Source organism: Hippoglossus stenolepis, chromosome 20 (assembly GCF_022539355.2).
Source record: "Hippoglossus stenolepis isolate QCI-W04-F060 chromosome 20, HSTE1.2, whole genome shotgun sequence".
Taxonomy (NCBI): domain Eukaryota; kingdom Metazoa; phylum Chordata; class Actinopteri; order Pleuronectiformes; family Pleuronectidae; genus Hippoglossus; species Hippoglossus stenolepis.
In genome coordinates, this window is record NC_061502.1 from 10,013,092 (window position 1) to 10,081,530 (window position 68,439).

Consider the following 68,439-nt stretch of genomic DNA (forward strand, 5'->3'; position numbering starts at 1 on the left):
TTAAGAGTCTGTGGTTAATAATCAGCCTGTAAAGATATTCAATCGACTCACCCCTCACACCTACATATCTTTAGCACATGTTTATCTAAAAGTCTTCAAACCCTTTTATGATGACATGAGTCAGCAGCCACGCAGACAGACGGCACCGGAGGGAGTGATGATGTCACCACGATGTCACCACGATGAACTGAGGAGCACAGTGTCTGTGATTGTGTATGACTGTACGTGTAAGCAACTGTGCTCACAGACACAAAGGGAGCTACAGCTGAATTACTTCAGTACGTGGCACCTTGGGGGTTTCGAGCGTGTGGCCTCCTTTGAGAACATGGATTTCTTCTGACCTATATGCGCGGCCCTGTTCGCATCCTGTCCACCCCGGTGCAGCTGCGTGTTCGACCCCCGCCCCAACACTTCATCCGGGCTGGATTTTAGAGGCGCATGGTAGAGAGTGTGACTACCAGCATGACAACAACGTGTCTGTAGGTCAACTGAACTGAATTAGAAGTGTTGATTTTGGTGGGGTGGGGGGGGTGGGATGGCACAAAGACAAGCGTAGCAACTGCGCCTCTCTGCAGCTGTGGGTGTATGTGAGCATCGGCAGGAACACTCTCGCTCCACGTCTCATCCCCCTCCCTTACTGGTTCCCTTACCCCCCCATGCTTGTTTGCACCCTCTAATTGACTTGATTGACATGACAGCCCCCCCTTGTTGTCCTCTGCTGAAATCCTTCTTGTACTGTTCTCTTTTTTTCTCTCTCTCTATCATAATTCCCTCACTTCTCCCCCACATCATGTTGCCAAGTGGCGGGGACCTTGACAGAGAGAGATGTGTCGTGTTCGCACAGCCAACAGATATCCGAGAGCACTGAAAGAGGAAGAAGGGACGGCAAAAGATCACTTTTCCCACAGATACACACACACACACACACACACACACACACACACACACACACACACACACACAGACAGACATTCACACAGCCAATCTGGCCTTAAATGACCTGGAGTGTGCGTGGTGTCTGTGCTCTAGGGTCTGTGTGTGTGTGTATGTGTGTGTGTGTGTGTTACTCAATGCAAGTTTACTGTGTCATACGTACGCACATGCTGCAGCAAGCATGCCAACGCACACTCATGTGACCACTCCAGTATCATGATACCGTGTGCAAACACCAGGCTTCCAGCCCAAGGTCAGAGGTGATACCACACTCAAGATCTCGCAGAAAAAACACAGGTGGTTGGAGGACAAGGAGGAGGAGGAGGAGGAGGAAAGAAGGGAGGGATGAAGATGAGGAGGCAGAATGAAAACAACAAAGGATTGAGAAAAGAGAGGGGAGGAACAAAGGACAGAAGACTGACCGAGGGTTTATACATTGTTGTACCTGTGTAGAGGTGGGGGAGGAGGATGTCAGAGGAGAGTCATAACACAGAGATAAAGGAGCGAGAGGAATGTCCTTGTGCTGTTCAGACATTCAGCAGCGACAGGAAGGCCTGTGATGCCCTCTTCAGGACACAAAGAGCAGTGCTGCCCTCTACTGACTCAATATGGCCATGAGCATATGTTTCTGTGGGTAAAATATATAAATATCTCTATTTTCAGTAGAGATATCACTTTGTGATTTTCTTGTTTAAAATCACTTTGTTTATTTACCAGAAAAATACACAATCAGCCACTCTTCAAATGACATCATGCCTAAAAGGCTTTTAGGCATCAGACGCTGCTGGATGGATGACGATCAAATGGGTTTTCATTTTTTATCTGTCCTAATCTACAATAAAGTTACTGTTACTGAAGAATAATGTCAGATTATCAAGTATAAAAAATGAAATACATGAATGATTAGGACAAGAAAACTGCAAACTAAAGCAGAAGCCTGTAACACACACACGCACATGCACACACATACAGCAATGGGTTAAGATTTACTTAACAATTGAGAGTTAAAACCTTACAGTGAATAACTGCCTTTTACCATTTTTACATAGATAGTTTTTAGGATTCTTTCACATGTTTTTTGAATGTAGACTCCACAGGACCCTTCAGTGTTATTGGGGAGTTATTGTCAGGTTTTTGGATTAAAGTAGCAGTAGCAGTAGGAGGGCTAACGTAGCGCAGTGTTGTTCAATGTACACAATTATTTTAAAGTGCCACAAGAACCCAGTCTCATCAGGTTTCTTAGTTAAAAAGTTAAACTTATTTGTTCCAATGAATTCACAGAATCATTTCTTAGTAAAATCATTTTAATTCTTCTTTAAAGTCACGACAATTAACCTGAGCAGTGCATCATGTGGATTTTGACAGAATTAAAATTATGTTTCTCAAAAAAGAAAAAGAAAAGATGAAATGTAAACATTCTTCTGAAAAACCAGCACGACTTTCATTATCCTTCCTTTATTTGAAAGTTAAGGATTTAGTTAGTCTCATATGTTCTGAGGCACAGAAACACTCTGCATGTGTCCTTTAAACACCAACTTTCAAGTCATTGAGGTTCACAGAGAAGGTTAAAACAAGAAGAAACTGTGACATGATTGTTCACTGATGAAATTCAGAAAGTGAGCGGTCAGAGGAAGATAGCGTTTCCATCATGGGCGGATCTCTGGAGTTGGCCACCTCTGTAGAATTGGCGGAGATTCAGTTTGGCAGGTGCTGAGACATACCACATAACCACACCTGTGGGGTTCACTGACACCACAAAGTCAGTGGAGTCTTTCAGCATCATAGACTTGCCAGTGAACACATCGATGATCTGAAGAAGAGTAGAAATAAAACAGTGAGGGAAACTCTCCTGCTATATTCATGCATGCATTAGGTTAGTTACAGTATCTATATTAATTTAATCTTGAAACCAGACGAACAAATTCATAAAAACTATGGACAGATTCTTAGAAAACATCAGATAATAAAGCTTTAAAATCGTCAAGGGGAATGAACAAATCTAGCTTGAAGGCAGCTTACAATTAATTACTTTTAAAAAGCTGCACAGTATCTGAAACCAGTTCTGCCAAGACAAGATAGACACCATGTAATTCTACAGAGAGCCTAGTAAATTGTTGTAATCTGAATCCTCAACAAGCCAAACTCCTATGTATTTGTATGACAGGTCTCCCTGCACGGTAAGAATCTTGAGTGCGACAACATCTAACGGCGTAGAAGACTTTTAAAAGACGCACCTTGTAGCTGCCGCTCGTGTAGTTGAGTTTGCTGAGGGAAGTCTTGTAGCGGAAGGGCATGTCAGTCCGACGACTGAAGAACACCAAGGCACTGGCATTTTTGGACAGGGGGCGCCAAAACACCTGAATGCTGCTTTTCTCCTGGTAGAACAACGTGGATGAGAAAATATGAATACTAACAACAAGAATAAACATAATAATTACAACAATGATAAGAGTAAACAACTGAGGACAGAGATTAGTCAAATCATTCAAATCTTTCATCTTGAGAACTTGCAAGATCCATGCAAAAGTGTGTCACCTTCAAAATTCGTCTTCCCTGAACGCCCAAGACGTCCTGGCTGATGCTGATGGCCAATTTGTTCTGTAGGATAACGCGGGCCTCGTTGCTGATGGTGCGCAGGTCATTGGACATGTAAAGAGGAGCGGCCATAATCGCCCACAGAGCCATCTGAGTGCGGGACTGGTCAAGGCTGAGGCCAAAGTCTCCAATAACCAGCTTAAGAGGGTGAAATCAGAGAATCGAGGACAATGACATGAAATGACCGATCGTTCCTGTTGGTGCTTGTACCATTGATATACTACCCTCGATCCATCCCTACCAACAGAGCATGAACTAAACAGTAAATATGTGGAAATGGTGTTATGTCAGATAAACAGACCATGTCAGGGTCGTTCCACCTTCCTGGTCCCGCTGCAGGTGACAGGATATCCTGGTTCTCGAAGAACCAGTCCACAATGCGCAGGATGCTGTCCCAAGAATCCTGGATGTCGCCATAGTTACGCCACAGGTTGCAGATCTCACCCAACTGAGTGTAATTCACCTGGAAACATAAATCAGTTTCACCGTCAACAGAGTCTTAAAATGTTTTCAGTGACATGAAATATGTTTAAAGACATTCTGCTCATACCTTCGGTGGCAGGCCTCCCTGGTAGGCGGGCCAGCTGCAGGAGTAGGCAATGGGGCGGCCTGTCGCATTTAAAGCCTTTGCCATAAGAGGGTAACCTGTCCAAGAAAGGAACGAGCATCAGACATCAGCAAATCAGTTACATCTTGACAACCGCAATGTTAAAGTCACCAAAGGTCTCACCCTGCTCCTGCTGCATGACATCAGAATAACAGCCATCAAATTTTAACATATCCACCTCCCAGTCTGCGAAGGTCTGAGCATCGATCTGGATCTTCTCCAGTGGGGTGCCAGGGTAGCCCCCGCAGGTGTGCGTGCCCATGTCTGCGTAGATCCCCAGCTTGAGTCCTTTGTCGTGCATGTAGCGTGACAGTTTAAGGATGCCTCCTGGGAATCTGAGGGAAGTGTGATAAACTGTTACTTTTTGTTTACAAAGCTCTCAATGGTCTTGCCCCTCATTATATCACTGATTTATTAATCCCATATTTTGCCCCCAGGTCACGTAGATCATCCTCACACCTCTTTTCAGTCCCACTTTCTCGTCTAAACACTTAAGGGACCAGCTTTTTTCTGTCCATCCAACATTTGGTCTAGTACCCCTATCGATACTTGAAATCAAATTTAAAGTTCTCCCTTTTCAATCTTGCTTTTAATTCAGCTTCACACTGTCTAATGATTTTGACTGGTTTTTTTATAAATCATAGTCTGTAGCAGTAAATAACTCAACTGTCTCATTCAGATGTCTCTTTTACAAAGTTAAATGTTAGGAAAGACTGAAATGTAATTAATGTAATCAACAATGTATAAAAACAGCCAGTTACACCTCCATTAATACATAAACTGTACATTATGGGTTTCCATTCACATAGTGAAGATCTAACTCCCCAAAGCCTGAAGCTGTTCATAACTGTAGCGTGATTTTTCTTTCGAGGTTGTGTTTGCTCATCACGCGTTTTCACTTCCACCTTTCAGGGAAGTGTTTTTTATGTTTTTATCACACTTATGCTGATGCTGCAAGTAAAACACGTTGATGCGGTAACGCTGCTCGCAATTCAATCTGCTGGTTCAGGTTTTTCTTAGTTATATAAACGCATGACTGTCACGCTGTCTCACCTTCAACAGTCTTATTGACATGCATGCTTAGAAGTCACATATAAATGTTTACATTGTGGAACAATGACCCGTGTGTGTGTGTGTGTGTGGGTGGGTGTCTTTGAGCATATAGCGTGGATATACTACACGTACCTCTTTGGGTCCGCCTGCAGCCGACCCTGCTTGTCTCTCTCCATGGACGCCCAGCAGTCATCTATGTTCACATAGATGTAGCCAAGTTCCTTCCAGCCGTCCTTGAAGAGTCTGTCTGCCATGTCGATGAACAGATTCTCACTGGAAGAAAAGGAGTAACGTCTCATTACAAGGTGTAAATAAAAATATGTCACTGTCATTTGATAAATGGATTGTTTGGTTTTAAATAGCTGATTACTGAAACAAAGTAGGTGTAAAGAGATCTAAAAGGACTTTAAATTATGTAATTTCCAATAGAAAAATCTATGAACCATTCACAGATTCATATTTTTAAATGTACACTGGTGAATAATATCATGACTAAATATTTCATTTTTGTTTCCTCAAAACTGGTTTGGCTTCCAGAGCTCCACACCCATTTATATCAAAACATGTTGCAATTAACACAACAAAAGCATCTCTCACAGACCACTCCTCCAATTAGGCACACGCAAGTTAAGTACACATTGCAAAATTATATCTCACATTGTTTCTGTAGGTGTCAAGTTAAATTTAAGGGTTTTCAAAGACCATAAAGAATGAAAATTAGGATTTGTGTCAGTTACAGAAGTACTAGGATTACTTCGCCATAACTGAAGATAAAGTGAAGTAGCCGTGTAGAGAATAACATTTGAAACGTCATATTATCTCTCATACTACAGACAGAGACAGTAGGTATCCATAGTCTTTCCCACAGCCACAGACTGTGGTGTCCATGTTGCTCTTCTTTACTGCGTGCTAATATCTATATCATTGAGGAAGAACTACAAAACATGGAGAATTCACAAAGTATGCAGGCCGCCAAAGCATTTCTAACAAAAAAAAAACGAACTAGCATGAAATGAATGTCAACATAACATGAGATCACAGAGTGCTACGTTTGTGTTGTGTTGCCTTGCCTGATGCAGTTCTTGGGGTCATTGTCACAGTCAATATCGCAGCGGAATCGTTCCCAAGCCAACCAGCCCATGGGGGGGGTCAGCATCAGACCGTTGTCGAGGGCCAAGGTGGTCAGAGGGAGCGCCGAGGCGAGCAGCAGCACCGCCAGATGCATTCCTGCAGAAGTAACGTCAAGTTGAATCAGATGCTGCACGCCGCACTGCATCAAGGTTCAACAAAAGGTAACACATAAAGTTTCACAGTCATGCTGAACCTGCTGTGCAACCCCCTTTATCCTATGTTCATTGACAGGATGAGTCAGGAGTGCTCACCTGACTGACTGGGTGTGACTGTGGCTGAAAGCAGCCATAACAGGTAGTTACAACTACCACCACAGTCTGTAAATATCAGATGATCACATCCAGACTCAGCACTTGGCAGATATAATGCCTGAGCAAATAAGTACACATCACACTTAAGCCAAAAGCATTATCCTGATTGTTTCCTTTACCTGTTGGATTTGATGCAAGTGAATAGCTGATACAAATGGGTTGTCTTTTTCTATTAGATATTCCTGAAATAAATTGTATTTAATATTTTATTTTTAAACTATGAAACTATAAAAATGTTAAAAACTAAAATAGGGGCACTTTACAGGGGCACTTTAACATAGTTTAACAGCCAGTGTTTCCTGGTGCATGTTCAAAACAACAGTGTGAAAAGAGGAGTTCGCTTACTGTGATTCCGCAGGTCGCCGTGAAGCTGAAGGAGGACGAACACAAAGACGAAGACTGATGCGTTCACGTCTCCTCGACTCTTCTCTTTAAATGCACTGGGTCCTTCACACGAATCACATGATGAACATTAGAACCTGTCGACCGCAGATGAAATAAACCGAAAGTCTGCACGAGAAGCAGGAAGTGAAAGTCATGTGACGTGACGTGCCAGTCAGCTGACCACAAAGCAGGAAGCGAAAGGGGATCGAGGGGGCGGGGCCGTTTTTTTGTTTTTTACTCACCTCATTTTTTACACATCTAAAGTTAATGTTTTCATATTTTTTAACATAACTTTATAATAATAATAATAATAATAAAACATGTATTTGTATGGTGCTTCTCAAGGAACTCAAAAACACTTTACATAGAATTTAAATGAAAGATACAGTAAAGATAAAAACAGCATCATCACACATTGAAAGTGTTTCTGTCTCATTTACATTTATTTATGTATATTTGTGGCTTTGATTATAGTTTATTAGTCATTTACCATCTTTAATCATCAGTTCCGATATCTACAGCCAGGTTGTGATAAAACCTTCTTTAACCTGATATTTTTTTGAATTAATAGAGTCATCAGGTACCCATTTATAAATGTGAGCGAGTCATTGGTAAAAGGCCACCGCCAGCAGATGTTAATCAATCACCAATCTTTCAATGTAGGTTAATGATAAACCATTAATAAAGGCTTCTACAGTAATCCATCAAGTTTGCAGTGGTATTAAACTAGTCTAAACGTGGATTCTGGTCCTGCAGTCCTTCTCCGGACGCTATCGCAGCAAAACACTTCATAAAGGGGTCTTTTAATAAAAAGCAAAGCGATTGCTGAAAAGACAAATAAGGTGTCATGTTAATCCACAACCTGGTATTATTCAAGGCCTTACACTGATTTATAAAGTATTATTGAGAGTTATAATCAATGTATAATCACTTTAGTACTTTCAACCTGTGGTGACTAATAGAACGCACGTGAATTAATTCCTAACGTCTTTACCCCTCCCAGGTGTTTTCAGTGTGGCGTCGGCAATCCTGCAAAGTGCAGCGCGGCAGCTTTTGTGTTTGGAGAAGCTGCATTATTTGCAGTTGAGCTCCACACTGACTGTAGCTGTCGTTCTGCTCGTTCTGGCTGCTGGTCGAGCCGGTTCCACAGGCATCTGAGTGGTGACGGAGACGTGTCTCGTGTTCACCTCGTCGCTCGTTTCTCTGGCAAGTGGTTTCCTCCTCGCTGCCATGACAATGAAGCTGTCGACCGAAGTTGGAGAGATGTTCTTGTGGTTAGCACAGTGGGCATCCTTCCACTGTGGATCTATGTTGCAGCCCAAGGCGTCCTTGTCCTTGTAGTCTAATCATACTTGAATATTAACGACATGACCACAGCCCTGCTCATCATCTTCACCACCCTCTACCTCAGTTTCGTATACGGGAGGCTGGGCGTCCTAATTGGGCTCCTCGCCATTGGATTGACCATCTGTGCCAGGTGTGCCATACAAAAGGCCGAAACCTAACACCAGGTGCAGTCTGTTGGAGAGGATCTTCTTCTTCTGTGTTTTTGTGGCGATATTGGGATTCTCAGTTAGTTTAGTGGCAGGTGAGGCAGGAGGTGGGTCAGAGGCAGAGGTGGTTTTGATGCTGCAGTCTGCTCTCTGGGTGGCGTTTCTGTCTGCAGGGCTGCTCGGAGGTGACTTGGGAACAGTGGCCATGGTTGGACTGGGCCCAGAGGTGGCTGGAAAGGGCGCTGTGGGAGCTGCTATGATATCCTCATTGTCCTTGAGAGTTATTCTGTGATCCAGCTCATCCCTTGGGACTTCCAGCATGAGGGGAACGTTAGGAGCAGCCGCAGCAGCAGGGGTGTCACTCGGAGCTGCAAGTGTGGCAGCAAAACAAGTGTTCGGGTCTAGAAAATCAGTGTTTACAGTTTTAGGTTCAGTTGTTGTTCGTGCGATTCGAGCCACGTGAGGCGTAGCACTGAAAGCAACTATGCTGACGACGTCAGAACATTGGTCTTGTTGCAGTAGGGGCATTTGTTCTGGGTGAACTAAAGAGCCTGTTCCACACCCAGGTGAATCTACAAAGGGGTCTTCTCACGGGGCCAGACCTAATTAAAGGAATCGGCATGGAGACGGTCACCGCAGCAGCGGCCCCTATCGGAGCCGGGGCACTTGGGGCTGCAGAGTTAGGCACCGCGGCCCTGAGGCGACTGGGCACTGAAGGAGTTGTTGTGGCTGTATTGTTGGCCTGGGGAAGCACTCTGAGTGCAGGAAAATCACACAGAGAATGACTGACGCCATCTTTCTCTCCTGCAGGTCGCTATAGTCATGCGCCTGGACACAGGGTCAGATATATTTTTAAATGTGTATTTCATTTCATTTAATTTTGTAAAGACTGTTTGTTACTTTTCTTTTTTTACAAATGTCCCTCTCACTGCTCATCCAAGTGCCTTGTTTTATTTATTATTTATCATTACAGAGAAATGTTACATCCCCATAATCTTTTATCCTGACTATTTATGTTGTTACCTACCACTTTCTCTCTCTCTCTCTCTCTCTCTCTCTCTCTCTCTCTCTCTCTCTCTCTCTCTCTCTCTCTCTCCCTCTCTCTTCCCCATGCTGCTTCCCATCACCCTTCACAAAAACATTAGTAGCAGACGAACGTGTAACATGAACTGACAGCAACAACACATCAGTAACAATATAAATATACAAATAACTAAAAACCTAACAGATATATATTGAGAAAAATGAATACAAATTTGTCTCCCTGAGATCATATGATGCTGTTTCATTAATCGATGCTTCAATGTTTTGTTTTCCCCCAATAATCTATAATAAACTGATAGTGCTATAAGTGTCCGATCCCAGCTGACTTTGGGCTAGGGGCGAGGTGGACCCTGGACATGTCACCAGCGACATAAAAGTAATATTGCAATTTAAATGATTTTATATTAGAAATTAAAAATGTTTATGTGGTGTATTTACTAACTGATGCCCTTTTATTCTCTGAGAAAAAGGAAGACTGATTAATAGAGAACATAATAAACTGTTTATTGTTGACTTAATCACCTCTTTTCCTCTCTTCTTCACACCATCACCTCCCCAGACGTGGCCACAAGCCGACAGTTACTTTGGTTTTGTCTTAGCAACAGTAACAGAGGATTTGGTGTTCAGGGGAGGGAGGAGGGGGGAGGAGAAAGAAGGAAAAGAGTGATATCAGAAGACAGAATAGATCAGAGTAGATGTACAGTATGTTGGGGAGAGCTCACAGTGAATAGAAGGAATATGGATTTGGTTTGAGGAGATGATGTGCAGCGTGCAGATGGACGTCCAGCTGTGGCTCACGGTTTTGAAGATGTGCAATGGCACCAAGAAGAGGATGCAAGAAGTGTTTCCTCCGGAAACAACAGAGAGATAAACAACACTGCACTTGCATGAAGAAACATGGTAATAAACTCTTAAGGTAAGAGACTTTTCATGGTGGATTTGAGGTGAAACTTTTGGAACTCTTCACTCTGGAATGGGATTATCTTCTGCATTGAAATCACATTACTTCCTTGCACTATTCAAACCTTGATAATGTAATTATCTCCAAAGATGGGACACATCACAGCTTCTCCGTGGATGTTGTCATCCTGTGCGCTTCGGCACCACTAACTCAGTATTACATGCATCAGGAGGATTGACCTCACCATCATGTCTGTGAACCGGGTCCACAACACAGACACGGAGCAGTCTGTGGACTACTCTGTGGAGTATTCAGTGCAGGAGGGCCGTGCGCGGGAGGTGACCGTGCTCCAGTCCAGCTGCTGCAGCTGCCTGCCCCGCGCCGTGCGCCTCACCTTTACGCCCGATTCTTTGGAGCGGCTTTACCAGAACTACTTCCGCCGCCAGAGACAGGACAACCTGCTGGTTCTGGCGATGTTCGCCGCTCTCTTCAACAGCTTCATCATCATCATGTGCGCGGTGGTGTACACCGAGGACAAGCTGGCCATGGTGGTGGTGGCAGCCGTGGGCCTGGCCGCGGACATCGTCCTTTACGCGCTGTGCTGGTTCCAGAAGCTCCCCGCGTCGCCGGTCTCCCGTGGAGCGGTGCCGTACATTCTGTGGCTGATGGTCACCGTGCACGTTCTGTGTTACATGGGACTCAACTATGAGCGTTTCCATCACGCCAGTGACTCGGTGGGCTGGCAGGCCTTCTTCAATTTCTCCAGCTTCCTGACGCTGCCCCTGAACCTGGTGCCTCTCCTGCTGCTCACGGCCCTCTCTTCCGGGATACACACCCTGGTGTTGGGGGTGATTGTGGCCCAAAGGTTTGAAGACAACCTGCAGGGGCCCATGCTGGTGAGACAGGTAAATGTTGCGTCAAGATTGCATATGGCTGTGGGTCACTTCAACCAATGATGCAGAACTTCTGACCTATTTTAAAGGTATAATCATATCAGTGTCTTGTTTCACCTAAACAAGTCAATAAATCTGTTTCTGAAGATGTTTAGGGCAGAAAAATACAGTACTTTAAGTAATTGATTAATCTAGAATCTACAAAGTTTCAGTTCAGAAGTTTTATACAAGGTTTGAATATAGATTGTGAATCTGTTTCAACATATAATCATAGACAATAGCAACAAACACACATCCTCTCTGCCTCCTCAGCTTTTCGCCAACATTATGCTGTACCTGTGTGCAGCCATGGTGGGCGTGATGTCCTACTACATGGCGGACAGGAAATACAGAACGGCCTTTTTGGAAGCGCGTCAGTCGCTAGAGGTCAAACTCACCCTGGAGGAGCAGAGTACCCAGCAGGTAAGTGGGTCACACACACACACCCACACACACACACACACACACACACACACACACACACACACACACACACACACACACACACACACACACACACACACACACACACACACACACACACACACACACACACAGGTGAGGTAGAACACCCTGTGCTGCCTAATTATGGAGTGTTTTGCACAGTGCACGACTAATAGGTTGATTAGAGAGACGGTTGTTTTCACCTGCAGAGACACCGTCAGGGACATGACACACTGAAGTTACTTTAAATTCTGTGACAACCAATACAACCTTGCGCAAAAACATTGCAAGCAATCATAAGTATTTTAAAAAGAAAAGTATTTATTTGATTATTATTATTGTGTATTTAATTTCCTTTCGTGTTTGTGCCTTTATCCATATTCTTCTCAAAGGTCACCATTTTATCTCTTTTTGTAATAGTGCTTCTCCTTCTATCCTCCATTTTGCAGCTACTTTTCTCTTTTCGGACACAATGTTTATGGTTAATTTGCTTATAAGCTAATTATCTTAATTGACTTAATTGAGGTTATCATTTAAGGCTCTCCAATAAGGGGCTGGGAGGCACGGTGGTGCAGTGGTTAGCACTGTTGCCTCACAAGCAAGAGGGTTCCCGGTTTGAGTGTGCATGGAAATTGACCATAGTTGTTTAACTCTGTATGTCGGCCCTGTGATACGCTGGTGGCCTGTGCAGGGTGTACCCTGCCTCTCGCCCAATGTCAGCTGGGATTGGCTCAGCTCCCCCCGCGAACCCTCAAAGGAAAAGAGGTATATATAACAGATGAAAGGATGGAAATATGACAACGGAGTTTGAAGGAGTGAAGTTACAGTTAAGGCCTCAAAATTGTTTCGGGGAAATCATATCAAATTATGAGCAAACCTTTTTCCTCCGTTTTCACAGCGGTTTTATCCCATTATATATTCCCTCCCGAGCCACCACTTGAAAATTCATCCACTGCTTCAATTTATTGAAGTCAAAGATAATGTAACATACACTGTCTGCAACCTTGTATTAATTTAATTATTTAACTCTCGCTTTATTGTCTCTATGCTCCTGTCAGTGACAATCTGTGGAATAAAGCGAGCAGACCTGTGAGAGTTGTTTAGGCGGGGGCGGATAAAATGGGGATATGCAGACAAGGATGGAGAGACAAAAAGGAGGAGACGATGGAGGTAGAATTCCCAAAGGGTTCTGGGAGAAGACAGATAGAAGCAGCCGACCAGAACATGTCTGACCAGTTGACAGGATCTCTAGAGGATCACTTTACCGCCTCAGTCATGCATTTGACACACACACACACACACACGCATAGCAAATTATTCTTCCTGTCATTACCATCCAAAACTCACACTTTCCTCGACTGTGTGTCCACATACAGGAGGAATTATTACTGTCCATCCTGCCCAAACATATCGCTGATGAGATGCTGGAGGGCATGAAGAACCAGGCCGATCAGCAGGAGGTGCAGCAGCAGCAGTTCAACACTATGTACATGTACCGTCATGAAAACGTCAGGTCAGCTTCACGAAATCACACAAATCCAATCCTTTTGTTCTTGGGTATAGGTTTAAAGTCAGGATGTCGTGAGAGGGTTTTTCAGTGTCTCATTGCAACATGCGCGCTTTCACTGCAGTATCCTGTTTGCTGACATCGTGGGCTTCACCCAGCTGTCCTCAACCTGCAGTGCCCAGGAGCTTGTGAAGCTGCTCAATGAGCTGTTTGCACGCTTTGATAAACTGGCATCGGTGAGTATCCGTGTGTATTTCACAGTATTTTCTGTCTGTCCTCTTGTCCAATAAACATTGTGAGTCACATTCAATAAATCTGGACGTTTTATGACGACTGATACGTTGGTTTTTCCACCATTTCAAGTAAATTTTACCAGAAGAGCTCCAGAAACTTGTAACGTATTTGTAACGTGTAATTTAAATCGACACTCACACATTTCACAGGATCATCACCAACTGAGGATTAAGATTCTTGGCGACTGCTACTATTGCATCTGTGGTCTTCCTGACTTCAGAGAGGACCACGCCGCCTGCTCCATCATGATGGGCCTTGCGATGGTAGAGGCCATCTCGTAAGTAGAGACTTTACTTTCACACGTCAGACAAAATAATATAACAAAATTTAGAGACAGTATTTATTTGTGCAACATCAGGAATTTACAATCAATAATGGAGGAGTAAAGGAAGGGAGAGAAAGATAGAGTTAACCACATTTAAATAATTCAAGGAGAGATAGATGGGCACAGATAGCAAAGCACTTTTGGAATAAGGACAGGTGGATTCTACAGGAAAGACAGACCCTTACAATAAAAATAGAAGACGTTTTTTGTCTTATATGACTTCAAGGACACCTCATTGATCCTCTGCCTTTCGCGTCTGTTCCAGGTACGTGCGAGACAAGACAAAAACCGATGTGGACATGCGTGTGGGCGTCCACTCAGGCAAGGTGCTGGGAGGAGTGCTCGGTCAGAAGCGATGGCAGTTCGATGTTTGGTCCACAGACGTCACCGTAGCCAATAAGATGGAGTCTGGAGGGATTCCTGGGTAGGAGAGTAATAATAAATACATTTGGCCGCCTGCTTGTGTGCTTTATTTTCAATTGTTTGTTGTGTTACACAGGAGAGTGCATATATCCCAGAGCACCATGGACAGTCTGCATGGAGAGTTTGAACTGGAGACGGGGAACGGTGGAGAAAGGTGCGAGTACCTGCTGGAGAAAGGCATCGAGACATACTTGGTTCTGGTGCCTAAACAGGGGGCAAGTGGACCTAATGGGAAAGTGAGTGGATTTAACGCCGTTCTCATTTTATTTTTCAGACAAATTATCCTTGTTTCATTCAGGCTATGAGATTAATCGTTGTTTCGCTTGAATGATAAACTCCATGTAGAAAGAGATTACATCTTTATTAATGCAGGATTAATGGCGGTTTGTCCTGCTTCTCCTCCCTCAGGCACCCAGCAGACTGTCCAACAGAAATTCAAACCAGTTGATCAACACTACAGCGACCAATGGGAACGCAGCCTCACCCCAGGCCACACCCACTGAGTGTAAACAGGAGGTGAACTGTCATAAATGTCTTTATTCATCATGGCGTCCATAAACCTGTGTTGAAAATAAACCCTCTTCATATCAGACCTCATGTGGGACTCACATGTATCAATAGAAACACACTTAATTCTTTATATATACTCTTTGAAAAATCTCATACAGTAAAAGCACTTGATAATCCGACCCATATCTGATCTGTGGTTTTCTTACACTCAGAGGACTAAGATGGTTGAGGAGAAAGTGATCAACAGTCGACTGCAGCAGGAGCTTCTGGAGAGAGAATCTCAACAAATGTAAGAAAACAGGTGAAATAAAAAAGGCATTGGAAAGGAGCAGAGGAGGCATTAGAAGGGTGTTAAAGTTAGTGAAAAACACATGTACGCCGTAGTGAAATGATAAACCCTGTGTCTCTCGCAGATTGATGGATCATCAGATCAACCCTGTGTCATTGCGTTTTGTGGACGGAAAGCTGGAGGAGCAGTACTCCTCAGAGAAGGAGAAGCGGAGCGGAGCGGCCTTCTGCTGCTGCATGATTGTCTTGTTTTTTATCACGGCAATGCAGGTGCTCATAGATCCACAGTGAGTTTGCTCATGTGACCTTAATACGTGAAAAAAATACACACTAAATTTGAAAGCGAAATTTATGCAGACTTTGAAATTTGCCCAAACTTTATTCTGGGGCCATTTATTTGTTTGAAATTGCTAGAAAATTGGCTGAAAATATATGTTCTTGCTCTAGGTTGGCTGTGAACTATGTGACTTTCGTAATAGGAGAGGTTTTGTTGCTAATCCTCACAGTGTGCTCCATGGCTGCCATTTTCCCCAAGGTGAGAGAGCCAAAATAATTGTCTATGGTTGTAATGATGAGAAACAGAATGTATCTTAGGATGTGTCAAATGGGCTAATTGTACCTCTGAGTTATTCTCAGTACTGACATGTGAAATTAGATTTATGATTTCAGATTGAGGTTAATTTTTAATTACAAGCAGCATTTAGAAGATTTGCATGGACACTTGCTGACACTTTATAATATTTGTTTTATCACAGATGTTCTCCAAGAGGTTGGTTTCTTTCTCAACCTGGATTGATCGCACCCGATGGGCAAGAAACACATGGGCCATGGCAGCCATATTTGTTCTAACCATGGTTGTGATCGCTGACATGGTAATGACGTCACCAGATTCTGATACACTGTTTGCATGTCAGTGTGTGTGTGTGTGTCTGTGTGTGTTTGTGTGTGTTTGTGTGTGTTTTAGGATTGGGAAATATTTTATTTTAATATATTGTGCGTCGTATGTCATCACATCACCCATCTCCAGTGGGTGTGTGCATCTCTCCTGTTGTGTGTTTCCACCTTGTCCTCATCAAACTATCACTGGCTTTTATGTGTCTGACTACATGTTCCCTGTGGGGTCCATTAGCCGTCTATCTTGCTGCCTGCTGGTTCATGTGGCACGGCCCCACAGGAGCAGCCTGTTACACACACCGCTGCCTTCAAAGTCTGACAGGAGTAGACAACGCCAAAGTGAACATTAATTTCTCTGTGTTAGCTGTCACGTTAAGGTGACAGTCACACTGAAAAAAACTGTGTTTTACTCGTCCTATTGTTACCATGGTGACAGCTTCATTCACGCCATATTGTATCACCGACTAAAATTACGAATTATATTTTAAATGTGTCTTTGCCATGTTCATGTTTAACTGAATGAAATTAGGAAATTAATTTAGTGAAATCGTGATTTAACTATACATTTTCATTTTCATTCTACAAGTAAATCCAACTGTATCCTGGCTTGTAAAATTAAAGATACATAAGAGTTTTTCACTGATAATCACTCATTCTATTTCTCTTTGATGCTGCAGTTAAGTTGTGGCCCACCAGCCATTCGGGTCTCCAACAGCACCTCCGGCACCATCTTGGAGTCATTCGGTGACCAAAGCTGTGCAGAAAATCCGAAGCACTACAGCTTCATGGCCGTGATGTCACTCATCGCAACCGCCATGTTGGTGCAGGTCAGCCAGCTGATCAAACTGGGCCTCATGGTGCTGGTTGTGACGGCAACTGGAGCCGTGAATATCTACAGCTGGAGGGACATTTATGACCTTAACGACTATATACAGTTTGCCTCCTACAGGTGAGAAATTGGTAAAATGGAACAATGAATGATGGATTAGTATGTATATGAAAATTTAGATTATGAATAAATACACTTTTACACTTTTTTGTCTATATCTAAGATATGTGTACAAAGCACAAAGAGCTTACTGAGTTATTGATAAATTGTTGTGCCTTTGTGTTTTCAGATCATCTATAGTGCCGTCTAAGTATCTGATGACCATGATGATTATCGTCATGATGATTGGTTTCTACTTCTTCGCTCGCCATGTAAGTCACTGTGCTGCCCACCCACACAGTGTCACAGGATTTCCTCTCTGCTCTTTGCAGAGGATGTGATTCTGTTGGCTTCGACAGACCAGATTGATGGGTGGATGGATTGATTGGATTGTCCTCCATCTTAATGTCTTGCCAACTTCCTCTCATCTATTTCATGGTGTGTGTGTGTGTGTGTGTGTGTGTGTGTGTGCAGCTGGAGCGTCAGTCCAGAAAGCTGTTCCTGTGGAAGGTTGGCGTCCATGACCAGAAGGAGAAAGTGTTTGAGATGAGACGCTGGAACGAAGCCCTGGTCACCAACATGCTGCCCGAACATGTGGCCCAACACTTCCTGGGCTCTAAGAAGAGAGATGAGGTACATATGAGTTAAAGTATTATTTTGATATATACGTGTTTTAGGGCAGTGAGTAGAAGCAGTGGGATTCATACATTTGTCGGATATAAAACACTTTTAAATTCTGACATTTAAACGGTCCCTGATAGTTCCCTATAGCTGTCATACATCCTGTCTATATTACACTCAAATGTAATTTTATTGTACAGAATAGTTCCCAAACGCTTTTAGGACTCACTGTACTGTTAGAAGAATATTAGGAACATATACATGTAAACATGTACATGTCCTTCTTCTTTGACATATTCAACACTGAAAACGATTGCTAACACCAATTTGAAAAAAGTGCTTTGAAATAACTAATCTAAAGCAACTCAGGCAATAACATATACTTTTGTTAATTTTACCATTCAGTGTTAAGAATTTCCCCTCACCCTCCTCTTCCTAACATAAAAGATCACTCCAGATGTAAATATAAAGTATTTAAATATAAAGAGCTCATTCTAGGGTAAAAACAACAATTTGTACAATGTAGGTGAACCACACTAGTGAAAACATCACTAGGATTATTTTATATTCAATTTCTGCCCAGAGATCCCTTTCACCTAAAGTAAGGATGGTACCATATGTGACACCTAAAATGCAATTCATTGCTTAACAGTGCCATCTTGTGGTTTATTTCCAAATTACATATTAGTGCCCTGGTGTTTTTTTATTTTTTATAATGAGCATTATCAAAGAAATGAATAGAGATATACATTGAGAGCAAACTAACATCTTCATTCATTATTTATAGGAGCTGTACAGTCAGTCTTATGATGAAATAGGTGTGATGTTTGCTTCCATCCCCAACTTTTCTGACTTCTACACTGAAGAGAGCATCAACAATGGAGGCCTCGAGTGCCTCAGGATACTCAACGAGATCATCTCCGACTTTGACAGCGTGGGTTCTGCCAGTATTTCTACAAACGGTGGCATATATTGTGATTTAGCAGTTCTACTCTTATGTGACATCTAGTTAGACCAAACTGACGACAGTTTAAATGCAAGCAACTATATGATGCCCACTTTCCCCAACAGTTGCTGGACAGGGACGAGTTCCGCTTCATCACTAAGATCAAGACAATAGGAAGCACCTACATGGCTGCATCAGGACTCACTCCTGAGAGCAACACCAATGGCTACAGCAACCGCAAGGTGTGATACCTCTACAGCTTCTACCTTACAAATACAGCTTGTCGCAAATAGAACAATCAGCTGCTGGTGATGGTCATCATTGAAAATATATCCTGTTGTTTCACAGCCAGAGGACCAGTCCCGGATTGAGCGCTGGCAGCATCTCGCTGACCTGGCCGACTTTGCCTTGGCCATGAAAGTCACCCTAAACAACCTCAACAAACAGTCCTTCAACAACTTCATGCTCCGAATCGGTCAGTGTGTGTGAGTGTTTGTTTGCGTGTGTGTGTGTGTTTGTGTGTCTGTGTTGTTTGTTCATATTTCTATGACGATCCCCCTCAGGTCTGAACAAGGGTGGCGTTCTGGCAGGAGTGATTGGAGCTCGTAAACCTCACTATGACATCTGGGGTAACACAGTCAATGTGGCCAGCAGAATGGAGTCCACCGGAGTGATGGGAAACATCCAGGTAGCACACACACACACACACACACACACACACACACACACACACACACACACACACACACACACACACAGACATCTACTTTTATTTCCCCCTAAACTTTCTTTTTCTGCCCTCAGGTGGTGGAGACCTGCTACGACATCTTGAAGGAGTACGGCTTCCGCTTTGTCCGAAGAGGGCCCATATTTGTGAAAGGGAAAGGGGAGCTGCTAACCTTCTTCATGAAGGGCAAAGACAATCCCAATAGCAATGGCGTCCCAGTGACCACTGCTCTTCCACACCAAGTTGGGGACGTTTCTTGACTAATTTCACCCGAGGAAACGTCATGAACACGAGGATAAGCCTTGGCAGGATGACCATGTTGCTCCATTTCTCACATATACACTTTTTTTTAGACCTTTTAACTTTTTCATACATAACTGTAGCAATGTAAAGCTTATGGAGGTAGACCAACACAACTAAATACTATTATGAGCATTATAACAGTGAAATATAACTTCACCCACAAAGAAGTTTAAGAACAGAGGGATTTTGTAGCTGTACATATTTCAGGGATACACTTGAATATCTCACATGGCTTCAGCATAAAAGATTTGTACTTGACTGATAGAGTGCTATGTGGATTACAAGCTTGAAACAGATCTAAATAAATTACTTTCCTATGTTGTTTTACCTCTAGGCCAGGTTTTGTAAAATAATGGAGGTTGATCAAACTGTATTTATACTGTGTTAATAAAAAATGTTTGCACTACACTTGTTAAGTTGTTCTTGCCATGGGATGTAGATGGTTATTTTAGATAGTTACGTTAGATCCACCATCTAACATAACTATCTAAAATAACCATAATTTGGGGTCTAGAGACAGTTGTTGAACACATGCAGCTTTTATGTGGTCTCTCCACTGGTCTGGTTTGATCAGATAAGGATGACACGATGACACATGTAAGATTTGTAATCACAATTAGTTTTGCTGGGGGAAAAAAATCGAAATTAATAATCTATGCCAAAGACACCGGAGGCATTCATTATTTATTCATTAATTTAATCTGATTGGTAATTTGAACTGATTACTGTGATAACTGATCTAATTATGAATACAATGGAATATTCTTTGGCCACTTGATGCTTGTTTATTCATTCATTCGTTGATTAATTGATTCATTTGCACACAGAGTCTGCTACCAAAAACCAAAACAATTGCAACCCAGCTCTTATTATGCAGGCCAGGTCAGTGGAATGGCACACTGAGACAGTTTATATTAGTTACACCTGAGCTGTTCCAGCTATGACAATTTGAAATGTCTGCAATAAAAAGGGGCCTATTTTGTTAGTGTTTCTTTCTATATATTTAATTTACCTAAGAAAAATTATCATATATGTTAAATTAATATTAATAATCAGAACAATGATAATAAACTCTTATGTCTTTGGATTGTGGAGTGTTGGACAGACAGAAACGGACACACAATGACAATCTAAACAGTTCTTTCACAATTCACATCAAAACTAATTGGACTTGTTTTAATCCAAAACAAGATATGTAATGAATACTTAGAATATTATATGATAAAATACATTTATTTCAAAGATATAACTTAAAAAAACACTCATGCATGAAATAACAAAGGAAATGAATACGGGTCATTTCTGACATGTGCATTAGAAGGGTGTAGTGATACAAAACTGATTTTTATTCAAAAAGTAACAAAGTAAAAATTTAAATAAGGATTAATTGGGGAATACCTGAAATACTGAATGATGAAATTCTTTCACTGCAAAGATATAGAAAATAAAAACTAAGGCCGGGTCACTGTGAACCCTGAAAAAATAACACTTGTTTGTGACTAACTATTTAACTCCACCCGGGCTTAATATAAATGAACACTTCAAAAGATTCATTAAACAAATAATTAATGTTGTCAGTTTGCTTTGATGTCACAGTGTCAGTGGTCATAGATTCCTTTGATTTCTTAAACTGTTGCAAAGGTGAAAGATGTATACAATCTGAAGAGAAGAGAAGAGTTTTTTTGACCTGAACAGATCTATAAATCTGTAAGTAGTGACAGTGATAGCACCACCTAGTGTCTATTTTTTTTTTTATGAATATTACTTAAATACTAAATGAATTTATATTTTTTAGAGGATTCACTTTGGGCCACATGATTTACTGTGGCGTGAAGGGTTCAGTTTAAAAATAGCGCAACAATAATATCAATAAACTGGACAAAGACAGTAAGACACGTTATGCTAATGTAATATTCCTGAGATAATGTCAATTCTCTGTCCAAAAGAATACTAATGAGATTATTGTGTGTTCTTGTTGACAGATTAAATTATTATGCACCACCCATGGATTATATTCTACCCGGAAGCTTGGTAGTGTAGGAATTTCCGGTTACGTCAGGGCGTAAGGACTCCATTAGAGCTGCAGCTGTTTGGAGAGAAACAACAACAAAAACGGGCGAACTGTCAGGGCCGCCGGAGTGACAGTCCGTCCACAGCCCGACAACGAGCCCTCAAACCTGGAAGCGCAACCTCCATTTCCCACCCGGAGCTCCGCCGGCTTCTAACCACGGCCGCTCTCGGTGAGGAAACTCTGGCCTCCGCTTCCTCCTCCTCCGACTCGGACACCGGCGGAGCGTCGCCGCCCCCGCGGAAGAAGCACCGAGCCTCGGCGGCGGAGGGAGCAGGAGAGCCCGGGGCTTCAGCAGTTGTGACAGGCCTCTCCGGAGTTGCCCTAGGACTTGCTTCGCACTCCCCGCACTCTCAAGCCACCTCCGCCATCCAGTTCAACCGTAGCGTCGTCAACATCCTCAGCGGCAGCATGCAGGCAAACGGGGCAGGACAGGGACAAGAATCCTCGGAGCTTTCCTGCCTAAATAGTGCACAAAACGGGGAGTCATCCTCGGCCGGCGGAAGCCACTCCAACGGGCTCCTCTCCAGCACAGACAACGGGAACAGTGTCGGTACCAGTAACGGGTCCTCGAGCGGGCCCGGTTCGGGGACTTCGTCCGCCTCCACGACTTCGGCCTCCGAGGTCGGTTCGCTGAAGAAGAAGAAACGACTCTCGCAGGCGGAGGAAGATGTCATACGACTAATAGGGCAACATCTCCACGGACTGGGGCTAAAGTAAGTTTATTCGGCGTGTCAGTCGAGGGAAAACACACAAACGCTTGCAACTCCGGGGTTGAACATGAGAGGTTTGACGGGTTTTACTGGTGTTTGGTGCGAAAGTGTGAAACTGCAGCTGGTACGGTTCCATCCGTGCGCCTGACATACACAAACATGGGGGGATGGGGCAGTTAGCCTGTGAGCTCGGCTGTTGGTAGAAAGAAGGGGTCCATCTTGCACAATAAAACCGTTAGCTTGGTTGCTAACAGCACTAGCCTGCGCTGAGGTGTTGTGTCCGGGCTTTAAACCTTTAAAAGGCAAACGTGTAACACAATCCAACGTTTGGCAGCTTCACGAATCCGTCGTGGGCTTAGATGTGCGTTAAATGGCTGCAGCGCCATGATGCTTTAATTAACGTTATAGATTTAGCACTGAATTAAAGGCATTACATCATCTAACGTTGGGAATCTAAGGGTTTCCACAGGGAAAGAAGACTTGTTGTGGTTTGCAAAGCGTAACACCAGTGTCATGAGAATGGATGAACTCGATTTAGCTCCTTATTTAAAGCACATGAGCAGGATCGTCGAGTGTTTATTTTTGTGGCTATTGCGCAAAAAAAAAAAAAAAAATGCGGACGAAATGTTGATGTGCGGGTTTGTCAATGTTGGTGGTTTATGGTATTCTGCGTTTTTCCAGCCTGGAATGCCACGGGGGGGAAGAGAAATAACACGGCTCTTATTGTGTGTGAGTCCACGGGAGGAACATTTAATAGGTCGGGCCACACTGTAATAACGAGCACGGTTATGAAAGCCGTGGTGGTTATTTTAGTATTCAGGGTGCACTCTGCGCACGTTTTCAGCTGTCATCTCCAGCAGCTCTGTTATTCACCACATTCATCCCCATTTTATATGAACGTGATATAATAGATCAGTGTCTTTTTATTATATATTTGTGTGTCACTGTCATGTGGGAAAAGAGTCAGGAACAGTGAGGGGCATGTGTTTATCTAAAGGCAGCAGCAGTCAATAGTCCTGGGTTGAACAGAATTTGCTGTATACCAGCTGATTTAGAAAGTGTTAAAATCCTGATTTTAATATATGAAGGAATGTCTAACCCTCTTCTTCAAAGTGGCTTTTGGATGACTTCACACCCCTTGGTCTCTGCTATCCAGCTGAGAAAGTGTAGCCTTCCATAATAAGGCATTATGAAAGACAACCTAGCAGCACTGTGTTTACAGAGAGGGGGGTGGGGGTGCATGGCATTACTTTCTGTGACACGGAGCCCCTGCGTTTCAGTGGGGAAAACACAAGTGGAATCGCCGTAGCAGCCAGCTGGAGGAAAAGGCTGAGCTGCTGCGCCACTCCATTGATACCTGGGAATGATGTCATCATGCTGCTGAAGGTGTCAGCCCCCCCATCCCCATCCCACTTACATTATCTCACACACACACACACACACTAATCAGACACATCTCAGCCGACCTGTTTGTGTTGGTGGCGTGTGTTTAGCTAAGATGGTGGTGTTTGGACAGATGGACACGGTTCATGGCTGACAGGCTCTGACAGGATAATCTCAACTGCAGTGTAGGCCAGGTTCATGCAAGTGGACCTGCCATTGTCCACAAATAATGATCTGAGAAGGACATCTATAATGTCATGTTAATATGGTCCCTATGCTAAAACTGTTGTTGTAGATCCCCCACAAAAAATATGACTATCTTACATGGTAACATGTAATAAATGATTAGATCATTAATAAAAGTTGAATATTCTACCTGGAAATGTAATTTAATATAATCATGTCCTGGCCTTTCAACACCATGCTGATTAAGCTCACATTTTCTTTGGCTCTTTGATTTTATGTCATTTTAAAAGTCACCCTCTCCTTTCTTTCATCTCATTTGCCTTGTGTCTATACGTCGGTCTCACTTTGTCTTCCCCTCTTCCTCTCTGTGTCTCTGCAGTCAGACAGTGGACCTGCTGATGCAGGAGTCAGGCTGCAGACTGGAACATTCGTCTGCTACCAAGTTCCGCAACCATGTCATGGAGGGGGAATGGGACAAGGTTGGTCATGCGTTGCCATGGTTGCATAACACCGAGCACTTCATGGTTTGGGAATTAGTGACACATTTTTGGGATCTGTTGTCCATATTGTGCTGTAACATGGAGAGCTTGGACAAGAAACCAGCAGTTGGCATCTCAGATGTATCTAATATGGACTGGCAAGAAAAACAAACATGATCCCTATTAGTTATTGAAGGCAGCATGTCAAAGCATCAGTAAAGTACATTAAGTCTGCATTTGGGCCTGTATTAAGACTTTTTACAGGACCTATACACATTCACAACTGTCTATAAGTCACAATATTTGACATGAAACTATTTTCTTTACCAACAGATATTAGTGTTGAAATTTTGTGCACATAGCTGCACATAAAATATTTTATCTGTTTATTAACTGTTAATATTTAGAGTTCAGGGAAGAAATCTGACTTTTGGTGACGGGAAATACTGTTAGGCTGGTCAGTTGTTAAATATTGAAGGATCAGTAAGTTATAAAAGTAAACCCACTCAGGATTATGCTTGCAAGGTCTGGCAAACCATACCGTGCTGCTTTGTAACAAAATAATAGGGCACTTGCCTTGTTATATACATATCAAACATCATAATTAATTTAATTAGAACACCCAAAGCACAACGCAGCATAATTAATTGGCTTTAAATCACCAGTCCTAGTTGTTTTACCTCGTTCTTACCACAGAATAGCTCTCAGCTGCCTTGTGAATCTTCTGGAATAATGAACACATGTCAGAACTGGCGGCTGGAAAATTAATTCAGCCTTGAGCTGAGCGGTGATAAATCTTTGGATGTGGCACGTATGTTTGAACTCTCTACAAACCAATAGAAAAGCAGCCATTCATTTGGCACTTGTTTTGATCCTAAAGTTACATTTTACCAACAGATAGTAAAAGTGGGAAGTGTTTTATTAAGAGACACAAAGGTGCTTTGTTGCATTTTGTCAGTTATTGTTAAAGCCTCTGTTTACTCATCTTAAATATTAATGCGACCATAGATGTGTATTACTCTTCCTTTTAATTTTTTTGTTTTCCTGTGCATGTATGGAAACTGCTGAGCTAACCCATTTCTCTCCCTCTCCCTCCCCTCTATCAACATCCCTTTGTTTTGGACCAGGCTGAGAATGATCTCAACGAGCTGAGAGCACTGATGCATTCTCCCAATGCTATTGTGGTAAGCTCCCTTTGCCCAAACCTGAACCACCGGGATGAATGACAGTCATTCGGTCAGTTAACAGGCACAGCTGGAGGTTCCAGAATTGCGACGTGATAATGCAGAGCTGCATGTTCTTGTTGTGGAACAGTGAACTCTAAAATGTTCTGGGTGAAGCCTGGGAAAGTGTAGCGACAGGAATGGGTGTCACGTTCAAATCAGGGAATGGTGTTTGAGTCGGTTGAAAAAACTGATTGATCAATTTGATTGACAATTGAAGATTATTCTGAGATTATTTTGATTATAGATTTATTGTTTTATTTTCTATAGTAATCTGTTGGATATTTCAAGTGTTAGAGACAACAGAGGCAATTCAAAGAAGTCACCTTGTTCTGTAGATACTTGTGATCAGAAGGTTCCACAATATCAAATGAACAAATCAAATAATTAAGAATATAATGGCAGACTTATCAATTAGGGAATGAATAATGTTTTGCAACCCTGTTAAAAAATACACCCATCATTTTTGATTGAAAGATGATTCTTTGTCTGTATTTGAAATATTCTTAAATTTAGGTTTTACTGAAAGCGAAACAACTTCCATAGTTATTTGCCTTTTGAACGGAATAAACCGTTACACTGTGGGATCGGTTTAACGTTAAATACTTCATACACTACTCGGCTCAGGTTAATTAGCCTTTGCTAGCATGCTAGTTAGCTGGCATTACCGCCACAATGTTCCCCTGTGCCTCAGTCAGATGTTAGAAGTCTGTGCCTGCAACCACAATTCGTGGGTTGATGTTTTCGTGGGTCAATGTGCAGTAGGTGCCACTGTGGTTACACCAGTTGTCAGAGCTGTGACTCCTACTGCATACCTAGATAAAACTGACACTTTATATGACTCAATGTTGACCAGCAGCAGCAACTGATAAACACTTGCCAGTGTTCTTCAGTATGAAGGCTGCAGGCCGCTGATGTTGACATTTCCATATGTCTTGTGCAAATCTATAAATATATTCTGATCATGAGATCATCCAGCCTTTGGAATACGGTACAGCTAGTTTTGATTACAAATGACGGCATTAATTTCATTCGGGGGAATTTGGTGATGTCAGTGTTCAGCTAAACCCGTAGAAATGTGAACATTTATGTCCTATAATAATAATAGTAATAATCTGTTGTGTAATCAGTGGTCTAGTCAATGTTACAGAGAAAGTTGAGGTAGTTCAATCTTATCTGTCTTCCTTCTCTACTGAGGTCATCTCTCATAAAATCTCTTGTTTCTCTTCCTCTGCTCAGCGTATGAAGTTCCTGCTGCTGCAGCAGAAGTACCTGGAGTATCTGGAGGATGGCAAAGTCCTGGAGGCTCTGCAGGTGCTGCGGGGAGAGCTGACGCCTCTCAAGTACAACACAGATCGCATCCACGTTCTCAGCGGGTACTTATACAACTTATATCGCACCTGTCTCACAGCAGTTACATGACAGTTCACCCTCTGAACAGCTACTGTGTATACCCATGTAACTCTTCGATACATCTGTAATCACTCATGATACAGCTCCCACCTAAAGTAGTTGACATTTAAGTTCTAATTGGTTTATCACTTCTGGCATATTTAACAATTGTACGACCTGTGATCTAAGCAGCAGAGTTAATGTCACTTCCTTCCTCTGTCTGCTGCTCCCAGTTGCTCCACCTCTTGACTGAATAATGCAGAGGATTTGTTGCTGTTGCCAACGCTTCTGTGCAGAGAACCTCCCGCTGCGTTGTGCATGTGTCAAAGGCAAACTCTGGGTAGACTCTGTAGCCAATTTTACCCGCAGGTCCTGTCCGAAATGGCTTTGGTCAGTTTCATCGAGTTTTTAAAAACTAGTTATTTACTCATGACTTTTGTTGTTGTCTGAACCTGCACTAATGAAGATTATATTGATAACGTGTTAAAAATCAATGACTGAATCAACAATATTCCAAGGTTGTTATTGGCTTTGTTCACTAATACACATATACGTACATTTTTTTCTCAAGACATAAAATGTAAGAGTGCCACTAGCTACATTATTTGATCATCGAATCCATAGTCTGATCAACACCTTATGCTTTCAGCTAAAAAGTATTCTCATCCATTGCCTTTTTAATTAGTTGGAATAGAGCACTTGCTTTCACCTATAAGCCTGTTTGTTATAACAGCTTGTCGCTCACCTGAAGGATTCATTTATTGATCTGTCACCTGTCTCGGTCAATTTGTTAACAGTGTCCAAATGTGTCCTTAAAACTGTCAAAGAAATTACTTCCAGCTTGTTCCTCATTCAGTACCTGCATTTGAGTTGCCTCATTATATATTCTGTACCACTTGTGTTTGAGGCAACTAAAGTTTTGTTCCGTGTTAGATGTTCATCTGCAATAAATCTAATCTGTACTGCGTATGGTCTTGTATATGGAGGAAATGTTATACATATAGTAGTTGGTTAATAGCTAAACGCTTGAAATGTCTTTTTGCGTCTGTGCAGGTACCTAATGTGTAGCCACGCTGAGGATCTGAGGGCCAAGGCGGAGTGGGAGGGCAAGGGCACCGTGTCACGCTGCAGACTGCTGGACAAATTACAAAGTGAGGAGCTGACAAATATCGTCACAGAGTTATACAAACAACCTATATGAGAGGTCAACATGTCTTTACTCTTTCCATGTAGCGTACCTGCCACCGTCTGTGATGCTGCCCCCACGGCGGCTGCAGACCCTGCTGCGGCAAGCGGTGGAGCTGCAGAGGGACCGCTGCCTGTATCATAACACCAAGATGGACAGTAACCTGGACTCTGTCTCTCTCCTCCTCGATCATGTCTGCAGCAGGTTTGTACTGCACAGCTAGCATATTGCTCTCCCAAATTAATTTATTTACAGTTGTTGCAGCATTTTGAGATATAGACAATATACGGTAGCAGGACCAACCATTGCTGCATCACACGGTGAAGATTTTAACCCCAGGTCATTTTTTTCCCCGTCACAGGAAGCAGTTCCCTTGTTACACGCAGCAGATTCTGACAGAGCACTGTAACGAGGTGTGGTTCTGCAAGTTTTCAAACGATGGCACCAAACTAGCCACAGGCTCCAAAGATACCACTGTCATATTATGGCAAGTGGACCCGGTGAGTGCAAAAAATGCAATAGACATACACACGGCCATACTTATGATTTAGTCTATGTCCTGCTGAAATGTAGTGGTTAGGGCTGCTTGAACATTTTGCCAGCAGGTTTGTCTTCTGACAACTGACAGTGAATTATTTTCTCTTTCTTCATGGTAAAAGCACATTTACTGTAGCTGTATTACTTACCTGGTAAATGACTTTAATAACAAACGTATTGTTCAGAGGCTCTAAAAAGGTCATACTCTAAATATATATGCGTTACCATTGCCTTTGAATGTAACCTTCTGTTGTTTCAGATGTATCATTAAATATGGTATGTACAATTACATAATCTCTGTTTGGGGAAATGAACACTGGTATCTGTTTTCCTGTCTGACATTTCACCAATGTGCTGGTTTAACTCTGGTTTGAATACCTGAAATCCTCGCACCACTGCAAACACGAGCCCAGCCCTTCAGCGTGTCTCTAATTTTTATCATAATCATCTTAATCCTGTCTTTGTGTAGGAGAGCCACCAGTTGAAGCTGCTGCGAACCCTCGAAGGTCACGCGTACGGAGTCTCCTACTTAGCCTGGAGTCCCGACGACACCTATCTGATCGCCTGTGGACCTGACGACTGCTCCGAGCTCTGGCTCTGGAATGTGCAGGTAACGTCTCTCTGTTTTGAGCTATATTCTTAATCCCCCGTTTACTTGTGATACCTCTAACAGTGTTTTCATATGTCTGTCCCTTTTTTCCCCTGCGTACTTGATTGTGAAAATGGGAAGTAAAGCGTCTTATCAGTCACGTCAAAGACTGGGGCCTTCTAATCTATATATAGGCCAGTGGGAAAGAAAAACGTGCATTGAGTCTTCCACAGATATTCTGTTGACTGTGTGTACTCAATGACCTCTCCGCTCTTCCCACCCCCTCCTCTTTCTTCTCCTTTTATTCACCCCTCCCCCACATGTACTTAACGTTTCTTCTTGTTGTTTCCCTTCCCCCTCATTTTTCTCCCACTGTCATTGTCAATCTTTTTGTCCACCAGACGGGGGAGCTGCGGAACAAAATATCCCAGTCCCATGAAGACAGTCTGACCAGTGTGGCCTGGAACCCCGACGGCAAACGCTTCGTCACCGGGGGACAGAGGGGGCAGTTTTATCAGTGTGTAAGTAAATTAGATTTTTTGCTAGTAAGTGTATTTTTCTGCCATTTTTCCCATTGTATTATATGGTATGCTGTGACTTTAAACAGGCAGCATTAAGATAAGTGTATCTTTCAATGTATTGATTTTCCAGCCATGAACCCAATGATCGAGATAGGCAGGTCTCTGTGGTGGTCTCCATGGTGCCCTGGAAATGATTATATGTGCAACCTAATTATTCTAAAAAAGCCACTATCATGTTGTTCTGATTGATACCTCGTCTGGGTGTCAAGCTTATCTACTTGTTGGTCGTCCTTTTGTACTTTGTTCATGTCTTCAATCCCCGATTAAGAGATGAGGGGGGTGTTCTTCTGTCTGTCGTTGTCAGGACCTAGATGGTAACTTGTTGGACTCCTGGGAGGGCGTACGAGTACAGTGCCTGTGGTGCCTGAATGATGGCAGGACAGTGCTGGCGTCGGACACCCACCAGCGTATCCGGGGTTACAACTTTGAGGACCTTACGGACAGAAACATGTGCGTGTCAACCTTCCTACCACCTGTACTGATGCATATGTAGATAAAGGTTCAATGTTTACTATAATATATAGGATATATATAACTTTTAATTCCTAAAATGTGCATTTTATCATGTTCCAAAATGACACAGATTTTCTTCTGAAGACAATGATACTAATGTTGATTTTATTCATTAATAACAGTCATTAACAGTAAGGCAGTTTTCTGTCATGACATGAGAAAATGTCTGAATAAGTGGGTGCATACTTTTCCGGAATTTGTCTTGCACATATGAAGAAAGCAGCAGGAGAAATATCACATCACCTGACTTGGACATTTGCGTTGTCACATACAGCCCCTCCAGATAATTTCAGGAGAAAGTCTTGAGTTCAGTGTATGACTGAAAGCAGCTTAATTTATAGGATGAATTCTTAAAGCAATGTATGGTCTACATAAGCGTAGTTTTTAGAGTCCTAATAGAAAGATAATTTAATATTTTCCCTTCATACAAATATACTGTATGATTGTACTTTCAGTTGGGTTTGTCCTCCCTGCTATTGGACAAGACACACTTTAGTAAAAGTTCAACCACAAATTCTGGGAAAAGGTCGCACAAGTTGGCACAACAAACTATGCTACAAGGATTTCCTCTGTATTATATTGGGTGTAGCTGATTGCCTGTGTCTGTTTATCCTTTACAGAGTTCAAGAGGACCACCCTATTATGTCTTTTACTGTTTCAAAGAATGGAAGATTAGCTTTGTTAAATGTAGCAACTCAGGTAAGCCCTTTGTCCAACTACTACTGATGTTTTTACGAACACTATACAGGACATGTCAGTAGTTACAATGTATTCTTCTACCTTTTGTAGGGAGTACACCTGTGGGACCTTCAAGACCGGGTACTGGTGAGGAAGTACCAAGGTGTGACCCAGGGCTTCTACACCATCCACTCATGCTTTGGAGGACACAACGAAGCCTTCATTGCAAGTGGCAGTGAAGGTGCAGTCAAAATATTCCAAGTTTTAATACTTAATTCAATATATGGCGCTCAGTGTTGAACACTATGATCTTAAACTGCCTCTGCTAACTTTTTATTTTTCCCTTCCTCTTGTTCCCTGGATGTTCTTGGATTGTTCATTGCCTGGCTTGTGAAAAAATGAATACATTACACTGTTGTTCCCTTGTTTGCTTTAACCTAATGCATTTATTTCTGTTCTCATATTCACTCCCACTCATGTCTTTGCTTTCACGTCGTCATCCCCCCCCCACTCCACAGACCACAAAGTGTACATCTGGCACCGGCGTGGCGAGCTTCCCATTGCTGAGCTAACAGGCCACACACGCACAGTAAACTGTGTGAGCTGGAACCCGGTCATCCCAGGACTCATTGCTTCCGCCTCAGACGACGGCACAGTGCGGATTTGGGGTCCTGCGCCGTTCCACGACTCGCAAGAGGCGGACGGACTCAACGGTAAAAGCTAGATCTGTCTTTTTTTACCACAGTGCAAGTGAACGTCATTGGCTTAAATACTGTCATGGGTAGCATCTACTTGAGAAAACTTGACCAACTCTTTGGCTGCAGCAGATCAGTGAATGTTTTGTAACATGCTAATGCAGAGTCCTGCACTGGTCGATTTTTGCAAACCCACACCTAGAAAGCTCTGTACTGGAACCAAACCATTACTAGCAATAATCTCTCAAATCTAATCCGGACTCATTAGCATATTACCCACAATCCGTCACCCTTTTATTAACACACATGCTACATACAAAGCAACTCACTTCAAATGAGTTATGTCCTCTTTTTCCTCCTGTTGGTGACTGAGTTGTTTTCTTGGAAAAGTATCTATGAATTGACACTGCACCTGTGCTCCCTCAGCTGTCTGTGTTTCCTCAGTGGCGAGGTGCTTAGCTTGTGGCTATCAAAAGCTAGTGTTTCTTGCCACTTTTTACAAGCAGCAAAGCTACCGAGCATGTATTCGCCAATGGCTATTTTATGTTCTAGCTAGATTGCTGTCCGTTGTGCCAGTTAATTGAGTGGAAGTAAAGTGGTCAAAGCTATCCTTGCTGCTGACTAGGCTTCATATTAGCGGAATTAGATTTAAAAATTACTACACACTCGTTTTAATTTCTGATTTCTCCAGGGAAAAAACACATTTTGTGACTGCTGAGTTCTTAACCACCAAAATAATTGTGGTAACTATATTTACCTGATGTCTCTCTTTTCCTTTCCTCAGAGAACTGCAGTAACATGGACAGTTGATGGTCACTCATGGAGCAAATGACATCTCTCTTTGACAACAATCCAAGAATCCCACAGTGAAACAAAATCTAAACTGGCAAATAAAATCCAACAACAGAAATGAAGTCAAGAATAACACAACAAAAGCCACCAAGACAAAAGAGTAAACAAAAAGCGAGACAAACTTGTCTCCTGACTGGCCTAGACAAAATGGTGGAGGTGATGACGGACACTCTGAAATTTCAAGTCCTCATCCAAAACTTGATCTCGACCCAGAGGCCTGGAAACTCCAGTCAATGCCCAGCGGGAATACGTCCGCCATCCAGTGGCGAGTTGTGACAGGCTGTTCTCCTCCTCCAACTAACCCTCCTCCTCCCCTCCCCTGTCTCGCTGCATGGTCACCTGCCATGCCAGTTCCTCGCAGAGTTTCCCAGGAAACCCACCTCCACCTTGAGCTCGGCGCACATCAAGTTCCTGTGACACCGCCTGACTGACACGGCAGACCAACCATCTACCTATTGGACTGCATTTGTCTGCCTGTTTTGTCTCAAGCTACCTGTAAAATGTCTCAATGGACATGGGTGGGGTGTTTTCGGGACAGGATGATGCGTAGGGGGATATAGCAACACTTCTGTATGTATTTTTTTTCTCCCCCCTCTTATTGCTATATTCTTCACATTGTTGGACTAAAGCCGAAAATCCACATTGAAAAAACTAAAACTGACCGACCAGCTGACAAAGAACACAAAAACAAGGCTATGCTAAATGTTGGAAATTTATTTTAATGGTAGTCATAGCATTTATTCTCATTTAAGAGGTGAATCTTAGCTTGAGTAGTGCCCTTGGAAAGCTTTAGCTTGAAGATTCCACTTTCTGTTTCTCGACATTAGGAAAACAAAACTTTTTAATTCCTTAATTTAACTCCTAACACGGACAGTCGCTGCAATGTTTCCAACTTGACAGCCCCCCTCCACCCCAAATAAAAAAAAGACATCTCCTCTGTCGAGCTAGCTACCGCACAACTTCATTACATCTGCCTAAGAGGAGACGGACAGAGGGATTACAGGTCACATATCAGCAGCGAGGGAGGGGGCAGACGTTATCTGTGAGGTGGGGTTTCCACTGTCGGGACAGATCGCTATGATCCCTTCTCAAAAGAAATGCAAGGGTTCAAGTGTGATTTCGAATGCAGGCCGGTGACTGCTGTCCCTCTGTGTCTGTGTGTGTGTGTGTGTGTGTGGGCGCGTGTGTGTGTGAGTGAGTGAGTGCGAGAGTTTATGCATGCACACATTAATGTGAGAGATTACATTTGTGGGTGCAGGTTTAATTGGCTCGTGTGTTTTTGTATGCGTGTTCAATTCACACCAGCAAAAAAAATACTCCCCCCTACGATCCTATAATCCCATAGTAAAATTGTAAAGAGGATTTTAAATCGATTCTAAGTTATCCAAAGCCCCGTAAGGACCTCTATCTGTCGAACAAAGAATACTTGAGAGCCATTTTGTAAAAGAAAAACTTTTTTTAATCTGGGGCTTTGTTTTTTTACATTTGTTTGGTTTTTCTCCTTAACCACGTGGCATTCAAACGGCACTGAGTTATTGGCATCCAATCATCTTTGTGGGGAGAAATTTAGGAAAGAGCAATTTGGTCGAGGCATGTTTAAAAAAAAAAGAAAAGACAAAAAAAAAGAAGCTGTTAAGTGTTGTGTTTATTAGCAAAGGGTTATTTCATATGGGAAGTTCGATGATTGTAACGTACTGAATGAGTAGTTAGCACGGCCCTAGAGAGAAGAAGGAGGCACCAATAATCAGAACCATGCTCTGAGCCCGCAGAGTTAGGGAGCGAAACACACACACATACACACACACATACACAAACTGCCTTCCTGTTCATACAGTTGCACACAAACCTTCAGTATGTATGACACCCCTCCCTCCACCCAACTGCACTTTGAGTGGTCTCATTGCCGTCTTGCACCTACTGCAGCGGCGTGAATCCATAAGGTTCTTGTAGCCTTGCAGTCACCACACTCGCCAGACGTTTGGCTTTAAACAAGGCTGCTTTGGCAAAGACTTAAAAAACGGACAGGAGATTGCTAAAGGAATCAAGCCCTCTCTATGCATCCAAAAGCGGTGACTGATTATTTCATTGTAGAACTCTTGCATATAAAGCATCATGGCAGCCTCACCTGGAGGGTGCCACTGTTGGAGCTTAGAGAGAACTCAGCATTAACTCCCCCATTGCTCTCCAGCCAAGTACTTCAGTGGTCAGTGCACCATTCAAAGCTTTCTTCCTCCCTTTTTCAGGGTATGTAATGACTATTTGCTACAGACTGATATACAGTGAAAATGTTTAAAAAACAGTGCTTTTCTGTCTGTTTTTATTGAACTTTTTTGTTACTTAAAATTTTTTTTGTTCACATTATATCATTTTTTTTTGGGTTGACCTTTATCCCTGTATGATCATATTAAAATATAACCAGACACTTGGGAGTCCTCACTTTTTTTTAATCTTAACAAATCCCTTTTAACTTTCTTTTATATATTTTTTTCTTAGTTTCTTTGTGTTCAGTTGAATTTTATCTACCACTACAATTACAAATGAATATGCACAGTAACACCCATGCCAATAGGAAGAGTCATTGTAGGAAGTGTGTTACCTATAATCAAATCAGGTTTGAACTATCCACCCCTCGCCTTTAAAGAGTTTCCTTCATGTGAGAATCTTCTTTATCGCATGTCTGTGTAATTGAGCAAAATCTCTCTTGGTGTGCCATTGTTGATTTGACAGTTGCCACTGCTCTGACCCGTATCAAAGCCAAATCACTTTAGAAACAACAAGTGTGACGGTCTGATATTCACAGTCTTGAACCCTCGACTCCCCGACTGCAGAACGGACTCCTCTTCCACACCCAACATCATTTCAGAAGACCCGAGGCAAATCACACGCTAATGAACCCTAACATGAGTTTCAGTAAAGCCCATCATTCACCTGCTGGGGGCAAATGCTATGTCTGTATGCAACCTGGTGTCTACTCTGTTCTTCTGTCTTGAGTTTACCAAGGGAGTTGTTTCTGATTTTAAATATGTCTTATTTCTCTCTCTGAGGTGAGGGTGGTGGTTGTGGGTAAGGGGCTGGGTGGGGATTACTAAGGGCTTGCTGTAGCATCTCTGAGTTCCTTGGGTGAGGGGCGGGACGGGGTGATGTGTGGGTTTTGCGTTCAGTGTGTTATTTACAAAAGTGATTGTACTGTTTTGTATTGTTGTGTAGGAAAAGTGTTATGTATGCATATTTTCAATAAAGCATTCAGGGTTTTGAAAAAAAAGAAGAAGTATAGTCCATGGAAGTTTGATCGGCCAGGAGCTTGTGAGGTCTACCTATCAGATGCCAAGGGCGGCCCATCAAATGCCAATGGAGCATTTTTTCTCCCACTCACACCCCCACTGTGCAGATCCAGCTCGGCCCTGAACCACTGTCTTAGGAAAAAAGCATGTTTCATGGTGGAAAACACTGGGTTTGAATTTTCGGTTTTGTGAATTCAGTGTTGATTTCTAAATGTTTTGAAAGCAATGTGTGGGGCCAGACCAGCTGGTGAGAGGGGATCTCCAATGCCAGAATAATTAGGAATGACAAGAACAATTGCCAATAAAGTGACATTATTTTGAGTAAGCTTTGTTGTTGGCCATACATTTCTATAGAAACGTCACCCTTTAGGAAACCGGTTCTCTAAGCATGGATACTGGTAAAATGTGAGACCCAAAGTAATTTATAGTAAAATTATGAGTAAGAAGCCAATAAAGAAACGATCATAAAGATTTATGCACACATGTATAATAAAACCTGTAACTGAAAAAGATCCTGTAGATTTCCACTTGATTGTTGTGTTGCAGACAAATAAGTGACTTGATCCTGTTTGTCTATGTTGCTGTAAATGTTTTATACTGAAAAAAGAACCAACGTATGTTTTAAAATGAAAATAAATGACTTCCTAACTCTGATTTATAACAATGTAAAAAGAAGCAGGATGAAACACAATTTCATAATAATTTGATAGGGTTCAACAAGTATTGGATTATTTCACAATTTCATGGTTATATATTATGTCTAATCCATCAGAATAACATTAATTCTAGTGGTATTAATTCAATGAATCAGCCTTTATGTATAAAAGCAAATGTTTTTCAAATGAGAGAATCTCACTCTTTTAATGAGTAGTATCATAGGACAGTAAAAAATGAAGGACATACCCAACAAAGACTGAAAACAAATCTGGAAATAGTATAAGAATTAAAATGAACATTTGGACACATTTATACGATATATGATAATATATATACAGTATAATTTATATGATGTACATGATTTGATAATCACAACTAATCTACTAATGGGCACTGGTTCTGACTAACTCGATATACACTTAATTTAATTTACAATACACTTTTACTTTTACTTTATTTTAGACTTAATTCTTTTTTTTACTGTTTCTGTTCTACTTTATATCGTTCTGTACTGTAATCTTGGAGCAAGCAGGCACAAGAGCTATGCTATTTACTATTAATAGTCTTATCTAAAACACAATGGCAGCAAATAAGCACATGAGAAAACATAACAGCAAGTAAGAAAAGACGACGTGTTTTGCACTCCAGGGCCACCATATCACTGGACTGCACTGATGTCTCTGCCTGGGACACTTTGACAATTCAGTGTGTATAATTTAGTGACATCTAGTGGTGCAGTTGCATATTGCAGCTGAACGCCCCTCACCTCGCCCTCCCCTTCCAAACATGAGAGAGAAGCTGTCGTAGCCTTCACTTGCATAACAACTCAAAAGATGTTTAGTTTGTCCAGTTTGGGCTACTGTAAAAAATAACATGGTGGCCTCTGTAGAGAGGACCAGCTCCAGATGTAAAATATTTGAAAATAAAGGGCTCAATCTAGGGTAAAGAAAACAATAATTTGTACAATTTAGATGAAAAACACTAGTGAAAACAACACAATGATTATCTTGTATTTAATGTCTGCCAGTAGATCCTTTTCACCTAAATCGTACACACTGGACCTTTAACTTCCCCTGGCAAATAAAGGACTAACTGTACTTTGCACACTCCAGCCTCTAGTGTTTACTTACTATGTATGTATTGCACAATCCCCTCCCCTGGTGCTTATAGTATTTTTTACATTTAATTTTGTTTCCTATTTAAAAAAAAATGTAATATTTATACTTGCACAAATACACCACATCAAATTCTTGTATGTGTAAACCTGATTCTGATGCATAGACCAGAACAGAGGATTCAAAGGCCTTGTTCTCCAAAAGCTCTATGCTGATGTTTATCTCTTTAATGCAGGAGAGATGAAGACTGTCTGTTCCGATCAGATGATTCAATGAAGACGTTTCTTGAGATGAGTGGTTTTATGATGCACAACATAAACAGAGCTACAGTCATTTCCTTTGTGAAGCTCAGACTGGTTTGTTTTGCTCCATCTCAAAGGGGCGGGGCGTCCACTCTGACGTCTCTCTCTCTCTCTCTCTCTCTCTCCGCTCCGCCGTCTCCTCCTGAGTCCCGCAGCCGAATCCAGAGCTCCATCGCCGGGGGACCGATCGGGCAGCGTACCGAGCTCCCGCTGCAGTCATGGCGGCGCCGTTAGCCCACTTCGACGAGGACTGGCAGGACTTCAACGAATTCAAGGCGTCCTCGGCCGAGTCCGCCGACCACCTGGACCTGCTCAACTCCAATGTGGGCGACCCGTCGTCGGGCCTGGACGATTTCTCCGACCTGGACCGCAGCTTCTCCGGGGAGATCTGCAGCTTCAAGTCCATGGAGGACCTCGTCCACGACTTCGACGAGAAGCTGACAGTGTGTTTCCGGAACTACAACACGGCGACGGAGAACATCGCGCCCATCAAACCCATCTCGGAGGACAGCTACCTGAAAGACGACGAGTGAGTGTGAATTGTTAGTTTGTTCACGCTAACTTTTAATCTCTTAGCTAGCTAGCCGCGTTAGCCTCACCGGGCTAGCGCGTCAGCCGGTGACCAGGAGGGGACCGTGGCTCAGTTTGAACTGTCCAGCAAAGGTTAGACAGCGGCTACGTGTTAGTTAAACGATAATACACTTTCTGACGTTTTATAAGAAAGTAGGTTTCTCCTGTTTTGTTAGTTGTTGGTGTTTAAACTTAAGGTTGCCATTCAGAAAGTACACGCTAATGACAAATACTAGTTGTTAGCATATTTTGACTGTATGGTCCTTTAAATTAAGAGTTCACATCCTTATATATTTATCTTATTAATTGTCTTTGTGTGTGTGTGTGTGTGTGTGTGTGTGTGTGTGTGTGTGTGTGTGTGTGTTTTAAAGGCAGGGGAGGGGTCTTGCCACGTTACCAGCCCTTGATTTTGACCCTAGATTTGTTTGTGTTAGCTGTGTTTTGCTAACTTTGAATATGTGGTTCTCTCTGCTAACAGACACTGTGCTCTGTTCCATACATGTAATCTATCCTCTCTCACTGTTTACACTGCCAGCATCTCTTCTCACCACCTTAACACCATTTGTTATCTCAGGCAAAGGTCCATTTTATTACCGCTACACATTCGCATCAATCAATCGAATCCAATCCACTCTTTTGTCTTCATGTGGACATTTCTCTGAGGCCAAAGTGTTGCAGCAGCTGCAGAAACAGCACATTGTGTAACAGACAACCCAAAACAGTACACAAGGACATACCGTGTGAGAACCAGATGACATGACAACATGGTATAACTTAGCAGGAACTAGTCTCATCCATCCCACACATGAGCACAGACATGACTGTAACTTACAGATCTGCGTGAATCACCCTCCTCTTGCCTTCTGGCTTCTTCTCCACCAGCACAAACATTGTGACACTGTTGGATCTGGTCACATAATAAGTCTCCTCTGCTCGGCTACAGTGAGAAGTTCGTCACGAGTGTTCACGTCTACACACAAATATTGCTTTACGTGAATCTTGCAGTGAGAATATTTAACATGCAACTCAAATCAAAGTAGATATATATTTTTAATGTCTGCTTCTAAATTGTACACAACTAACATATGACTTACAGCTCGATGTAGGAAAAGGCTATTAAGTTATATAAATAACTGATGAAGACTACCACAATGCATTGGGAGTTTTGTTTACATACTCTTTGCATTAACTGTGGTAACAACCAGTCCAAAGTGTTGAGTGTTTGAAATAATTTATTGCCATGGTTACCACAAATCTGAAATACAGTGGTGCACAGTTGAAGCTGCTTTCATTTTCACTATTGCTTCAGAGCATTTGTTAGTCTTATTAAATGGTAACTACTAATTGTTACATGAAAGCTGCCATTAGTTACAGCTCGAATTGGCTAACCTGCTGATCAGTCTTTCCCAATTCACGTACTGTTAGATGGTCCGTCACGTTTTCCTGAAGGTTTAGGTGCTTTCTTTGTTTTTGTATTTTGTTCAGTTAACTGTCTATAACCAAAACATATACAGTTTACTACCTCATTCGATTGAAACAAGTGTGTTTGATATTTTGCTTGAAAAACTATTTTACAATTTTACTATTTTACAATCAGTTGAACAATAGTTCCAGCTCTGTATGTGTGTGAAGTAGTTGGTGTATTTTAGTATGGTAGGTTATTAACACTGAAGCCAACATTAGACAAATATAAAGTTGTTACATCACAAAAAATTGGAATTCAGGAGAGCTCGTCTGATGGGGAAAAAGCTTCTATGCTTGTTACAGGTAAAGAAAGAGAGGAAGGAGGAAATGAAATAATTGGACAGCAGCCTGCTGAAGCCCAAAGAGCAGTGCCAGGCTCAGTGAGAGTCTTTTCTGGATGGCTGCGCTTTTGCGGGACGTGCCTAGGCGCTTAACAAGTTCTCCAACAAGACCGAGGCCCAGACGAACAACGGGGGCTGACAAGAAGGAAGTGTGTTTCAGTTAGAGTCTACAGACGAGGCCAAATGTGTTTGTCTCAAAACCAAGTCGTGTATGTGAATCATGTTCGCCCATGTGCACAACAACACAAAACAGCATAAATGTATTTGAGCAAATAATCCAGACAAATTGGCTCAGAGCTGAAGAAGAATCAAGTGAACTGGTTCCTTGAAATCTGGAGGAGGCTTGTTTTTAAAAATACTCTCAGTGAAACTGACGCTAATTGTGCTTTCTGGCGTTCTCTCGTGTCACGTGTCCGAGACAGTGTCATCGCTCGCGGTGCAAAAGATATTTCCTGCCAGCCTTTGCCCTATTTAGAACAACCCAGCAGCCCCTAACTCGCCAAGCTGTGCAAGAGCACTTCAGGGAGAAACATGCAAGTTACATAAACATTTGTCCGTGTGTGAGTGTGTGAACGAGGGGGTATGACGATGCAGAGCCACTCTGACACATGGGTTCACAGCATCCATCCTCGCGCTGCTCGCAGCAGTCAGTGCCAGGAACAAAAACACAGAGATTTGCATGTGGGTATGAATTTTTATGCATCCTGTGTTTCTGTCATGGTGTTTGAAAATCATGCGTAATGCCGGCAGTTGTTAATGTATTCCTGCCACATTATGGTAATTTAGAAATTACCTGGAACCATGAACAGCAGCCATTGTAAAACCAGGCTCCACTCCACCGTCTGCTCTGCTGTGACGTGTTGTCTGCCAGCTTTCATGCTCCACAGTACTGCACACATTTAACAATCTGCTGGTATAATGCACTGTTTCTGAATTAGCCAGTGTTAACTGTGTGTTAGTGATACAGACCCACGGTTCATGGGTTATCAAAGCACACTTCAGTTTTTAGGTTGAACTACCGTCAGTGTGTCTCAGTGGTGAAACATGTCATTTGGGAGTTGTTACATTCGTCAATGGATTCAGGCGACTGCTTTGAGATGCAGCAGTAGGAACACGGTGACGTGGTCAGGGGGCGGTTGGAAAAGAGGCCACAACACTGCCAAGTAATGCTGTGTCACAGTAAAAAGAGAAGGACGCAGGGCTTGTTGTTCATACTGTGAGCTTATAAACTTCGCCCTATCCCTTTCTTGTTAAATTTTTAGATATGATGTTGTTCTGCAGTCCTAATTAAATCACAAATCCTTTTTCCTTTGTCCCAGGGTGTGGAACGCTCTGACAGATAACTATGGCAACGTGATGCCTGTAGACTGGAAGACATCGCACACTCGCTCCCTACACCTGCCCATCCTCAACCTCACAGACCATGAGGTACCACACACTCACAGTCTGTGGTGAAGTTGAATGTTTCTTCATCTTAATGTTCGTCTTTTCCATAAATCTGCACACTTTTTGAAACGCTAACCTCCTGAAGAAGAGCATACAGAAAATGTAAACGGTTATCTCTTCCTCCTTCAACCTGCTCAATCACCTTTTTGTTGGCTCATCCATGTTCTATCTCTCTCTGTCTCTCAATCCTTCCCTGATGGACAGAAGTTGGACAACCAGTCTCTTGATCTGTCTGACGACGAGGAGCTGAGGGAGCAGATGGATATGCACTCAATCATCGTCTCCTGCATCAACGACGAGCCGCTCTTCACAGCTGAACAGGTGATACATTCATTCACACACATGTGCGTGAATTGTACCACATTGTGTTTTTTTTACATACAGGATTGTTTAAAAAGTCAGATGAGGGTTGATTGTCTGATTGTCATGATTGCAGGATGTAATGTAGGTGCTCATGCGTTACCCAGACAAGTGAAACACTGTTCTTATTTCTTTTATGTTATTATGAGAAGTGTAAAAACTGTTTAATTTGATTGGCATTTGGTGGCATGCCCTGGTAATTAGTGGGGAACACTGTCTGATTAGAAAAAAAGTCCAGTTCACTGTGTGACCTCACGGAACACCTTGAGGAAATTCCTTTTAAATTTGGCCCAAGTTACCTCACAACATGACCTTGTCCATAACCCAAGAAATCACATACTAATTATAACAAAAAAAGACTTGACTTCATGTATGAGTTTGTACTGATGTGGATGTAAACTGCAACTTGACTGGTTGGAGGAGGCACAGCACCACAAGGTTGTTATTCTAGTTTGATCTCATGACGATGTGAAACATTTTCTGAGAAGGAAACTACAGACAGACTGAACTGAGAGGATCTGAAGCAATGTTCCAAAGATAGTTTGATTAGATACGTGTAGCTGTAGCTATAAATATCTTTAAAAATGAAATACTCCTCTGCTTAAGAGCCGCACATACATTTCGTTTGACTGCACATCGCCTGATGTTCTCCATTGGGCAAGCTTTGGCTGTGATGAGACATGCAGGTCACCAACCTTAAGCCTGAACATGTACTTAATGTGTGTGTGCATTTCTATTGTTTGTGGTGTTGTCTAGGTGATAGAGGAGATAGAAGAGATGATGCAGGAGTCTCCAGACCCAGAGGACGATGAGAGTCCCTCCCAGTCCGACCTGTCCATGCTCTCTCAGGACCTCCACGCCCTGAAACGCTCCAGCTCCAACACCAGCTACGAGGACCGTGAGTACCACCGTGGCCTTGTGCATTTACAGTGAAGAGAAGGAAAATCGCAAAGCTTTTAAAGTTACTGTGCTCGTCGCCTTGTGAGCGCCAGTGTGCTCATGCGCCTTTTCACACCGGAGCTTCACTCAATGAAGTGTAATGGGTCAGACAATGCGGCACATGAAGAAACAGCAACACACATGAGATACCATTCTTATGTAATGTGTAACAAATACAAACAGACAGCAGTTGTGTTATAACTATGTGTTATATAAACAACAGCATACGTTTGGCTCGAACACAATTTCTATTCTCAGAGCGTAGACTGAGCAGCTGCATCCAATTTGCCTTAAGGCTATAGATTTTATCTCAGCTATCTGTATATATAATTACAGTATGTTGTGTGTTCATATAGTAGAGCGCTCCTAATGGGTGTGAGAAAGTGTATTTACAATATTTATACTTGCTCTCTATCAGATTGATAAACAGGTAGATAAACATATTAAAAGAAACGGTAGATTTTGCGAAGGACACGTGTAAGTTGGTAACATCTTTTTCCTTTAACACACATACTGGAATTTAATATAGTGCAGTTAGCATTTTAAATGCATACATAAAATATTTAATCTGTCTTTTGTCCCTTTTATTAAAAGAGTATTAGGACCAGGCATAAGAATTAGAATAGATGTTTTTCCCATTTTGCATTTCAAGAATAAAGGTGAAATGTCCAGAATTAAGTTGAAATAAATCGGTGGAAATTAATTTTTTGGAATTTCAAGAATAGTGAGAGAAAGCCCTCATACTGATTATCACACTGTGTTCTTGTGCTAAGAGAGAAATAGTTTCCTTGTTACTAAAACTGATTCTGAGAACTATTTCATCAAATCATCAACACAAGGCAATTTGTAGAGGTGGTCCTATGCATGAACAGTAGTAGTTTGATATATTTTTTTAAAGTTCGGCTTTAATTCTAAAATTTCAAATTCTTACTTAACTAATTGTTCTGTTGGGAGCCTTCATAATAATTAAATGATTAATACATAGTGACACATATTTTTATACACCATCTCCAGGGCTGCGTCAGCTGTCTGTTTCTGAACTGACTGAGACTCTGGAGGAAGTGGAAACAGCCATTCGCCGCTACAGCGAGGAGCTGATCCAGGCTCTGGCCCTGAGAGATGAACTGGAATATGAAAAGGAGGTACGATATATTTGTTATTTTCTTCTGTGTTGCATCAATGTTCCCACAACAAGGCAAAAACATGAACAAGATCTGTGTCTGTTGAGATTATAAAAGCTGACAAAAATGACCAGATTATTTAGAGCATTCAACTGAACTTAAAATCAACTTGAGAGTAAAGCATCATTTTAAATGTTAAAAACTGTTTTTGAGAGTAGGACAATTTGAACATCTGTTGTGCAGTGAGAGCAGACTGCAGTGCTCACAGCATTTGCATAGGTCAGTGAGAAAGGTCATCGAGTCATTGGCGGCTTCATTTTTACAGTGTAGTTATGTGGTCATGTGTCTATTCTGGTTAATATTTGACAATAGATAAAAAAATAGTTTGTGTCATTGCGTGTATAAATAAATGCAAAACGTAAATTTGAATGTGAAATCAGCATGAATAAAGCGGAGTTGTGTCTGAAAACAGGTGAAGAACAGCTTCATCTCGCTGCTGATCGACGTGCAGAACAGACAGAAGGAGCACCGCGACCTGCTGCGCAAGAAGAAGAAAATCCGAAGTACGACTACGACCTCGCCCAACGGCCAGAGGACAACCAGCACGCACATACATGGCACGGTGAGTCGTGTGATGATGACAAGTGAAACTGACGCATATTAACCCCACGCACTTGTTGTAATTATAATTAGGGGCATGCATGATGAAGACCTGACTGTTTGCATGGGGGAGCTGCTTTTATTCCAGCACTGGGTTTGTGGCTAGACTTTTCCTTCTATCCTCTAATATTCTCTGTACTTCCTTATCTCTCTTCACTCTCTTCTTTTCCCCCTCTTTCCTCTCGCTCATTTTAGCTCCTCACTTTGGAGGGACTCTCCAATGTCATTCAAAATGGTCTCCGTCAAACTTTTGGCAACACAGGAGGGGACAAACAGGTGCCCCTGCTCTTTATTTCCACTGCAGTTAAAATCGGTTGAATTTTTCTTTCTTTCTTCCCACTCTGGCACGTTTGTTTTCCTTTCTACAGCTTCCATCGCTGGCGTTTGGTGTGTTCTCTCGTTTCTTTTGTCTGTCTCATCTCTGTGGTTGATTTTTCTTCTCTTTTTCTTCACTTCATATTTTAAACTTGATTTCATCAAATTATTCACTCGTCATTTTTATTTTGCAGCTTTTCCTGTGTCATAATCTCATTTTCCTTTGTTTTAAACCAGGATGATACAGTTACAAAATCTGTGCTTTTGATTTCTTTTCTCTGCCTTTACTCTAATAGGCCCCTGAATGGTTGAAACCATTGACATTTTCATTTATCATAAATTCATATCATCTACATGACGCTTGAAAACAGCATGTTTTATACCATTGTCACAAGAGTTATGGCTATTGTTCTTCCAAGTTTAAATGAGATGACTATAATTCAAATATTAAGTGTCATTGTGTCTTACATGATGTTTTCCTCTCAGTACCTGACCACAGTAATCCCTTATGAGAAGAAAGCTGGTTCCCCGTCAGTAGAAGACCTCCAGATCCTCCAGAAGAGTGAGTGCACCCACACACGCACAGACACACATAATAACAAAGATAAGATGTAATGTTATTTGTTTTCCCTCAGTGTGTTTTGTCTTCAAAACGTAATGCATCGCTTTCTGTCTCTCTGCTAGTCCTCCATGCCATGAGGGACGACAGCGAGAAGGTACCTGCTCTGCTCACAGACTACATTCTCAAAGGTAAACACACTTTGACCTCAGAGAGCAAACAACTGCAGTTAAGTCAAGATTGTTTCTTGCAGCAAAAGCCTTTTAGGATGGAAATAATTTGTTTCTAACACGTCTGCCAAAAGTGACATATATTTAGAGATGAGTGTGTCACAGCCAGTTGACTTTTTACCCTGTTCAGACCTGGTATGAACATCTGTCCTGAGTGATCCGATCAAAATTGGTCTAAGTCCAGGTCTGAATGCACCCAACTGGGTCCTGAGATCTGATCAGTCGGGACACATTCAGAGACGCATGTGGCCACATTCTTTTGTACTGTTTGAAAGCAAATGCATCCCGGGCCACAAATGAAGGAACACCTACTCAACTGCTGTCCTCTGACCCGCTACAGTTTCAAAAGTATTTTTACGCTTCTATTTTTACGACCATACATTGACTTATTTGTGGCCACCAACACAATTTCAATACCACGTAATGATGTTTTTATTTCTTACTTACTTTCTTAAATTCTCAAACACAAATGATGTATGTGATTATTTGCATACAGATCCGATCACATGTCGTCACAGGAGACTCATTCAGAGCGCATTTCAGTTCCACGTGTGAAAAGACGAGCTTGACTCTGTCAACTTGTGATCAGACCTCTCAGGACGGGTGTTAGTACCAGGTCTGAACGAGACCTTTGATTGTGACCGTTCCACCTGGCGACACAGGCAAAAGAAAACTGTAACACCAAATGTTTAATAAAGGAAGACAAACAGATGCCTTTCTTGCCGCCCTTCACTGTTGACCATGTACCTTCCTTGTCTCTCGTCTGTGCTGCACTGTCCTTAGCTCTGGTATGAGAGCAGTGGAAACTGAGGTTTGTGAGGCATTGGCACATTAACACCGACTCTTCACCTTCAGCCTTCAACTCTGAGCCCCTTTTCTCTTTCTCTCTCTCTTTCTCTCTGTGTAGTCGCACTTTCTTCCCCCCATTCAAAGCAGAGGCCTCCCCTCACCTTCTCTTTGCTCTAGCGCCTGTCATGCCTCGCAGTGCTTGTGGCCGCACTACACCTTCCCCGAAACGCCCCAAACACACTCACGCACATAATTCCCCTTTAACTGCGATCTTGTAGCAGCAGCTGTTCTCGTCTGCTTCTCATCTGTAGCTCTTTTCCTTACTGACCACCACCCCACACTTCTCCCTCTGGTAGATGCTCTTCCATCCTTCATAGATCTCACAGCTTTCACCGAACAGCACTTCTGACCAACAAATCCATTTTTTTGTCTCCACAGTTCTTTGTCCCACGTAAAAGCCAAAGGCAAAGCCTCATGTTTCCAGGACCTTCCACTGGACCATCAGAAGAGGATTGATCTGGTAATCTGGAAGAATCCAGACGATGGATTCAAATCCAAACCTTCCTCCCAATTTTTCACAACATAGACTTTTCTTCCTTGTGGTATTTTTTTTTTTCACTCTGCCACATCGTTGATCCTTAAATTTTAACTCTAGATATAACTCCCTGCTTTGTAGAGTTATTTTTAATCCTTTAATTTTTTCTACGACCTTCTATTTCCTGACTGCACGATGACTTGTCTAATGATGCCAGTAATCAGTATTAGTTTGAACACCTCACTTCCTGATTGGCCAGTGGCTCTTGAATGATGAAGGGTCAGGGAAACATGTCAGTGTTTTGAATTTTTTGCCTTTTTTGATTCTGTGTGAGGGAAGTGTTCCATTTGTTTTGTATATTTAATTAATTTGAATCTGTCTGGTTCAGTCCTTGCACAGAAAACAAATACTGGTTGAATCTCCGGATGTTAAAGAGCCAGGCGAGTCTTGGTATTAATTATAAATCCTGTTTTTCCTGCTTGGAAAACCTAAAGTAAGCCCTTTAATATCAAAAATCAAAAATCGTAGCCCCACCTGTGTTTGCATGTCAGTTTGAAGATAATACTCAATATAGGCTGTTATTTTGAATGTTAAAATGAAATATTTTGTATACTATCATTGCACAGTTTTGGGAATGTTTCACTTTTTAAAAAAAGGGAACAAAGTAATTAGACTTAAGAAAGTGATTGCTGGATGAACAAACATGTAAAGAATATTTTTGGATAAGGAGGTTTTTTAAATGAGATTAGGGACTTGCCAGTCGCCACTTTTGTGACCACGTCACAACATCATTATGTAAATGCTGCCCGTTGACCTCTGAACCCTCGAGTAGTGATCCCATCCCAGATATCTTCATCACCTCCCGGGAGTCATCATCGCACGAGTCTGCAGATACCTCATGTTTTGCATTTTTTTTTTTGCATCTGGTTGTATCGTTGGATAAATAATGTAGTTAAGGTTTTTTCAGATATGATAATTGTGTAGCTTCTATTATAAGTTAGCTTTCTCTCTATCTGTTAGCCCTTAAACTGTTCTGTAAACTTTAGGGATATTGTAGTAGCACTTAAGTCACTGTAAGTGGTCTGGTCGTGTAGTAGTGGACTATGTGATGGGTGTTCTTTAGAGTGTGTCTCACTAGATAAGCGTTAGACGAAGCTTAGGAACTTAGGCGAGTGGCGCAGAAAACATGTTCCACTGCATTTGTATCATCTTGTATCCCGTTCCATCTACTTATCAGTCAGCATGTGAATTAGAATTGAAAGAGCCATAAAGGGACTCTCCACTAGTTTTCACACTTCTCAAACAAAAAACTAAACAAGAGGAGCTTTGTCAAAGTTGAGACTTCATCTTTATTGCATAAAAATATCTCTGCTTGGGCTTAAAACCACAAAATGTATAACTAACTATTGACTGATTAAAACTCAGGGCATGGAGATTGAAGAGTCTAACAAAAACATGCCATCAAGTTGCATTGTGGTAAACGTAGTGTCAATGTGATGGACTAAAAATCAGGGTATCTCATCCTCGGCCTCATCAGTTTTGACCCCTTTGTTTTTAGTGCATGTCTGGCCCAAAGACTCTATATAAAGATGGCCGACGCATCTCCACTTTCTCCCACTATCTAGAAATGAAGCCCAAATACCCTGGATACTGCCTGCATGCGCCGATGATGTCGTCCATCTTTAGAAAAGACCCATGGTCTTGCCACACGTCTTGTCTTAGTTTTATTACAGTGAAACATTAAATCACTGGAGCGCCCCCTTTAAAACCACGGAACACCAACACTAGCGCTGCACATCATGTCATGCACTCAGTTGGTACAGTGACATTCAAATCACCAGCTACTACAGGTGAACCACACTCTGTCGGATCAGGTCCAGTCGAGCTCTCAGGTACGATCGTACACGTAAGAGGTTTACAATCTTGTTTAGAACGCTACTGAGTCTGTGTTTCTGACATTGTGACAGCTAAACGGCAACTTTGTGCTCTTTTGCCCACTACATCTCATTTTAAACAGCCGGAGCAGATGGAGGCGATCATGGTAGCCTCTTGACTAAATCAGGGTAGCATTACACATGTGGAATACGTCACATTTGTTTGAAACAGTTCTGAAAGCCCTTGACTATAGTAGTAGTAGTTGTAGTAGTTGTAGTAGTACTGTAGGTGTAGCCAGCAGTTTAATGACATGTACGACGGCCTCTCAGTAGCATCTGCTTGTTGTAGCAGTAACAGTTAGTGACGATAACAAAGTTGTACCATAAGAGGAAAAAAAGGGCAGACGAGGAAGAAAAAGGGGGCGATAAAGATAAACATTGCGGATGTTGGGGAAGATTGCACAAAGGGTTGACTTTTATTATTTTGTAAAGGATGACAAAAGTTCCTCGTGCTATGTTTAACTATTTATATGTACTGATGCCAGCTTTGAAAACATTCACAGCCTAGCATGTGCTGCATGCACTTTACTGCTGCAAACACATTCTTAATCATTAATAATGTTATTTCTGTTTACGGATATTTTGTGCACGTTGGAAGGTTTGAGGATTTGAAATAGGGAAAAGAAAAACTCGAGGGTGATTCACGAGCCTTTTTAACAAAACATCACTCAGCTGATCATAATCTGGTCGATAGAAAATTTCAGAGAAAATAGATTCGACACCGACTTTGTAAATGAACTTTAAATTTTCTAATGAAATGGCCGTCAGCGTGGAGGTCACTGCCGGATCTCGTCACTGCAGGAACTAATCTCGGGCCGGAGCCGCTCTCCTGGCCTCCTCTTAGCAGACATATCAGTGTATCTACAATTTAGAGATTTATATTTATATATATGTACGACAGAACAAGCAACAGAAAAAAAAAAAGGAGGCTGCCTTTGTAAATGCCTGAAACCTTTTTGTACTTCAAAACTAGTTCCTGTTTTTGTTTTTAATGCAATATAATTCCCCCGTTTGGGGTTTTGTGTTTACTGTCTTGTGTGGTACTGCAGTATATTAATTTATTATGTAAATGTTCATTTTGTAACCTTACTGGTGACTGTAATGGTGCAAGTGTTTGTGCCCACATTGCATTGCAACTCATTTCAAATAAATTGATATGTGAAGACTTGAATGTGGTTTGGGTTCTCTGTGAGGTGCGTTTGTGTAAATCATGAAACACATTTCCATCACACACATTGCTCAGCATTTTTATTAAAACAATTGTGTTCCTACAAACTGTCGCTGGATATCAAAGACAAACTGGCCTTTAGTTTTCTGTTCTATTGGAAAACCACTCAATGTTTCCCCACAAGATTTAAAATAACATCTGAAGATACAATGATTTAAGCAGCAGATTTTAGTGCAGTTAATTTTAATGAAAAAAAAGGTATTTAAAATAAAACATTTGTACAACAATTAATATTCTAAAGCCTCGCATATTTTTAAAGAGTTGAGAGAGTGAACTTTGCAGATTTTTTTCTGTCATCCCTTTTAAAAATTTTAATGAATTGATATGAAAGTTTGTCGTCCCTGGATACCATTACACGGACACAACACATTTTGCTTTTCCTTCACCAACAAGCAACCAAAGACTTGAATCTAAAAGAATTGAATATTGAACATGTCCATAAATAAAAAAAAATGTTTTTACATATACATAACTCAAATACATAACTATGTTCTGCTGCTTCTTCCACTATATCTTTGGTTTGTTTAGTCTTTTTCTGTGCGTGTTCAGAGTCTCTATTCAATGACGAGAAATAATAATGTCAAGCATATTTCCTTTTTCATTAGAGTTCTCCACAAAAACAGGTTCTTCCTCTTTCCACTCAATAGAAATGTTTTTTGTCCTGTTGTGTTGAAACGTTTCTCACTTCTGTCTCCTCTTAGTTGTCACAGTTATTCCAACAGTCTCATCACGGATCACGTCGACTTCCTCTTCCTTCATTTATCAGTTCTGCTCAGCTGTGACCTCTGGGTTATCTCCGGGTTGGAGACAACACAGGGTGGATTTAATGTGACCCTGTGGCCGTGTTTTCCTGTATAGGGTCAAAGGTCGTCCTCAGGTCACAGGTTGGTGTCACTAAACATTGTGTGCTCCTTCCTCACGGTGCTGAAACCTTTGACGGTGTCGACAAACTCCTCATCTTCCATAAACTATCAGAGAGAAGATTAGAGGTTGTAGTCAATTTAAAATGTATTTGCTTGTTTCATGGGCCTTTCCACCTCCACTTTCTCTGTCTCTATGTTGTATCCTAGCAACATATACTGTAGGTCATCATGTATTATTATTATTATTCAGGGTCTCTCACCATCCCACTGTCATGGCCTGAGATGTTTGGGTCCCACGTTGCATCGTCTGTGAGCGACCTGCCGTCCATCACCTGGCTGACGCTGCGTCTCAGAGAGTTCACGCTGAGGATCGCGAGCTCGCCCTGAGGAGGGGGCGTCATCAGAGGGCTCACACTTAGCCTCCAAAACTTCCTAGAGAAACCAAATAAACACATGACGTATTATGCACATGCACATTTCTTTGTGTGCGTTTATGAGTCTGTGGAGTTTTACCTCCATCTTCATGGTGAAGCCCTTGGGTTTGACACTGTTGGAGAACCCTGTTGTGTCAGGCACGGTGTCGAACTGAGGCACCTTTATGCAGAATGCATTTCCTCCCTATGAATACAACTGGGTGGAAAAAAAAATCACCACATCCTGGTAGATTTTGCATATGTAGCCACACACAGTCGGGAAGAGAGACGAACTCAGTGCAGGTCGTCTTTATGCAAACTACAGGCACCATTTGAGTTCCGCATCTGAATCAACAGTTGAATTATCTGTTAAATCCTCATTTCCAGGGATGCATCTAACAGACAGATATCACAAGTCTTTTCACAAAAGAAAGAAAGACAAACACACACGCGCACACACACACACACACACACACACACACTGGGCTGGAGATACCAGTGTAACTGGAGACATACTAGCTTGCATGGCCTAGTTTCTAACCTGCAGACAGCACCATACTCTTTAATCAGCCACTTTTATCCATTTATATTTCGATAGCCGTGTGTAGTCTTAGATTCGTCTGGACCTTGAATATTTATTGATATTTTATAAAGTATTTTTACATGAAGGCTCTGAAATTAAGGCCTGGTGAGGTGCCACTTGTTAATTCTGCTTTCCAAGATGTCCTAGTTAAGGCCTTCCAGTAGAAACCAGTTGTGTCAAAGATATTCTTGTTACGGATTTACAGAAGGAGAAAAAATTTGGGTTGGGAAAGAAAATAAAATGCAGACAGACATTCATATTCAACTTGAAATGGCATCATTTACACCATGTTTTAAGCCTAAATGTCATCTGATGTCCTCCTCTGGAGCCGCATTCACATAAATGGCAAAAAGCAGTTTGAATCTTACCCGTCAAAATGTTATTACAAATGTTTTATTTTGACAAATGTTATAGGACTCTTATATAAACATTGTTTCTATAGTCACGATGAAAGTATGACTAGTGGGAATGACATAATCTGCAGAGTTAATTCTGGATAATCAAACAAAAGAGAAAGACATCGTGTCCTGCTGAATAAGCCTCTGTGTGACAGAGAGCTGCCTGTGTGAGCGGAGGGGTCTGTCACTCACAGCAGACAGGCTTCACTGAGCAGCCACACACTGGACCTCGGCAACATGGTGCCACTTTTTTTATGTTTACTTTGCTTTAGTTTATGTTTCTTTTAGCGCACACACTTAAAATGCACATACACGCAGGTAACAGATAAATAACCGGAGACATAGATTTTGGTTTCATACAACATGCTTAAGTTTTATTTGCAGATTTTTACAATAGGTTAGCTATTTGGAGTGCACACATTTAGTTAGCTTTAGTCAATTTTGCTGTATTTGTTTCATCCGTTTATTTTTTTTGAGAATTAAGGAACTAGGGTTAGGGTTAGGGTGAAATGGTCTTGATTACCAATTGCACTGCACCATGTTCCTCATAATGATGGGGAGGAACATTGTTTTGTTATTTTTGATTTTTGGTAGATATTTTTTTGACTACTGTTTTGATATTGATGTTTAATTATTTTTCCTTAGTTACTATTCGATAGCATTATGGTTTTTGCAGTTTTTTAAAATGTTAGTATGTCTTAGTCCATCCCCCTTTGTTTTTGAATGGCCTGATCAGCCACTATATACATTCCCCCTGTGTCTCAGTTGAGGAGTTCAGTTTGTGCTGTTAAATTCTCTTCAGGTGGTGCCTGAGTTATGTTCTGTTAGGTTGACATTTTATTGGCTCAAATTTGTGTCTCTCTTTGTCTCTCTGATCCACCTTTTCTGTCTGTATGACAAGTATGATCAGGCCTTTGATCTTTCTCTTGACTTTGATGGATTTAAGGCATTATAGACAAATCTATGTGTTTATATATAAGGAAAAAAACACACATGGTTGCAATACCTTTGTCATAAAAGGAATATCCCTTTCTGTACTTCAAACCAAATTCACAAGTCAGTAGACTTGTTGAACCAGTCAATCTTTAGAGCTTCATCCTTTGTAGTTCTCACAAGCAGTGCTGAATTTTAAAGAAAATGAAGGTGAGCCAAATTATGGATTGACTTTGGCAAAGAGAACTTCTTCTATAAAATGTTACAAAAGATGCCTAAAAGATTTAAATTATAATATTACACATTTTTAACCGGTGCTGAGACAAAGCAAACAATTCGAAGATTCCACTTTGGACCCTGTGACTTACATTTAGTGGAAAAAACAGTCACAAAGTTCATGGATAAAAAAAACTACATTTTTCTTCAAACTGTTCTGCTCTGGGAGGTCATTTCTCACCATTTCTCCTATTTTTTGTCTCTGCAGATAAGTTCTTCTGATTGAACAGCAGGTTCCACTCCAGCGATGCATGCCGTACAGTGGCAAAATGACACTCGCCACGAGCGAGCCTCTAATCACCTTTTCCTCCCACAAAATGGTAGCTGCTACGACCACGACAGCATTATCAGTGCAATCCCCTTCGGAGGAGTGCCCGTTGTTTTAGCAATTAATGTTTGTGGCTTTCTGGTATGTATCTTACTTCTGATGCTCTATTCAAACTAATATAGAGTCCTGTGACCCCAGTTGTTTGTATCTTCAGAGGCAGAAATTTGTCTTTCTTCTTACTAATAAATATATTTTCAAGTATAAAGAAAGTCAAATGAAGAGACAGCTATAATGAGCTATACTGACTTTTCTTGTCATCTACAGCTGCTTCTATTATTGTTCTGCTTCTTAAGGATGAAGTTTTGGGACCATGGGCGTATAGCTCTGGTCACAGACAACGAACGGTCAGTTTACAACTTGACAAACAGGAGGATTCCGCCACGTATGACATAATGAAAAGTGCTGTAAACCAATTGAACTTTGTATTTCAGGGTCATGGAGGAAGGACAAGCCAATGAAAACACGCCAATTGAACCTCCTGAGGCGGAACAGGTATTTAAAAGAAAATTGTTTGTTTGCCCATCTATCCTATAACTTCTGGGGCAAACAACGCATGGCAAAGGGACAACACACTGTTTAGTCAGTCCGCTATCAATATTATTGTATGTTAGTTTGATCCAAATATGTCTTTGTCTTTAGGGATCCTTCTCTTGGATTCCTTTCACCATCAATTTGAGGTGAGTGACTATAGTTTGCTTCCTCCTTTGTTGATCAATGATTCTCCACTTGTGGCTCATCTGTTTTATCATGATTCATATACAAGATGTGTTGGTTTCCTCTAATCAGTGTCTCTTTGTGTGTTACAGTGATGAACAAATAAAAGCCAAAAGTGGCCAGGACGCTGTTCACTTCTTATCCCTTCAGCGTCATATGATCTTCTTGCTGTCGATTCATAGCGCCATCTCCGTGTTAGTCATACTGCCTGTCAACTGGAGTGGATTCTTACTAAGTGAGTTAGACATCACTGTCTAATAAGCAGTTTCTGGTGGCTTCAAGTGAATCAAGCGATCAACATGGAGGAGTTGAACTGTGTCCCCTTCATAATCAGTGTCTTGTCTCTAGATTGTGACTTTTATTTTGTAGGTGGTTTTGTCTGAACCCTGGCTAAGGTTGTCTTTAGTTTAAAATGTGCTGTTTATCTCTTTCAGGGGGTGTTGTGGCGCATATCGGAAGGACAACTATTGGGAATCTTGCAATTGGGTAACTACTCTATCAGAATATGAAATCTAAAAATAAATGTATAAGGATATATGAGTAACGGTTTGCATTTCAGAGGAGCTTTGTGGTTTGCTCATACCTAAATGTGTCTCTGTGTCTTCTGTTTGCTTCTAGAAACAACCTGTTATGGGTGCACCCACTGTTTTCTATTATCTTTTTGATCCTGACAGTTTTTGTTCTGATAAATCACACACGTCAAGTAAAAAACAGAAGAAAAGAGACGGTGAGTTTATGATTACTCAGGACTAGACTGTAAGATTTGATGTTATTTTTCGGAACGTTCTGAGAGTCCAGAGACTTTTTTCCAAAACTGTTTCTATTAATTACCTCCGCCTATAGGTTATGTCTGAATTTGTTTGTTTGTTGATTAGCAGGGTAACACAAAAATGACAGATTTATTTTGCGGAGGTGTGGGGCATGACTCACAGTAAAAAACAATTGAATTTTAATGCAGGTCCGGATCAGGGGTCAGATACAAGAATCATTTTTGTTGATTTCATAAGGGGGCTGTTAAGCCTTGGCAGAGGTATACTCTACATCCATTCTACTCTTAATATTTGTTTATGAGGACCTAAATGCATAATGAAAGCTATAACTGATTATAGTGTGGTGAATCACATTCATTTGATGTCACTGACCTGTGAGGAAACGTGACTGTTGTGTCTTTCTGTTTTTCACTTTGCAGACCAGAAACACCTTGATGTATTGTTCGGTTCCTAAAACAGCGAAAGAAGAAGATGTAAAGGCCCATTTCACGTGAGTGGACTGAACTGTTTCCTTCCACCGTCTCCATCTTGTATAAAGTTCACTTATATACTAGATATACTTTATAGTTTGATGCACCGCACTTGCATGTTACTCTCAATCGTAGCCACCTGCTCCTCTCCTAAATGTCCTGTTTTTCTACAGAGAGGCGTACCCGACCTGCGAAGTTACCGCGGTGACCTTGGGCTATGACGTGACCGAGCTCTCGAATCTTGATCAGAAAAGGTAAGAAATCAGAAGTAACTAAATAAAAGAAAAAAAGAAAAATGTCTCTTGCCCTCTATGGCACTGAGAACATACTAACATGTGTAAGTGAGCAGATACATATTTTATTATTATTATTATTAATAATATTTTAAAGGAATAGGTGGCTTGCAGCTATAATCCCACAGAGAGAATTGTGAACTCTACTGAACGTTGGAGACATATATACTGTTCAATATTTACATATATGTATGTCTGCAAAGGAAATGGTACCAAGCACCAGCATGAGCAGGAAATTCTATCTTTAGAAGTATATGTTTTAAATGACTAGGCTTTACTTTTACTAAGTTAAACCAGTTTTTATGTTTGTTTTTTTACAAAGGATTGAATCAGGAGAAAAAGTAAGCTACTACGAGCATGTCCTTGCGAAAACGGGAAATTCGAGGATCAACCCTCATGTGTGTAGCCACCTCTGCTGCTTTTGCGACTTTGAGGAGGTGAGATCGAACAGATTATAATACCGTTTTTTTCTCATTGTCTTGATGCTTTTATCTTTTTTTTAAGCCATGATTTGTATTGAAAAATACATTGGACTAAAGACAGTTTTTGTTGGTTGTATCATTGTTTCTTATTTACAGGCATAGTAAGTGAAGCAAGTGTGCAAACTATTTTACAGTAAGAGATTATGTAAAGTTGTAAACATTTAAATCATTGTGTCTGTGTGTGCTCCCTCAGGTTGATGCCATCGAGTTCTACACAAATATAGAACAAGGCCTGCTACAAAAGATGAGGGATCAGCTGGAAAAGGAACCACCACGCCCCCTGGGGATGGCCTTTGTGACCTTTAAGACCAATGCCATGGCCAGATTGTGCGTAGCTATTTGTTTGTGCATATGTCTGTAAATTTACACGTGGGAGAAACAGCAGCAACATCTGTAATATTTGATGTAACACCTGAGAAATGATAATGTAATCTAGGGGAACAGTAATGCAACCATTACTAGCTTTGGGTTATAGTTCTAGTTGTTACTGTATCAGTGATGGATTCATCCAACTCAACTGTGCTACGGTTTCCATTTTTCAAATTATGTTTTTTTGAAAATGGAGCAACGTGCTGTTGTCAGTGACACTAACATGGCTATCACGACACACAGTATGTTGACTATGATAAGATGTTTGCCGACCTGCAAGCAGCAGAATAATGTGGGCTGACTGTGCTTGTCCTCTGGCCTGTTCAGAACAGTTTTACGTCAGTTTAATTGTCAGGGCATGACTTTTTTTTACTGGAAACAGACCACAGGGTACATGTTAGTGTTGAGAGCTGGTTAATGTGTATCACCAACTGCTGTTGTGTACTCACCATAGAGTTCTGAAAGACTTCAACGCTGTCAAGTGTCATAAATTCTGCTGCGGAAGGAAGCCCAAGTCTTCATCCAAAAGCGAAGGTCTGAAAGTGACGAATTGGAGAGCTGAATTTGCATCTTTTGCCAGATCTATCAAGTGGTAAGTCCACACTGAACCCATGTTCTCCATTCACTCATCATTCAGTAAAAAATTATCATGCTAATAAAGTGAATAATTTCATCTGCAAAATAGCTGTTAAATATCAACACTCTTTTGAGTGTTGTGCTTTAGTTGCCTGATGAAGAGAAATAGAGAGGAATAAGAGTTGACCCCTTTTCTATATGTTGTGCTGACTCTTTGAGTGTAACTGTCCTGTTGCTTGTGTTTTTCCTTCAGGAAGAATCTGGCAGTGAAGGGTTTCAAATGGACGGGTCAATTTCTCTTCGTCAATTTGGCCCTCTTTGCCCTGGTCACATTCCTCACGACTCCCGCCATGATGGTGAACACCTTGGGCAGGTTCAATGTGACAGCACCGGTCACCGATTTCATGGTGAGACTCACACATGCAGACTCGCATATATTTGTCACAAATTTGGGTTAAAAGCTGAGAATCTACAGTTTGTAATGTTTTTTTTTCCACCTTAGATTCCCATTGTCAGTCAGTTCTTCCCCACTCTACTGCTGTTGGTGTGTTCCTCATTGCTTCCTGCCATAGTTCACCATTCTACAGATTGGGAATCACACTGGAGCAGGTGTTACACACAGACACACACACACACTAACACACACACTCTCACACTCTCACACACACTCACATGCACATGGTTCCTGTTAGCTGAGAGGAAAAGTTTTTAATCCAGCTGCTTCTGTCCCCCAGTTCCAGTGAGCAGCTGAGCACGATGCGGAAACTCTACTTTTTCCTGATCTTCATGGTGCTCATCCTCCCCTCAGTAGGAATCACCAGGTAATTTGTGTTGCCATCAGTTTTAATAAGCTACAGTTCCCCGCTTATAATATATAGTTCATAGGTTAGTAATTAGTGTGTTTTTGCAATGCTTTTCTTTTGTCTCTTCAGTATCGCAGGCTTATTCCAATGGATGATTCAACTCTTGATCCACGGCGTAGGGACAGTGAAGTTTACGTAAGTAAATGTCTCTTTTCTGCTTCTTGTTATTTTAAACTTTAATCAAAAATGTTGCCATTCATTTTAAGCATACAGCAAGATCCCTTTCCTTCCTGTAGCGGTCAGGTTTTGAATCAAGTTTCATATTTTACATTGTCTTCTCAGGTCTAGTTGCTTATTTACAACAGTTCTTGTACAGTTGTGCAATTCACATGATCAATAAAACATGTTTTTCTTACATTTTACCTGTTGGTTGTTATAGTTTGTAAACATAATCCAAGTTTCTTAAATTTTCTCATTCTCTATAATGCATTTTTCTCGTTTGTTTTCCTTTCCTTCCATCCACCAGGTGTGTGTTTCTGCCTGACCACGGAGTGTTTGTTGTCGACTATGTGATCACAGCGGGTTTCATGGGCTCTGCGATGAATTTGCTGCGGTTGCCAGAGTTGCTGCTTTATAGCATTCGTTTGGTATTTGCACGCTCTGCGGCTGAAAGGAAATACATCAAACAGGTTAGTCACAATATTATACCTGAACTCTTAGTGAAAACAGAAAAGGCTATCAATCTATAACAAATAGTTATAGTTAATAACTTATTGTTAATTGTATTATAAATGCGTATATGTTCAGAATAGGCTTTTTTATAGTAATAGTGTGTTTAGGTCTGTAAACAGGAGGACAGTAATCTAAACATCTTAAATTACTAATATTACCCTAACTAGTCAGATTCATGAAGTATTTTTAAGGAAAATTTAAACAAGTATGCAATATTTTTCTGCAATTTACTTCATTTTGATTTTCTCTTATAGAACCAGGCCCACGAATTTGAATATGGAGCCATGTATGGCTGGACCCTCTGCGTGTTCACCGTTGTTGTGGCTTACAGCATCATTTGTCCCATCATTACGCCTTGTGGTGAGTAGTTAGGTCAGCTCTACACCAACATGCACCTGTTCCCACTCAATTCATGTCATTCTCTTGATTACTCCATCAGACTTTACCAAACACCTCAACGTCACTTTTTCACTTTTATGTGTAAGACACATAGCCGGTCATTTCCATGGTGTGGTTCTTAATGGTTGTGCGTGTGCGTGCGTGTCTGACTCCATCAGGTCTACTATTCGTGATGATAAGGCACTTTGTGGACAAACACAACCTGTACTTTGCCTACCTTCCCAACCCCCTTGATAGCCATGTCCACATGGAAGCTATCGATATGGTCTTGGCGGCGCCCATCATCTGCCTGATGTTGCTTTACTTCTACTTTTTCCTCACAGCAGGTGAGAAACAAACATGCGCTTAACCTGAAAGCGTTAACCTCAGCACATTCACTAATGGTACTTAAGCACAAGTGGTGAACTGCATCTATTGATGTGAAAAATTTGATGTGAAAATTTAAAACAAAAGCAAAACGTCTGGACTTTGCATGTGGTCATTCTACATTCATTTACAGAATCTTTGCTATATTGCTTCAGCTTGTTACTGAAAACTAATGGTAATTCTTCCTCCATTCATTTTTATCAAATGTAACACAAAAATCTGTCAGATGATCCAGTTTCACTCCATAATGCTTCAAGGGAACTGTGGACCAAATATATGTAATTATATTGGCTGATGTGACATGCAGCTACGTTATGAGAGAAGTCCTCATGTCAGTATTTCTAAATGCCTGTGTGGTGTTTCTAGGTTTCTTGAGCCCCATAGCTATGTTCCCCATGGTGTTTCTATTGATCGTTGTCGTCGTCTGCATCACACACAAGCTCTCTGGCTATTTCAAATGCCTCAGCCCACACAACTATAAGGTGAGTTTTTCCTTGTGAGTGCATATGTCAGACACATCTTCACCATTCCTCAGACCGAGCCAGTCCTCATATTGTTTGTGTTCTCATGCAGGAGAAAGAAGAGGACGAGGAAGAGGTAGCTGAGGAAGAACAAGAGGTACTGTACTTGCCCTATAACAAATTCCACAGCATGAATAAATATAAAAAACTTTAACTAATCTCAAACAATATCCACAGTAAAATAACAATATTGCAACATTGCATCAAAAACCTCAGGGGAAATAAAAGAAAACACAAAAGTAAGTATTGAGAAACACAGTTTTGTTATTTCAGTACTCATTTCTCTCTTTTGTATTGTATAATTGCAGGTCTACCTTCCCAGAGGGCTTCAACCTGAATTCAGCGGCCTGACCACAAGAAATTCAAATTAGAATTAACATCAGCTCATCAATGGCTGCAGATGGAGTTCAGCGTGTCTCCACAGATTGTATTATAGCTGGTCTGAGGTTATCTGCGCTTTTGCTTCATGCACTGTCCCACTCTGAAGTGCATTGCAGAGTGACACAAAGATAACCTATTTTACGGAAATCATCTGTCCACATATCCAAAGTGACGTCCCCGTTGCATCCTCAGCTCCAGGGTTATTTTTGTCGAACGTCCTCTGCATGTTTTGTCAGTCTGCAGGACACAGTTGTCGGATCAGACACAAGCTGCTGAGCGTCCACACTGCCAGCAATCTGATGTCCCGGCACACAAACTTCACTGCCAACTGGGTGATGGCATCCTTGAGTTGAGTTCTTGAAAAAGTATCTGTCAATGGGCGTAGCACCTGTGCTCCTGCAGCTGTCGAGGTGTTTCCTCAGCAACGAAGCGCCTAGCTTTCGGCTATTAAGAGTGAATACCTTTTGGCATCGTTTACAAGCAGCAAATCCACTGCCAACTTTGTTGTTCTCAGTCTTTGATAATACCAATTTGGTCCCAAACGTCCGACTTGGCTTTCGACGATGTGTTGTCCACAATTTGATATTCGACACTGATTATTTTTGTCTTTATGTCATCCATTCTGATCTACTGGCTAGCAACAAGCACACACTGCTGTCGCATCAGTGACGTCAAATTGATTGTGTGTGTGGGTCAAGCTTAATCACTGCTTCCTTTGTTCTGTCAACCCAGTATCATAGCAGTTTGTGATATAGTCCCGAAATTCATTCTATAGATTTGTGTAAATGTACACGCTCAACTGTATTGTTTGTTATCATTTGGTATAATTTTTTTATTAAACTGTAACAGCTACCTTACTTAACATTTAATCACAAGATTTCATACTTGTCTTTATGTTTTGTTTTTTTATTTAGTAGATTTTAGTATGTCGTCCTTATATTTATTATGGTGTGATCATATTTATGAGACTTATCTTTCTGTAATTTATATAAGAAAAAACCAAAGGCTATAGCTTCTGCTCCCAAGTTCAGACTGTTTTAGGCACCTTTATACAGTCTATTGTAGGCAGGGACATGCACAGACATTTTGGGGCGCAGGGGCTCAAGTGAGAAAAGGGGCACTTCTCATAGGTATTAATTTAAAAGAAAATCCTTAACCAAAAGTTACATATAGCATCGTACCTCTGACTTACTTAACAATGTATTGTTTCATTGAGTTATTCACCCTCTTATGTAGAATTTAAGGCAAGGATAAAAATGTACATGTCTCCTTTGGTTTATCATAGTTTACTCAGGCACAGTTTCAGTCACACTGTAACTGATACTGGGAATCTTTGAGTTCTTAACTATCCACAAACACCAAGATCATGCATATGGATCTGAAAGATGTGGAGCTTTTTTTTCTTGATTCATTGAGTCATGAAGTAATAAACTTTCATAAACTAGTATATATCTCATTGAATAAATCACAAACAACTGTAGTTGCTCTCAGACAGTGTGGCAACAGAGGCAGATGCCTTCAAACCAGAGACGTGCACAGACATTTTGGGGGGCAGGGGTTCAAGACAAGAGATAATTATATGTAAAGAAATGTTTTATAACCAAAAGATAAATATAGTATCATATCTCTGACTTACTTAACAATTTATTTTAATACCCTCACACTCACACACACACATACACAATTGTGATATACTCAACAGTTCACAATGGTCTTCTTTAGTATTCACTAGGTTTATCACAAGAGCAGGCAACAACAAAGGAAACAATGCCACAATGTGGACTATGCTATTAGTTTCTAGTATATATTCAGTATAACACACCCACACACAGTAAGTGATGGTGACAAGGACTTAGTTTCACTACTTCTCTCTAGTAAGAAAAAGGGCAGAGGCTCAAGCCCTCTTTGATGTCTACGCAGTGTGACATCAAAGGCAGCTGCCTCCAAACAGTGTGACAACAAAGGCAGCTGCCTGCGGAAGTGCCTCTATGACCTGCCTCTGCCACGATTTGAGCTCGCCGTTACTGCTACAACTTGTTGTTTAATCATAAGTATTTTGCGTTGGAAAATAACAAGACTGACAGATTTCAGCTGTCACTGTCACTGTTTACCCTTGCCAATCCAAAAGCGTTTTGTGGACTCAAATACTTCACCCACCCTTCCATCAGCATAGTGGTGAGTAGATAATGAGTGAATGTTCATTCTTGGGTGAACTATCCCTTTAAAGGTCCAGTGTGTAGAATGTAGTGACATCTAGTGGTGAAGTTGCATGTTGCAGCTGAATGCCCCTCCCCCTCCCTTTCCAAACATGAAAGAGAACCTGTGGTATCCTCAGTTATGAAGTCATAAAATTTAAACAGGACTACTGTAAGAAACATGGCAGCCTTCATGACTTCAAGACTTTATTGTCATATGCACAACAATTACATACAGCAGTCGCTGGCATGAAATTCTTGAGTCAGAGTCCACACACTCCATAGAAAGGACCTGCTCCCGATGTAAATATAGAAGTATTTAAATATGAAGGGCCTATTCTTGGGTAAAGAAAGTCCCCTTCACCTAAATCTTACACACTGGACCTTTGAGTGATAAAACTAAGCTTCTAATGGACAAACTATGCTTTATTCTGTGTATTTTAGCTGAGAGTTCAGTGAAGTAAAGCGACCCAACCAACAGAAGCATGAGCTGGCAGTGTGGTGCAGCTCAGCCCATTTTGATGGATGAGGAGGTTGTGCAGAGGGCAGTTGATGAGCAAACTCCTCAAGATCAGGCTGGAAGAATTACAAGGGCGGAGGGAGTACTCTTTAATGAAGTCGTCACGATACGTCTGGACTTCAAATGTAAGAAAAAACCTTATAAAAATATCAATCAGTGTATGAAAGTGAAATGTGCTTAGGTATGTGATATATCGTCTGTTCACAGACATCCTGAAGATTGACAACCTATGGGACTTCACATCCTTGACCAGGCTTCATTTAAACAACAACTTCATTAAGAAGATTGCGGGTGTGGACCATCTGGTGAATCTGACATGGCTCAGTAAGATGAAGCTTTGTATTTGCATCGTATGGTTCAAAAACATGTATTGAGTCCAATAACTACCACAAATAAACATCATTCTGAATGTGTCTTTTAGATCTGTCATTCAACAGAATAGAGAAAATCGAGGGTCTGGCGTCTCTGCGGAAGCTTGAACTTCTGAATTTGTCCAACAACAGAATCTCTGTCATTGAAAACATCGATCAACTTGACGCTCTCACTCATTTCTGCATCGCAAACAACCTCCTTGAACAACTGGATAATGTAAAAAACAACAAATCACTTTGTCTGTCACATATATTAAATGTAATAGGTTGATTTGTAACATTTGTGTACTGCATTATCTTTATACAACATATACCCTAATGTAATTGTAATTCATTTTAAAGGTGCTCTGCCTCAGGAAAATCAAGAAACTGTTCACTCTCAACCTCTCTGGAAATCCTATCTCAAAGGAGGATGATTACAGTTTATTCATTGCGGCCTTCTTTCCAAACTTGAGGTGCCTGGACTACAGATTACTTAGTGAGGAGACGGTAAGTATAAATAATGATGACAGTTATAATCTATTGTTTTCTGCTTTAAAGCAAACATATATTTTATAGCTAATGTTCTTTAAAGCCATGACAATGCCTAAGTCTCTTTCCATGTTGATATTGTATTAAAACTCTCTGTGCAGAAAAAGGAAGCATCTATCAAATACTTCGGTGCCGTTGAGAAAATGAGACAAGAAGAGCTGCAGAAACAACAAGCCGATGATGCTGAGCAAAGCCAGAGAGCGGAACTCCAATTGCACACAGTAACCTATAAGCTCTTGTTTGTGATGCACAATCCCTGCATTGTCCACTGAGCTCTCAAACGCACAAATGCACAGTGTGACAGGTCAGTTATTTTGCCCTACAGGACGCCTTTGTGGAGTTCCTCAATGGATCTAATCTGTTTAAGAGCATGTTCAAAGATGATCCAGAAGCAGAGACACTACAAAGTGTGACAGGAGTGGCTGATCTGCTTAAAACATATCCTTTGATTCTTGGCTTTCTCATCCATGCTGGTGTATTAATGACATACTAATCTGGGAAATCAGTCCTTAAATTCCTTGACCCAACTCTTACATTTGAGCAGGAAATGGTGGAGCTGTGTGAGCAGGTATTCGAAATAGGCTTGGCAGAGCATAAACAAAGAGAGGCAGAGGTTAACGCCTTCCTCAGTGGTCGCACAAAGGTTGTGACAGATTACCAGAAGAAAGCATCGCAGACTTTGATAGAATTTGAGGAGCAACACCAAGAGGTGAGCTGGGCCATACATAATGTTTTTAAAGGACTTGCACCGTGGAATTTAAATAGATAATAACTCATTAAATCTGCTTTTAGTAGATAAACATCTCTGATGTTCATGACACAAGTGAATTTCCCTGGTGTAGAATATATAGTTTATAGTTTATATTTATTTTATGCCTTTCTAGAGGACTTGGGAGTTGCAGCAGTTATCAGACCAAGGCACACTGCAGGTCAAGGTCGGCCACTGCAACGATGCAATCAACCAGCTCTCAGACAGCCTAATGTCACTGGAGCTTAGGCTCAACAAACAGGTGGACGTAAGTGTGTGTGTGTTTTTGTATTTGTGTTTGTGTAAGCTGGAAGTCAATCTGTAACTGTGTACAAATTATTATAGATGCTATAGATTTAGATTAAATACTTCAAGAACTCTTTTTTTATTAATTTCAGGACATCATCAAAGAGTTGGACATCAATATCTCAGACATGGTTTGCAGCTTCACTGAAACTGTTCAAGGAATATATCCTTTTCATTTTTTTTGCATCATTTGCAATGACATTGAGTCAGTATTGTTGTAAATTAGACAGAGAGACAATATCAAGCTACATCTTAATACAATGCCAGATTAATGCACCAAAGCATAATGGCAAGAACTAACTCTGTCTACCCTAGTCTTACCCTCACTTGTGAACAACATCTTAAGAAACCCCCTTCACTTTCTCTTAATCCAATTTGACCCCATTGCAGGTACCTGTTTTGCCCTGTCAATAATTAAGTCCTGTGTAAATGACATCTTTAACACAAACATACATTTGCCCAATGTCGATATCTGGAGGATAATTATCATCGGAATGTGGGAGATATTGCTTTGGCAACTCTGGATAAAGTGGCCTCGGGCAGCATGATAAAGGACATGTCAGGTGACGCTAGATGGGTAAGTGTTGTCTCTTTTGTACCGAACTGGCTAAATGATAGGATTATAGTCACTGTAGACTGCTATAGCCTCATAGTTAAAGCGCTGCTTACAGCATATTACTGTCTGCACACTCTGCCATGTTGACTCTCCAGTGCTATCCTACAGCCACCACTCTTAAAGACCATATAATTTCTCACTTCATGTTATATATGAAAATATAAAGCAGAATTATTAACTAATGTGAACGCTGATGACAGAGATTAATCTCAATTGGTCAGATGATGCAAACACATGGGTCATTACCAGTGTCAGTGACCTCACACCCTCGTACCTGTTCTCTCTCCATAGCTGTTTACAAACAGAAACATGGTGATGGAAGCACTGGCCACCGCCCACGATAACCACCTGATGAAGATCAATGACAGAGAGACTCAGATAGTTGCAGGTGTCAGTGCCTGGAAAGTGTCCCTCATTAAAGGGGTAGGGAGCTGGAATTACCTTAGAACAAGCAGCCCAGTTTATATTTTGTATGATTGACAAACCTCACCTTCGTAACTCACTGTCTTGTTATTGTTTGCCTTTTGTCTTTATGGCTTATTACAGATTCAAGACAAAGAGCTTAAGCAGAACCCCACGAACCTCAAATATATTGACTATTTGTGGGAACAGATGGAGGAGTTCCAGTTGCAAGATCTTTGAGTCAAACATTCATTTCATTCACATATTTGTGATTAAAATGGAACAGGACACTCTCACAGCCTTCTGGGACCACTGTCATACAACAAATGTCACTGTGTTCAAGTAAAAATATTCATCAGTTGTTTTATGTATTTGTTCCATAACCAATAACACATTTAGGACCTGTTCATCCACTCTATTTCCACCTTTTTTGAGACAATAAAGAAATATTGATAACCATTATGCTGCTTCAGCTCTTTCCTTGATCCCCAGATGAGCAAATACGTGTATCTGGTTTTATTGTGGTGCACACAACTCTCTTTAAAGGGCCCATATTTAACACTTCTCTGGACCTAATTTGAGGTATTGGTACCCCTAAGATGATATATCAGTGGTTTAAAGTCTAAAAAACTGCTGCAATGTTATTCCATGTCCTCTCTTCTGCCTCTCCCTGAAGCTGCAGACAGAACAGGCTGCTTTTGCCTTCCTCTTGAGCCCCTCCTCTGATTGGCTGACTGCACTTTGAGTGACACACGACCAGGCTTATCACCGGTCTCATTCTGGCACATTAACGATCTCTCTGGTAAACACAGCAGAAAGTCACATTATGTTTGCAGCTATAGAAGACCAGCCACATATTCACAGTCGGTTACAACAGGATGTTACTGAATGGTAAGTTACACCGTCCTCATGTTTGTTCAAGTTTTAGCAGGACAGTCGGCCAATATAGGAGTAAGTCCTGAGTTTCAGTACGGAGTTTCAATACGGAGTTTCAGTACGGAGTTTCAGTACGGAGTTTCAGTCCTGAGTTACAGTACAGAGTTTCCATACGGAGTTTCAGTCCCGAGTTACAGTACAGAGTTTCAATACGGAGTTTCAGTCCCGAGTTACAGTACAGAGTTTCCATACGGAGTTTCAGTCCCGAGTTACAGTACAGAGTTTCAATATGGAGTTTCAGTACGGTCTACGTTACTCCGTACGTCTACGTTACTCCGTACTGCTGCATGTAAGGCATGCGGTGAGCAGTGTGGAACAGCTGTATCCTTGAGGATTTGCTGTAGGTTGAGAGTCTGTGGTGAAATGAGCCGAGCACACTGACACAGCACGTCAGAAGAAATAAAGTGGAACCACTGGTCTCAAATAGTAACGTTCTTAGGAGGAATGTGCACGGACACATTTTCTTCCTTGCATCCTTCCACGCTGCAGTGTTTCTTCAGTGTTGTTTGTTGTGGTTAGCCTGTGGTAGCTAACAAGCTGCTAGCTCAGCAACATGTCTGCTTGGTGTCGAGTTCGATGTGGAGGGGAGTAGGGGTGGTGGTGGGGAGCGGGGGTGGTGGGTTCGGAGG

At 41.5% G+C, this 68,439-nt stretch overlaps 7 protein-coding genes and 1 long non-coding RNA gene across 13 annotated transcripts in view; 5 read left to right on the top strand and 3 right to left on the bottom strand.

The window, feature by feature from the left end:
• Positions 1–2,219: 2,219 nt before the first annotated feature.
• On the bottom strand, positions 2,220–7,166 carry naga (N-acetylgalactosaminidase, alpha). Of its 2 annotated transcripts, XM_035144592.2 has the most exons (9): positions 6,976–7,166; positions 6,259–6,415; positions 5,321–5,461; positions 4,259–4,470; positions 4,079–4,173; positions 3,830–3,991; positions 3,469–3,666; positions 3,168–3,308; positions 2,220–2,743 (listed from the first exon to the last, which is right to left on the bottom strand). In XM_035144592.2, the coding sequence occupies exons 2-9, from the start codon at positions 6,411–6,413 to the stop codon at positions 2,558–2,560; spliced, it is 1,290 nt and encodes a 429-aa protein (XP_035000483.1). In that variant the 5' UTR covers positions 6,414–6,415; positions 6,976–7,166; the 3' UTR covers positions 2,220–2,557. The 2 variants fall into 2 exon arrangements, with proteins under 2 accessions (XP_035000483.1, XP_035000484.1); XM_035144593.2 differs by lacking the exon at positions 6,976–7,166 and having other exon boundaries at positions 6,259–6,434.
• Positions 7,167–9,774: 2,608 nt separating this feature from the next.
• Positions 9,775–19,972, top strand: LOC118099052 (adenylate cyclase type 3-like). Of its 3 annotated transcripts, XM_047337951.1 has the most exons (21): positions 9,775–9,927; positions 10,111–11,357; positions 11,658–11,807; positions 13,205–13,341; positions 13,460–13,571; positions 13,779–13,906; positions 14,220–14,378; positions 14,454–14,613; positions 14,786–14,893; positions 15,100–15,176; positions 15,301–15,462; positions 15,623–15,710; positions 15,931–16,047; positions 16,747–17,018; positions 17,188–17,269; positions 17,472–17,630; positions 18,406–18,552; positions 18,690–18,806; positions 18,913–19,039; positions 19,128–19,252; positions 19,369–19,972. In XM_047337951.1, exons 2-21 carry the CDS (start codon positions 10,701–10,703, stop codon positions 19,549–19,551), a joined length of 3,267 nt encoding a protein of 1,088 aa, XP_047193907.1. In that variant the 5' UTR covers positions 9,775–9,927; positions 10,111–10,700; the 3' UTR covers positions 19,552–19,972. The 3 variants fall into 3 exon arrangements, 2 of the variants coding, with proteins under 2 accessions (XP_047193907.1, XP_047193906.1); XM_047337950.1 differs by having other exon boundaries at positions 9,775–11,357; XR_007032264.1 differs by lacking the exons at positions 19,128–19,252; positions 19,369–19,972 and having other exon boundaries at positions 9,775–11,357; positions 18,485–18,552; positions 18,913–19,037.
• Positions 19,973–21,627: 1,655 nt separating this feature from the next.
• LOC118099216 (WD repeat-containing protein 26) lies at positions 21,628–36,275 on the top strand. The gene is made up of 14 exons (XM_035143608.2): positions 21,628–22,378; positions 24,324–24,423; positions 25,551–25,607; positions 26,886–27,022; positions 28,092–28,189; positions 28,272–28,428; positions 28,586–28,724; positions 29,231–29,371; positions 29,752–29,871; positions 30,236–30,381; positions 31,065–31,143; positions 31,234–31,363; positions 31,641–31,835; positions 32,602–36,275. Exons 1-14 carry the CDS (start codon positions 22,074–22,076, stop codon positions 32,625–32,627), a joined length of 1,830 nt encoding a protein of 609 aa, XP_034999499.1. The 5' UTR covers positions 21,628–22,073; the 3' UTR covers positions 32,628–36,275.
• A 1,863-nt stretch (positions 36,276–38,138) lies between these two features.
• fez2b (fasciculation and elongation protein zeta 2b) lies at positions 38,139–50,458 on the top strand. Of its 3 annotated transcripts, XM_035144058.2 has the most exons (11): positions 38,139–38,553; positions 41,719–41,827; positions 42,050–42,166; positions 42,962–43,103; positions 44,159–44,286; positions 44,738–44,887; positions 45,121–45,201; positions 45,727–45,802; positions 45,925–45,990; positions 46,813–46,840; positions 47,257–50,458. In XM_035144058.2, the coding sequence occupies exons 1-10, from the start codon at positions 38,243–38,245 to the stop codon at positions 46,821–46,823; spliced, it is 1,191 nt and encodes a 396-aa protein (XP_034999949.1). In that variant the 5' UTR covers positions 38,139–38,242; the 3' UTR covers positions 46,824–46,840; positions 47,257–50,458. The 3 variants fall into 3 exon arrangements, with proteins under 3 accessions (XP_034999949.1, XP_034999948.1, XP_034999950.1); XM_035144057.2 differs by lacking the exon at positions 46,813–46,840; XM_035144059.2 differs by lacking the exons at positions 45,121–45,201; positions 46,813–46,840 and having other exon boundaries at positions 38,140–38,553.
• A 112-nt stretch (positions 50,459–50,570) lies between these two features.
• LOC118099437 lies at positions 50,571–51,964 on the bottom strand. The gene is made up of 3 exons (XR_004694276.2): positions 51,892–51,964; positions 51,639–51,810; positions 50,571–51,483 (listed from the first exon to the last, which is right to left on the bottom strand). It is a non-coding gene; the product is annotated as an uncharacterized LOC118099437 (long non-coding RNA).
• A 2,639-nt stretch (positions 51,965–54,603) lies between these two features.
• Positions 54,604–61,538, top strand: LOC118099838 (CSC1-like protein 1). Its single transcript, XM_047338189.1, has 15 exons — positions 54,604–54,653; positions 54,741–54,801; positions 56,213–56,283; positions 56,437–56,517; positions 56,963–56,993; positions 57,232–57,365; positions 57,862–57,999; positions 58,237–58,390; positions 58,486–58,592; positions 58,718–58,804; positions 59,313–59,475; positions 59,773–59,878; positions 60,076–60,243; positions 60,650–60,765; positions 61,422–61,538. Exons 1-15 carry the CDS (start codon positions 54,604–54,606, stop codon positions 61,536–61,538), a joined length of 1,584 nt encoding a protein of 527 aa, XP_047194145.1.
• A 2,327-nt stretch (positions 61,539–63,865) lies between these two features.
• LOC118099839 (dynein regulatory complex subunit 3-like) lies at positions 63,866–67,114 on the top strand. Its single transcript, XM_035144617.2, has 12 exons — positions 63,866–64,025; positions 64,108–64,224; positions 64,322–64,488; positions 64,614–64,760; positions 64,904–65,023; positions 65,128–65,240; positions 65,337–65,511; positions 65,687–65,818; positions 65,949–66,019; positions 66,310–66,433; positions 66,764–66,895; positions 67,019–67,114. Exons 1-12 carry the CDS (start codon positions 63,866–63,868, stop codon positions 67,112–67,114), a joined length of 1,554 nt encoding a protein of 517 aa, XP_035000508.1.
• Positions 67,115–68,075: 961 nt separating this feature from the next.
• LOC118099840 (radial spoke head protein 9 homolog) overlaps positions 68,076–68,439 on the bottom strand; it is a 2,899-nt gene continuing 2,535 nt past the window's right edge. The window contains exons 6-7 of the mRNA XM_035144618.2: positions 68,364–68,439; positions 68,076–68,163 (exon numbers count right to left, since the gene is read on the bottom strand). The exon at positions 68,364–68,439 is cut by the window's right edge and continues 25 nt beyond it. Of these exons, the coding sequence (XP_035000509.2) occupies positions 68,076–68,163; positions 68,364–68,439 (164 nt within the window). The remainder of the gene's footprint in view (positions 68,164–68,363) is intronic.

Excerpts from the sequence above, each read along its gene's own strand:
- naga (XM_035144592.2), bottom strand. The coding sequence starts at position 6,413 with ATGCATCTGGCGGTGCTGCTGCTCGCCTCGGCGCTCCCTCTGACCACC. Across the intron at positions 3,667-3,829 it reads GGTGGAACGACCCTGACATG|CTGGTTATTGGAGACTTTGG; the intron begins GTCTGTTTATCT and ends CACCCTCTTAAG. Across the intron at positions 2,744-3,167 it reads ACACGAGCGGCAGCTACAAG|ATCATCGATGTGTTCACTGG; the intron begins GTGCGTCTTTTA and ends ACTCTTCTTCAG.
- LOC118099052 (XM_047337950.1), top strand. The coding sequence starts at position 10,701 with ATGTCTGTGAACCGGGTCCACAACACAGACACGGAGCAGTCTGTGGAC. Across the intron at positions 11,808-13,204 it reads AGGAGCAGAGTACCCAGCAG|GAGGAATTATTACTGTCCAT; the intron begins GTAAGTGGGTCA and ends GTCCACATACAG. Across the intron at positions 14,614-14,785 it reads CAAGTGGACCTAATGGGAAA|GCACCCAGCAGACTGTCCAA; the intron begins GTGAGTGGATTT and ends CTCCTCCCTCAG.
- LOC118099216 (XM_035143608.2), top strand. The coding sequence starts at position 22,074 with ATGCAGGCAAACGGGGCAGGACAGGGACAAGAATCCTCGGAGCTTTCC. Across the intron at positions 22,379-24,323 it reads CTCCACGGACTGGGGCTAAA|TCAGACAGTGGACCTGCTGA; the intron begins GTAAGTTTATTC and ends GTGTCTCTGCAG. Across the intron at positions 25,608-26,885 it reads ATTCTCCCAATGCTATTGTG|CGTATGAAGTTCCTGCTGCT; the intron begins GTAAGCTCCCTT and ends TCCTCTGCTCAG.
- fez2b (XM_035144057.2), top strand. The coding sequence starts at position 38,243 with ATGGCGGCGCCGTTAGCCCACTTCGACGAGGACTGGCAGGACTTCAAC. Across the intron at positions 38,554-41,718 it reads AGCTACCTGAAAGACGACGA|GGTGTGGAACGCTCTGACAG; the intron begins GTGAGTGTGAAT and ends CCTTTGTCCCAG. Across the intron at positions 43,104-44,158 it reads CAACACCAGCTACGAGGACC|GGCTGCGTCAGCTGTCTGTT; the intron begins GTGAGTACCACC and ends CACCATCTCCAG.
- LOC118099838 (XM_047338189.1), top strand. The coding sequence starts at position 54,604 with ATGAAGTTTTGGGACCATGGGCGTATAGCTCTGGTCACAGACAACGAA. Across the intron at positions 58,593-58,717 it reads TGGGAATCACACTGGAGCAG|TTCCAGTGAGCAGCTGAGCA; the intron begins GTGTTACACACA and ends TCTGTCCCCCAG. Across the intron at positions 59,879-60,075 it reads TCCCATCATTACGCCTTGTG|GTCTACTATTCGTGATGATA; the intron begins GTGAGTAGTTAG and ends TGACTCCATCAG.
- LOC118099839 (XM_035144617.2), top strand. The coding sequence starts at position 63,866 with ATGAGCTGGCAGTGTGGTGCAGCTCAGCCCATTTTGATGGATGAGGAG. Across the intron at positions 65,512-65,686 it reads TTGAGGAGCAACACCAAGAG|AGGACTTGGGAGTTGCAGCA; the intron begins GTGAGCTGGGCC and ends ATGCCTTTCTAG. Across the intron at positions 66,434-66,763 it reads TGTCAGGTGACGCTAGATGG|CTGTTTACAAACAGAAACAT; the intron begins GTAAGTGTTGTC and ends CTCTCTCCATAG.